General features: G+C 48.7%; 3 protein-coding genes across 3 annotated transcripts; all 3 read left to right on the forward strand.

The window, feature by feature from the left end:
• Nucleotides 1-3,251: 3,251 nt before the first annotated feature.
• LOC138191333 (caldesmon-like) lies at nt 3,252-5,627 on the forward strand. Its single transcript, XM_069138034.1, has one exon. It carries the CDS (start codon nt 3,252-3,254, stop codon nt 5,625-5,627), a length of 2,376 nt encoding a protein of 791 aa, XP_068994135.1.
• A 16,990-nt stretch (nt 5,628-22,617) lies between these two features.
• LOC138191334 (caldesmon-like) lies at nt 22,618-24,993 on the forward strand. Its single transcript, XM_069138035.1, has one exon. It carries the CDS (start codon nt 22,618-22,620, stop codon nt 24,991-24,993), a length of 2,376 nt encoding a protein of 791 aa, XP_068994136.1.
• Nucleotides 24,994-42,672: 17,679 nt separating this feature from the next.
• Nucleotides 42,673-45,048, forward strand: LOC138191335 (caldesmon-like). The gene has a single exon (XM_069138036.1). It carries the CDS (start codon nt 42,673-42,675, stop codon nt 45,046-45,048), a length of 2,376 nt encoding a protein of 791 aa, XP_068994137.1.
• Nucleotides 45,049-60,824: the final 15,776 nt, after the last annotated feature.

Genomic DNA, 60,824 nt, shown 5'->3' on the forward strand with positions numbered 1-60,824 from the left:
CTGCCGGGTACCCCATGTTGCCTTGCTCTTCGCTTATGAGATATTATAATGTATTCCTATATCTTAGGTATAATACAAGTATGTGTTATGCTAATAGTAGTATACTCGAGGTAAGAGAGCAACAGTTTTAGTATGATAATAGGAAAAATATATATATGGTAGACGTTCTTCCGGGGACGTCACAACGGTGAGGAAGTGACATGAGCACGGTCGAGGTCGAGCAAAAAGCAATGCGCGTCGTCCTGGAGTCGATTGTTAGCGGTGTGGACCTGACGCGAGCATCGTCAGAGTGGAGCGGGTGGCGATGGAGGGCGTCCCGCAGTCGATCAGGGGCCGTGGGGACGCGAGTTGGGCACGGTCACAGTCGAGCAAAAGGCAATGCGCGTCGGCCCGGAGTCGATCAGAGGCAGCGAAGACTCGTGTTTGGTACGGTCGCAGTCGAGCAAAAGGCAATGCGCGTCGTCCCGGGGTCGATCAGAGGCAGTAAGGACTTGTGATGAGCACAGTCACAGTCGAGCAAAAGGCAATGCGCGTAGTGCCCGAGTGGATCGGTGGCAATGTGGACTCGACACGAGCATCGTCAGAGTGGAGTGGGCGGCGATGGAGGGCGTCCCGCAGTCGATCTGAGGTCGCGAGAACACGTGTTTGGTGTGACGTCCCCGGAAGAACGTCTACCATATATATATTTTTCCTATTATCATACTAAAACTGTTGCTCTCTTACCTCGAGTATACTACTATTAGCATAACACATACTTGTATTATACCTAAGATATAGGAATACATTATAATATCTCATAAGCGAAGAGCAAGGCAACATGGGGTACCCGGCAGAAAGCACCAGGCAGCAAGCCATATTCACAGTCGTGCTAAGAGGCCGCCATCTTGGCTCGCCCGCTCATCATATACTACACTATGAGAAATACACGCACATCGCGCTATTTAGGAATGTACACATACATATGCATACTCATAATTATCATGCCGTCTTATTACGAATGATAAAATAAACGATATAATAAACAATCGTATAAACTTACCCATAAATATAATATACTCATATATGTATTACATAAAAGGAGTACACGTCATCGACGCGCAAAAGGGAAACCTTATCCCTTCATCCGAAATACGCCTTCAGCAGGCCTACGTGACATTCCGCACGTCCAGCGCTCGACCACGTGCACTTCTTAGGAATAACCACATTTGTTAGAATAAATAAATAACTGTAACCAGAGCGGCCAGCGGGACTCGAAGCACTTAAACAAAGGTTCGTAGGCGAACCCTAACATAAACACCCGCTGAGCGTTCATCCTAGTAAAGATAAGATTTTGCATAGTTAAGATACGCTCTAGACTAAACAGCCCCGGACCTCGGTACAATAAACAGACGGAAGCAATAAATCGCCCAAGTACCGAGAAGCACTTAAGAGGAAACATCGACACGGCGATCCGATACCCGAGGAGAAACTGAGCCAAGCAATTCCAGCCCAGGCCGACGGACCGACGCCAACTCAGAACAAAGGCCAAGGGTCGAGCGGGAAAAACCTGTTCTACTCGACCCCCATAAACAGGGATGAAAGCCAGACCCGCACTTAGCCAGGGACCGGTTTACAACAGGGCCATAAACCAGACAACCCTCACAGCATGACGTCAGGCCCCAAACACGTGCAAGCAGGCAGGCAGCGACAAGTCGGCGCCGGACCCCGAACACGTGCACGCAGGCAGGCAGCAACAGGTCGGACCTAACGGGACTCCGCCAACAAAGAGCCGCATTCCAAGGCTCTGACGTCACGCGCGCCTACGTGACACCGAGCGCGTCAAGGCAGGCCAGCAGCGCGCGCACCATCGCCCCGCGCATGCGCACCAGGACACTCGAGAGCTGAGACGGTCGACGCTTCGCACCCTGGACATCACTTCTCATCCGCGCTTCAAGCAGACCAGTCGAGTTCTTGTAAATCTCTACGAGTTACACAGTTAGCTTGCACGTTTAGAACTTGTACACATTCGCTAGTTCTTGTAAATCTCTACGAGTCGCACAGTTGACTTGCACGTTTAGAACTAGTATACATTCGCTATAGCTTAAGCGCTCTGTTTAACGTAAACTCTTAATATACGCGACTAGAATACTAAACATTGTACCTTTTTCGAATTATCTGTAACAATATACTAAACACAAAGATTTATTTCATCGAGTTCTCATTTCTTGAACCTAAAACTAGAGTCAGTGAATAACCCAAGGTAATTCCCTTTTACCCACATTAACATTGGTTGTTAGCGGAGACGCTGACTTAATTAAGCTTGTAAAACTAGCTTTTCCAAGTTAATTAACTCCCACCCCTTTCTATATCGGTAGATGTCAAAGTCCAGTAAACGTCACGGTCGTAAGAATAGACATCGCGCAGGCCGACGACTACAGGCTAAGAAGCAAGCTATATTACAAGCCAGAATCAAACGTATCAACGGTCCAGTAGAGATCCTTCCGATCTATACACAACCTAGCTCTAACGAAGAATCGGGCTCTTTCTCGTCGCACGCATCCAGCCAACCCAAGGTTGACCACCCGTTCTCAACTCACGGGGTAGAACGTGAAGTCATACAGACGGTTACTAGAGTCAGCGAGGGGCTGTTATACGAGCAAATCGACATTAGGAGGAAGCTGTTCCCTGTACCAACCGTATACGACTGGGTAGAAGAGCCGGAAGTTATCGACCTGGACTCCGAACCAGAGACCATCTACCTCGACTAAAGGTAAGACGCTCATTTACGTTACCCCATATCATCCTAAACGACGAATATAATCCATAGCGGGGGCCCGGGTCCCTCAAATAAAACAGGGCTCCGTTATTGCAGTGTCGCTCCGCGTGCGTCAACGTTAAGAATTGTTTTTTTTTGTTGACTAGTGCGTCTGGGACGTCACAGGCAATAAAATTTCTGGTGGCAGCGGTGGGATTCGTTTAAAAATTGATTTTGTTAAAATCCGAATTCAACTAAAAATAATCGGTGCGAGTTATTAAAGACGAGATCCGCGAAAGTAGCAAAGACAGTGAACCGAACTTCGCAACACACGCGTAACGGGAGTAGCAAGAAAACTCACCTCAGCCGCAAAGAACGCGATCGGGACGAACGCACAAACTACGGACGGAATCGTGAAATAACGCTCGACAAATACAATAAAAGCGAATCACACGGGGACTCCACACGCTTGAGATTATTTCTATAAATAGGATAAAGATTCACACGCGAAACCAATATGCCTATCGAAACTAGAACAGGTAGCAAAAAGGAAAGCGGCGCATCAGTAGATGATAGCTTACAACTTAAATATACGGAGACCGATATAGAATTCATAAAACAGGAGGTTTCCAATAAGGAAAAGAGGCTCCAAAAAGAAAAAGAAGCGTTAGAGGAACGTCAAGCAGAAATAGATAAGAAGTCAAAACATCTTAGCGAACAATTCAGACAACAAGAAGCTGAATTAGAGAAAAAACAGCGCGCGATTGAATCGAGTAAAGACGCGGGGTTATCCGAAGAAGTTCAAAAGAAACTTGCCAGGCTCGCCGAGCTCGAGGCGAAAGAAATCGCGAACGCAAATACAAAAACGCAGCGGCACAACCCGACCGAGGGCCCCGCGCAAGACGTACCACATCCTACACAGCCAACAAAAGGCATAGTAGAAGAAATCAAATATCCTACGCAGTTCAAAACGAGCAAGGTAGACGATTCTAAAAATCCTGCACAGCTCTCCGCGAGCGTGACAGACGTTAAAATTAGGGACACTAACGAAGCGACGGGCCGTTCGAAAATGGATGAACCGCGGTTAGGTCCTGTAGAGGACACACAGCTGTCCGAACTTCTCCGTAAGAAGGCAGAAATAGATCGGGAAGTACAACTTCTCGTAGCGCAAAATTCACGCGGCACAGATAGGGCAGTTACCCAAAGCATAGAATTAGCCACAGACGCTACATTTAAGGAACCCGGTCCAGTGTGTACGCGGAGTAAGGATGAATTAAGGTTAGAAGCAGAAATTCTGCACTTCAAAAAGAAGGCAGAAAGAAAGAAAGGCGACTTAAGAAAATCCGTGGCGCCTCAAAAACCTAACCCTGTGGACAGTTACCGCCCTGATCCACTCAGCAGAGGAGCGATTGGTAGAAACGCCCTCAATTCAGAAAATGATCACATTTCAATAAAGTCAGTGGTTTCCGTCCCAACTGACGATGAAGATTTGAATTTAGAAGCAGAAGCGTTAGCTAGAGAAGCGTTGATCAGACGCATTCAAAAAGAGAACCGCGAGAAACTCAAAAATCTACGCGGAGGAATAGCAGGTCCGGACCTGGGACCTCAAGAATTAGGTGAGCCAGGCGTGCCGGAAGAATTAGTCCTCGATAAGGACTTAGAAATACGATTACGCGAGCAAGAGATTTGGGAGCGCGAATTAGAATTGCAGGAGCAAGAACTCGCGTACCAGGCCGCGTTAGCAGATCCGTACCGGGAGAGAAGGAGGAAATTAGCTGAGCGCGAGGAACAGTTAAAGAAAAGGGAGCAGGCCCTGAAGGATAAGATCTCGGGAATCACCCGCCCCCAAGTTACTCAAGTCGTTAACGCCGAGCAGGCACCCGTTCCTCCTACTCTGCCGTTAGCGGAGCAATCCATATCGGTTAAAGACGCGTTAGCGGTAGTCCCAAAATTTGACGGGAAAAACATCACCGTAATGCAGTTTAATCGGGCGTGCAAGAGGGCACTCGAGATGGTAACACCCAGCTTGGAGGGGTACCTCACGCGCCTCATCAGAAGCAAGCTCGCCGATCGAGCATACGCAGTAATCGAAGACGAGAGTTTTGCAACCCTGCAAGGACTCTTGGACAAACTCACGGAAGTGTTCGCGCCCATTAGATCCGCGAATCATTACCGTGGAGAGCTTGGTCAGCTGTATAAATACGCTGATGAACACGTGCTAGATTACATAGGGAGAACCCGCGACATAAAAACGGGATTAATAGAAGCGGAACGAAGAAAGAACCGCGAGCTAACCAATGCAGAGATAATCAGGTTAGATGAGGAAGTCTGCGAGGCATTTGTCGGCGGACTACCGAGCGACTGCCGGAATGCAGTATTGATCAAAGGTTACTCCAACCTGAAGACAGCCTACGAAAGGGCTATAGATGCCAGCAAGGCATTAGAATTAGATAGAGATCGGGCTAGGAGCCGCGGCGCGAGCAGGGCCGAGAGTAATAACGCAGAGCCGTGTAAACATTGCGGCCGTAGTAATCACCTAACCGATCAGTGCCGAGCGACTAGGAGACCCGCGGTAAGCAGACCCGTGGAAAATAGAGAATCGTGTACGCTGTGCGGGCGGTCGACCCACAGCACAGCAAATTGTTACAAAAACAAACCGCCGTCGAGCCAACAGTCGACAGCGCGAAATACCAACGTAGTCGAATGTAGCTACTGCAAGAGCATAGGACATTCATACAACGAATGCCGTAAACGTAGATACCATGAAACAATTAGCCGAAACAACTCGGGAAACGGAGCAGGGCCCTCGGGGAACACTGGCAGCCCCCGAGTAACAAGGGCCAATGCCATAGAGACAGAGGAGGTGGAAACAGGTCCATCTGCCTCTACTTAAAAGGAAAAATACCTACAGTAAACTTAGATTCCAAAGATACGAAAACCGCAATAGACTTCATGATAGATACGGGAGCGGAGGCCAATATCGTAAAGGCCTCTAATGTAAAGGACTTTCGTAAAGTGAACCCCAAGAGGCGTATCACTATTATAGGAATAGGAGACGTACCACACTATAGTTTAGGAGCAACGGAATTGGAAATGTTTGGTTTCAAAACGGATTTTCACGTAGTTGAGAATACCTTTCCCATCAAAAGTGACGGTATCCTAGGGTCAGCTTTCCTTACCCAGTTCGAAGCCAATGTTAACTACGCGGACCAATGCCTCGAAGTACTGAACAAAGCCGTTTATTTTAATGATAGAGAAACCGTCCTCGTGCCCAAGCGTACGAACATAGCCTTCCCTATTAAAATTAGTGAAGATAGTATCAAAGAAGGATATGTACCCCTTCTTGACAGTTGCAAGGGAGTCTATATAGGGAACGCTATTGTTAAGGATGACGGAGGTAGGGCAACGATCCGCGCGGTAAACACCACGGAGGAGGACAAACTTATACCAGTCCCCACCGTAGAACTGTTGGATACGAGCGAAGCAATACCGTTAGGGGAGACCGAACACATTACCATAAACAAATGTTCGATAACAGACGTTACTGACTCCTACGAGAAACTCTCTAGACGCTCCGAAACTATTACGAAATTATTGAGATTAGATCATCTTAACGATGAGGAAAAAGACAGTGTAGCCAGGATAGTTCGAGAAAACGCAGATGTCTTTCATCTGCCGGACGACAAGCTCCGATGCACAGGTGTCATGAAACATAAAATAGCTACCACCGATGACCTACCGGTGCACACTAAGCAATACAGATTTCCGCCCGTCCACAAGGACGAAATAGCTAGGCAGGTGACCGAAATGGAACAGAATGGCGTAATCAAGCCATCGGTATCGCCTTACAGTTCGCCACTTTGGATCGTACCGAAAAAGGCCGATTCGAAGGGAAATAAGAGATGGAGGATCGTGATAGATTATCGTAAATTGAACGAAAAAACGATAGGTGACGCATATCCGTTGCCCAACATCACCGAAATCCTTGACCAGTTAGGGAATGCCCGGTATTTTTCGGTATTCGATTTAGCATCGGGCTTTCATCAAATACAAATGGACGAGAAGGACGCTCCCAAAACCGCCTTCTCGACACCGCACGGGCATTATGAATTCACGCGTATGCCATTCGGGCTGAAGAATGCGCCAGCTACTTTCCAGAGACTAATGGACCAAGTGTTGTTAGGATCGCAGGGCATAGAGCTGTTCGTATACCTGGATGACATAGTAATATACGCGTCTACTTTAGAAGAACACGAGCGAAAAGTCACGCGATTAATGAGTAGATTGCGGAAGGCAAACCTAGCCTTACAACCAGACAAGTGTGAATTTCTCAGACACGAGGTTACTTACTTAGGACACGTGATCAGCGACGTAGGTGTGGAACCGGACCCAAAGAAAATCGAGTCCGTGAAAAAATTTCCAGTTCCCAAAAATGCTAAGAACATCAAGCAATTTTTAGGGCTAGCAGGTTATTACAGACGGTTCATACCGGGTTTTTCTAAGATCGCGAAACCGCTCACTAACCTTCTCAAAAAAGGGGAAAGCTTCGAATGGAAAGAACAACACCAATCAGCTTTTGAGTTTTTACGCGACAGGTTATGCGAGAAACCGATCCTGCAGTACCCAGATTTCGAGCGACCTTTCCTGGTCACAACGGACGCGTCCGGTTATGCAATCGGGGGTGTCCTGAGTCAGGGAGAAATTGGGAAAGATTTACCTATATCGTACGTATCACGGGTGTTAACATCAGCCGAAAAAAATTACTCTACGTTCGAGAAGGAACTTTTAGCAGTAGTTTGGTGCGTGAATTACTTTAGACCGTACCTCTACGGCAGAGAATTTACCGTAATATCTGACCAAAAAGCCTTGTCATGGTTTCATAAAAATAAAAGCCCATGTGCACGACTCATTAGGTGGAAGACCCTCCTAGCTGAGTTTCAGTGCACAATAAAATATAAGGAGGGGCGTGCGAATACGAACGCCGACGCCCTCTCCAGAAATCCGGTCGACGATACGGATCCAGCCCCGTTGGACCCCGAACTCGCGATCATACAGACACTAGAGTTAGATACGACAGACGAGACCGACACCACAAACGAAGACATTTTCGAGCTACCTCCGGTCACGACCGAAATGACAGGAGACCTATTTACAGTAGATGAAAATTTCTCGCTGGTGCATTGCGTAGCTGAGGACCTGCATATGGGAGCCGGCATCGCAGTGCAATTCCGGGAGAAATTTGGTAGACTTGACGAACTGAAACAACAGAACGCCAAGGTAGGTGAAGTGGCTCAGCTTCAGGTGGGCAGGCGGTTCGTTTATTATCTAATAACAAAAAAACGTAGCAACGATAAGCCTACGTTGAAAAATCTAGAAAAAGCCCTGATTCAACTCAGGCGCACGTGCAAAAGAAATGCAGACTATCGTCTCGCGATGCCCAGGATAGGTTGTGGTCTTGACAAACTGTCCTGGAAGACCGTAATAAAACTAATCAACAAGGTGTTCAAACAACCTTTCAAGATACATATATACGCTTTGCCTCCACCCAACGTTGAGACCACTGAGCCAACCTCGACAGACAATCGGGAAAGTTCACCTCTGGGACAGTTCGGAAACGAGCCGCCCCAATATCAAAGCACGGGTTTAGACCCTATAGTCGAAACGATGGAGCAGGAGAAAGGGGGGGACACCAGTAGAATTTCCCTTCCGGAAGCGTCGACGAGTTTAGATCACAGGGACAAAGCCTTTGACGTAATAGGCCAGGACACCCCTGTAGAAAATCAAGCAACCGATGCTGATGAAGACTCAGATTCAGGTTCCGAGCACGGTAACGAGCATGAATGCGTCGACAGCGACGTAAGCGACTCCGACGAAATCATAGAACCAGGTTCGCAGCCCTACGAGCTCGCTGCAGACCCCGAATTAAAGATCACTAGGAGTAAGGAGAACTTATCAATTCATAAAGGGAACATGGTCTGTTTCGTCTCGCAGCAGGGTGAACCTATAGACCGCGGAGCGCACGATCTATTCAGTAAATTCAAGATACCAAAATTAGAGGACTTAGCACTAGGAAGAGCTAGGCTAATGCAAAAGGACAATAGAAACATTATATGTTTGCCAATCAAAGAATCAACAAAAAGACACCTCGACAGAGAAATATTTAAAGAAGCTCTGGCATCTCTGTTAGACGTAATTATGGAAATAGAGTTAGCAGAAATAGCACTAGCCAGAACAGCATTCATAGATAATATTTCGTGGAAGGAAATTTTAAATAGGATAAAAATCGCACTCAGCGATTGTCCTTGCACGCTGACTATTTACGGAGACTTGATTCAAACTCCGGCGGAGGAGCTTAGGGCCGGAATTATTCAAGAAAATCATGAATCTGCGCTAGGGGGTCACAAGGGGGTGACCAAAACTTACCGTAGAATTAGACAAAAGTACGCATGGCCGAATATGAAACGCCAGGTACAAGATTATATAGGCAGGTGTTGGCAGTGCGCCACTAGGAAGCTCACGCGAGTAAAGCATAAGCAACCAATGGTAATAACAGATACTCCTGACGCCGCCTTTGAAAAAATCTCCATGGACGTTGTGGGCCCTCTGCCCATTACAGAACGAGGAAATAGTCATATTTTAACAATCCAAGACCTCCTCACCAAATACTCGCTAGCAATCCCGTTGAAAGAAACCGACTCGGTGGCAATCGCTGATGGCTTGGTAAAAAACTTCATTTGTATTTACGGCGCACCCCGTCATATCCTCACGGATCAGGGCGCCAATTTAACTAGCTCACTGATGAAGGCGATCACAAAGCGATTTAGAATAACACAAAACAGGACCACAGCTTTCCACCCGCAGTCAAATGGCTCGATTGAAAGGTCACACCACGTTCTAATAGAATATTTGAAGCAGTTCGTTACGGACAAGAACGACTGGGACGAGTGGCTAGAGTTAGCAATGTTTTCATATAATACCAGTACTCATGAAAGCACAAGGTTTTCACCGTACGAATTAGTGTTCGGCCGAGAGGCAAGAGTGCCCTCGAGCTACGCAGCAATAGAAACCATATCAGATAGGACGTACGAAGGCTACTTGTTAGATTTATGTAAAAATCTCCATGAAATACAGACTCTCGCAGCAGAGAATTTAACTCAAGCAAAACACAAGTATAAACGTTACTATGATAATAAAATCAAATTGCTACAATTAAAACCAGGAGATCTGGTGTTCCTCCTAAAGGAGCCCAGAAAGAACAAATTCGCTGACCATTATACTGGTCCGCACGAAGTAATAGAAGTTCTTCCCAGTAATAATGTAAAAATTCTTGTTGAAAATAGAACTAGGGTGGTCCACCTGGACAAACTGAAAAAGGCAAAGGCATAATCGCACCTATCCTTTATTATTCTGTCCACAGGAATCACTAGAAAGTAAGAACACAATAATATAATGAAGCTCCCGGCTAATGAGGAAGACGATCATCTCGAAGTAGTTTTCATTGAAAAGCCGCAGACACTACCATACCCAGTCACAAACATTAAAATCATAATGTACAAGGTTACAATAACACTATATTTTAAGGCCAATGAAGCTTTCAAGTCATTACTTAGGGAAATGATAAAAATAACAGATTTGGGTGAAGGCGACTACAGAACGTATTATAAAAGAATTCGCAGCCAAAGAGGCATAGTAGATCAAGTATTAGATGTGTTTTTCGCCCGCCCGGACGAAACCCACATATCAGTGCTATTTCACCCAGACCTGAACGAAGCGTACACATACGTAGGTAAAGGCATGGACGGCGAAGTGTCCAAGTACACCGTCTCCGGCCCAATTGTTAACTATGTAGGCAGTCAGATGTTCAAAGACGCCGTATAATTTTGTACACTAAGCAGATTTAAGAGTAGACGTCAGAATTTATAGGTATTATGACATACGTTACAGGGTCAATGCAAACCCCAGCCATGAGGTCCGTCCTCATACTCCTCACTACCATTTGTTGGTTGAAGGGGGCCCATGCATTAATCGGGTATGACTGTGGCGGAGCTGCCCTTAACGTAACAACTATAAATCTACTAGACATCGACCAATGTGATTTGGAACACGACAAGACACAAAACGAACGAACGTTTATACAATTGCTCCAACTCACGGAATACAAACAGGCGCAAGTCTTACAATGCAAAGTGGAGATCGACAGAACAGTTTACCGATGCGGACAATTTTCACACAACTCGGTGACCGACGGTGGAAGAAAGGCTTACCTTCCAAGAATCTCAAGGGAAGCGTGCGAGACGCTACATCGCACAGGTACGCTAACCCTCGGGTCACAGACGCATTTGGTCGAGATCCCAACAAACGTAACGACGCTACGCGACGCCACCTTGGCCGGCAGCCTTACCTCTGACGGAACCTGCCAAGGGCAATATTACAATGACGGTTATGGACAGTGGGAAAGCGCTGTCGTGCAGGCAGTAATCAAGATTTCGGTCTACTCGTACACGGCGAACGTCAAGATCTCCAACAATCAAATTTTGCTGAAGAGTGGAACAACCTGCCCTTTTGGAGACGGGCAGTGCATCGACGATGAGGGTGGCCATACCTACTGGACAACAACGCCCCTCGACGAATGTAAATTTGACAAATATGACGTACTATACACGGGATACGCAGACCGAACGAACGCGACGGACTCTCCAACCGTTTACTCGCTACAGACGGGTGACACAACCTTCGCGCTAATGGAAAGGTCCAGAGCCACCATTTGCGGCTATAAAATCATAAACACAGAGCACCCCCGTCTATTTATCTTTGAGACCAATCCAACGGAAGTCTTCAAACAACGATCAAGATTAGCAGTATCAAACATCGACATCTTTTCATACATCAATTCAAAATTCATTTATGTAGAAAAACACATCAGAACGCAGACCACCAACTTATACAGGGACGTGATCGAGCAGAAATGTAAATTAGAACAACAGGTGCTGAAAAATGCATTAAATCTCGCTGAATTATCACCTGACAGTTTTGCCTTTAACCTAATGAAGGGCCCCGGCTATTTTGCAACAATAGCCGGCGAAGTAATCTATATTATGAAATGCATCCCAGTAGAAGTGGAATTCCGCAAGACGGCAGAATGTTACAATGATCTTCCTGTGAATCACCAAAATGAGAGCATGTTCCTGCGACCCAAATCGAGGATTCTCGTGAAGACCGGAACCAGGAGGAGCTGCAACGAGGTCGTGCCGCCAATGTTTAAGGTAGAAGAGACGTGGTACAAGTTCACACCTAGGGCATCCGAAGCCAAGGTACCGCAGAAACTCAAGCCCTTGACAAACATGAATTGGAAATATAGTAATCCTGGACCCCTGGGATCAAGCGGAATTTACACTGAGGAGGAATTGCAAGAATTACGGGAACACATCATGTTTCCAGCAGAAAAACCTGCACTACTCGACACCATATCCAGAGGCGCCCGAGGCGAGACCATCGGGACGGGAACAATCAATATGTATAACTTGTTAGACGAAAAGACTCTAACGCGAATAGCAGAATCAACGGCAAAAAGACTATTTACTGGATTCACCACCTTCGGGAGTGTTGTCGGAGGAATATGGGGGATCTGGGCCGTGTGGGCACTGCTGAAATTCTTAATCGACACATGCATACATGGTTACACGCTCCACACAGCATATGGATGCAGTTACCACTTGATAGCCTCACTGTGGGACTCGGTGACGCATCTGTTAATGCACCTACGAGGACAAAAGACCGATCAACCAATGACGACTGACGCCCAGGAGCAGACGGAACCACTGAATAAAATAATTTACCACGTTCCGTCACAGTCAATTCACTTTCCAGAAAATCTAGACTTGAATTCTGACATAGAGTTGAAGAAGCTCGAGGAAAGAGCACAACAGAGAGCAAAAGATCTTAACTTGGTTTAGTGAACGCCGCTAAGATCTTTTACGGAAATAAAACTTATTTCCTTCAAATAAGGAGGGGGGTGTGACGTCCCCGGAAGAACGTCTACCATATATATATTTTTCCTATTATCATACTAAAACTGTTGCTCTCTTACCTCGAGTATACTACTATTAGCATAACACATACTTGTATTATACCTAAGATATAGGAATACATTATAATATCTCATAAGCGAAGAGCAAGGCAACATGGGGTACCCGGCAGAAAGCACCAGGCAGCAAGCCATATTCACAGTCGTGCTAAGAGGCCGCCATCTTGGCTCGCCCGCTCATCATATACTACACTATGAGAAATACACGCACATCGCGCTATTTAGGAATGTACACATACATATGCATACTCATAATTATCATGCCGTCTTATTACGAATGATAAAATAAACGATATAATAAACAATCGTATAAACTTACCCATAAATATAATATACTCATATATGTATTACATAAAAGGAGTACACGTCATCGACGCGCAAAAGGGAAACCTTATCCCTTCATCCGAAATACGCCTTCAGCAGGCCTACGTGACATTCCGCACGTCCAGCGCTCGACCACGTGCACTTCTTAGGAATAACCACATTTGTTAGAATAAATAAATAACTGTAACCAGAGCGGCCAGCGGGACTCGAAGCACTTAAACAAAGGTTCGTAGGCGAACCCTAACATAAACACCCGCTGAGCGTTCATCCTAGTAAAGATAAGATTTTGCATAGTTAAGATACGCTCTAGACTAAACAGCCCCGGACCTCGGTACAATAAACAGACGGAAGCAATAAATCGCCCAAGTACCGAGAAGCACTTAAGAGGAAACATCGACACGGCGATCCGATACCCGAGGAGAAACTGAGCCAAGCAATTCCAGCCCAGGCCGACGGACCGACGCCAACTCAGAACAAAGGCCAAGGGTCGAGCGGGAAAAACCTGTTCTACTCGACCCCCATAAACAGGGATGAAAGCCAGACCCGCACTTAGCCAGGGACCGGTTTACAACAGGGCCATAAACCAGACAACCCTCACAGCATGACGTCAGGCCCCAAACACGTGCAAGCAGGCAGGCAGCGACAAGTCGGCGCCGGACCCCGAACACGTGCACGCAGGCAGGCAGCAACAGGTCGGACCTAACGGGACTCCGCCAACAAAGAGCCGCATTCCAAGGCTCTGACGTCACGCGCGCCTACGTGACACCGAGCGCGTCAAGGCAGGCCAGCAGCGCGCGCACCATCGCCCCGCGCATGCGCACCAGGACACTCGAGAGCTGAGACGGTCGACGCTTCGCACCCTGGACATCACTTCTCATCCGCGCTTCAAGCAGACCAGTCGAGTTCTTGTAAATCTCTACGAGTTACACAGTTAGCTTGCACGTTTAGAACTTGTACACATTCGCTAGTTCTTGTAAATCTCTACGAGTCGCACAGTTGACTTGCACGTTTAGAACTAGTATACATTCGCTATAGCTTAAGCGCTCTGTTTAACGTAAACTCTTAATATACGCGACTAGAATACTAAACATTGTACCTTTTTCGAATTATCTGTAACAATATACTAAACACAAAGATTTATTTCATCGAGTTCTCATTTCTTGAACCTAAAACTAGAGTCAGTGAATAACCCAAGGTAATTCCCTTTTACCCACATTAACATTGGTTGTTAGCGGAGACGCTGACTTAATTAAGCTTGTAAAACTAGCTTTTCCAAGTTAATTAACTCCCACCCCTTTCTATATCGGTAGATGTCAAAGTCCAGTAAACGTCACGGTCGTAAGAATAGACATCGCGCAGGCCGACGACTACAGGCTAAGAAGCAAGCTATATTACAAGCCAGAATCAAACGTATCAACGGTCCAGTAGAGATCCTTCCGATCTATACACAACCTAGCTCTAACGAAGAATCGGGCTCTTTCTCGTCGCACGCATCCAGCCAACCCAAGGTTGACCACCCGTTCTCAACTCACGGGGTAGAACGTGAAGTCATACAGACGGTTACTAGAGTCAGCGAGGGGCTGTTATACGAGCAAATCGACATTAGGAGGAAGCTGTTCCCTGTACCAACCGTATACGACTGGGTAGAAGAGCCGGAAGTTATCGACCTGGACTCCGAACCAGAGACCATCTACCTCGACTAAAGGTAAGACGCTCATTTACGTTACCCCATATCATCCTAAACGACGAATATAATCCATAGCGGGGGCCCGGGTCCCTCAAATAAAACAGGGCTCCGTTATTGCAGTGTCGCTCCGCGTGCGTCAACGTTAAGAATTGTTTTTTTTTGTTGACTAGTGCGTCTGGGACGTCACATTGGCACGGTCACAATCGAGCAAAAAGCGATGCGCGTCGTCCCAGAGTCGATCAGTAGCAGTAGGGACTGGACACCACCATCGTTAGAGTGGAGCAGGAGGCGTCGGAGGGTGTCCCGCTGTCGACCCGAGGTCGTAAGGACACGTGTTTGGCACGGTCAAAATCGAGCAAAAGGCAATGCGCGTCGTCCCGGAGTCGATCAGTGGCAGTAGGGACAGAACGAGAGCATTGTTAGAGTAAAGCAGGAGGCGTTCGAGGGTGTCCCGCAGTCAATCTGAAGCCGTGGTGACGCGTGTGAGGCACGGTCACGTTTGAGCAGAAGGCAATGCGCGTCGTCCTAGAGTTGATCGGTGGCTGTGGGGACTCGTGTTGGGCACGGTCACAGTCGAGCAGAAGGCAATGCGCGTCGTCGAAGAGTCGATCCGAGGCAGTGGGGACACGTGTTGGGCACGGTCACAGTCGAGCAAAAGGCAACGCGCGTCGTCCCAGAGTCGATCAAAGGCAGCGGGGACTCGTGTTCGGTACGGTCACAGTCGAGCAAAAGGCAATGCGCGTCGTTCTAGAGTCGATCGGAGGCAGTGGGGACACGTGTTGGGCACGGTCACAGTCGAGCAAATGGCAATGCGCATCAACCCGCAGTCGATCAGAGGCCGTGAAAACACGTGTTAGGCACGGTCACAGTCGAGGAGAAGGCAACGCGCGTCGTCCCAGACTCGATCAGAGGCAGCGGGGACTCGTGTTCGGTACAGTCACAGTCGAGCAAAAGGCAATGCGCGTCGTTCTAGAGTCGATCGGAGGCAGTGGGGACACGTGTTGGGCACGGTCACAGTCGAGCAAATGGCAATGCGCGTCAACCCGCAGTCGATCAGAGGCCGTGAAAACACGTGTTAGGCACGGTCACAGTCGAGGAGAAGGCAATGCGCGTCGTCACAGAGTCGATCGGAGGCAGTAGAGACTTGTGTTAGGCATGGTCACAGTCGAGCAAAAGGCAATGCGCGTCGTTTTAGAGTCAATCGGTGGCGGCGGGGACACGTGTTGGGCACGGACACAGTCGAGCAAAAGGCAATGCGCGTCGTCTAAGAGTCGATCGGAGGCAGTGAGGACACGTGTTGGGCACGGCCACGGTCGAGCAAAAGGCAATGCGCGTCGTTCTAAAGTCGATCGGTGGCAGTGGGGACACGTGTTGGGCACGGTCACAGTCGAGCAAATGGCAATGCGCGTCGTCTCGCAGTCGATCTGAGGCCGTGAAAACACGTGTTAGGCACGGTCACAGTCGAGGAGAAGGCAATGCGCGTCGTCACAGAGTCGATCAGAGGCAGTAGAGACTTGTGTTAGGCATGGTCGCAGTCGAGCAAAAGTCGATGCGCGTCGTCCCAGAGTCGATCAGAGGCATTGGGGACTCGTGTTAGGCATGGTCACAGTCGAGCAAAAGGCAATGCGCGTCGTCCCAAAGTCGATCGGAGGCCGTAGAAACACGTGTTAGGCACGGTCACAGTCGAGGAGAAGGCAATGCGCGTCGTCCCAGAGTCGATCGGAGTCAGTAGGGACTCGTGTTAGGCAAGGTCTCAGTCGAGCGAAAGGCAATGCGCGTCGTTTCAGAGTCAATCGGTGGCGGCGGGGACACGTGTTGGGCACGGACACAGTCGAGCAAAAGGCAATGCGCGTCGTTTCAGAGTCGATCGGAGGCGGAGGGGACACGTGTTGGGCACGGTCACAGTCGAGCAGAAAGCAATGCGCGTCGTTTTAGAGTCAATCAAAGGCCGTGCGGACACGTGTTAGGCACGGTCACAGTCGAGGAGAAGGCGATGCGCGTCGTCCCAGAGTGAATCGGTGGCAATGCGGACTTGACACAAGCATCGTCGGAGTGGAGCGGGCGGCGATGGAGGGCGTCCCGCAGTCGATCGGAGGCCGTGGGGACGCTTGTTAGGCGCGGTCACAGTCAAGCAAAAGGTAATGCGCGCCGACCCATAGTCGACCTGAGGCAGTGAGGAAGTGACACGAGCACGGTCAACGTCGAGCAAAAGGCAATGCGCGTCGTCTTATAGTCGATTAGTGGCACTGGGGACTCGGCACGAGCATCGTCAGAGTGAAGTGAGAGGCGATAGAGGGCCTCCCGCAGTCGATCAGAGGCCGTAGGGACACGCGTTAGGCACGGTCACAGTCGGGCAGAAGGCATTGCGCGTCAGCCCAGAGTCCACCGGTGGCGGTGTGGACTCGACACAAGCATCGTCAGAGTAGAGCAGGAGACGTTGGAGAGCGTCCTGCAGTCGATCTGAGGCCGTGGGGACGCGTGTTAGGCACGGTCACAGTCGATTAAGATGCACTGCGCGTCATCCCAGACACGATCAGTGGCAGTGTGGACTTGATACGAGCATCGTCAGAGTGGACCGGGAGACGTTGGAGGGTCTCCCGCGGTCGATCAGAGGCCGCGAGGACACGTGTTGGGGACGGTCACAGTGGATCGGGAGGCAATGCGCGTCCTCCCAGACACGATCAGTGGCAGTATGGACATGATACGAGCATCGTCAGAGTGGAGCGGGCGGCGATGAAGGGCGTCCCGCAGTCGATCAGAGGCCGTGGGGACACGTGTTTGGCACGGTCACAGTCGAGAAGGAGGCAATGCGCGTCGTCCGAGAGTGAATCGGTGGCAATGTGGACTTGACACAAGCATCGTCGGAGTGGAGCGGGCGGCGATGGAGGGCGTCCCGCAGTCGATCGGAGGCCGTAGGGACTTGTGTTGGGCACGGTCACGGTCGGGCAAAATGCAATGCGCGTCGTCCCCGAGTTCATTGATAGCTGGGGACCCGACACGTGCATCGTTGGATTAAAGCGGGAGGTGGTGAAGGGCGTCCCGACGTCGATCAGAGGCCTTTTGCTCGACTGTGACCGTGCCCAACACGTCTCCCAACGGCCTCTGACCTACTGCGATGCGCCCTCCAGCGCCCCTTGCTTTACTCTAACGATACTCGTGTCAAGTCCCCACTGCCACCGATCGACTCTGGGACGACGCGCATTGCCTTTTGCTCGACCGCTACCGAGCCCAACACGTGTCCCCACGGACTTCAATCGACTGCGGGACGTTCTTAAGCGCCCCTTGCTTTACTCTTACGATGCTCGTGTCGAGTCCCCACTCCCACCGATCGACACTGGGACGTCGCGCATCGCCTTCTGCTCGACTGTGACCGCGCCAAACACGTGTCCTCACGACCTCAGATCGACTGCGGGACACCCTCCAACGCCTCCTGCTCTCCTCTAACGATGCTCGTGTCCAGTCCCCACTGCCACTGATCGACTCTGGGACGACGCGCATTGCCTTTTGCTCGATTGTGACCGTGCCAAACACGCGTCCTTACGACCTCAGATCGACTGCGGGACACCCCCCAACGCCTCCAGCGCCACTCTAACGATGCTCGTGTCCAGTCCCCACTGCCACTGATCGACTCCGGGACGACGCGCATTGCCTTCTGCTCGACTGTGACCGTGCCTCACACGAGTCCCCACTGCCTCTGAACGACTCTGGGACGACGCGCATTGCCTTTCGCTTGACTAAGACCGTGCCTCACGCGAGTCCCCACTGCCACTGATTGACTTCACGAGGCCATCCAACGCCTTCTGCTCCATTCTGTCGATGTTCGTGTCAAGTCCACGTTGCCACCGATCGACTCTGGGACGACGCGCATTGCCTTTTGCTCGACTGTGACCGTGCCTAACTCGTGTCCCCGCGGCCTCGGATCGACTGCGGGACGCCCTTCAGCGCCTCCTGCTCCACTTCAGCGATGCTTATGTCCAGTCCCCACTGCCACTGATCGACTTCGGGACGACGCGCATTGCCTTCTGCTCGACTGTGACCGTGCCTCACACAAGTCCCCACTGCCTCTGAACGACTCTGGGACGACGCGCATTGCCTTTTGCTCGACCGTTACCGAGCCCAACACGTGTCCCCACGGACTTCAATCGACTGCGGGACGTTCTTAAGCGCCCCTTGCTTCACTCTTACGATGCTCGTGTCGAGTCCCCACCGCCACTGATCGACTCTGGGACGACGCGCATTGCCTTTTGCTCGACTGTGACCGTGCCTAACTCGTGTCCTCGCGGCCCGGAGGATCAGAATCAGATCAGAATCGACTGCAAGAGGCCCTCCAACGCCTCCTGCTCCACTCCGACGATGCTCGTGTCGAGTCCCCACTCCCGCCGATCGACTCTGGGACGTCGCGCATTGCCTTCTGCTCGACTGTGACCGCGCCAAACACGTGTCCTCACGACCTCAGATCGACTGCGGGACACCCACCAACACCTCCTGCTCTTTTCTAACAATACTTGTGTCCAGTCCCTACTGCCACTGATCGACTCTGGGACGACGCGCATTGCCTTTTGCTCAATTGTGACCGTGCCAAACACGCGTCTTTACGACCTCAGATCGACTGCGGGACACCCCTCAACGCCTCCTGCTCCACTCTAACGATGCTCGTGTCCAGTCCCCACTGCCACTGATCGACTCCAGGACGACGCGCATTGCCTTCTGCTTGACTGTGACCGTGCCTCACACGAGTCCCCACTGCCTCTGAACGACTCTGGGACGACGCGCATTGCCTGCTGCTCGACTGTGACCGTGCCTCACACGAGTCCTCACTGCCTCTGATCGACTCGGAGACGACGTGCATTGCCTTTCGCTTGACTAAGACCGTGCCTCACACGAGTCCCCACTGCCGCTGATTGACTTCAAGAGGCCATCCAACGCCTTCTGCTCCATTCTGTCGATGCTCGTGTCAAGTCCACGTTGCCACCGATCGACTCTGGGACGACGCGCATTGCCTTTTGCTCGACTGTAACCGTGCCCAACTCGTGTCCTCGCGGCCTCGGATCGACTGCGGGACGCCCTTCAGCGCCTCCTGCTCCGCTTCAGCGATGCTTATGTCGAGTCTCCACTCCCGCCGATCGACTCAGAGACGACGCGCGTTGCCTTTCGCTCGACTGTGACCTTGCCTGACACGAGTCCCTTGTGACGTCCCCGGAAGAACGTCTACCATATATATATTTTTCCTATTATCATACTAAAACTGTTGCTCTCTTACCTCGAGTATACTACTATTAGCATAACACATACTTGTATTATACCTAAAATATAGGAATACATTATAATATCTCATAAGCGAAGAGCAAGGCAACATGGCGTACCCGGCAGAAAGCACCAGGCAGCAAGCCACATTCACAGTCGTGCTAAGAGGCCGCCATCTTGGCTCGCCCGCTCATCATATACTACACTATGAGAAATACACGCACATCGCGCTATTTAGGAATGTACACATATATATGCATACTCATAATTATCATGCCGTCTTATTACGAATGATAAAATAAACGATATAATAAACAATCGCATAAACTTACCCATAAATATAATATACTCATATATGTATTACATAAAAGGAGTACACGTCATCGACGCGCAAAAGGGAAACCTTATCCCTTCATCCGAAATACGCCTTCAGCAGGCCTACGTGACATTCCGCACGTCCAGCGCTCGACCACGTGCACTTCTTAGGAATAACCACATTTGTTAGAATAAATAAATAACTGTAACCAGAGCGGCCAGCGGGACTCGAAGCACTTAAACAAAGGTTCGTAGGCGAACCCTAACATAAACACCCGCTGAGCGTTCATCCTAGTAAAGATAAGATTTTGCATAGTTAAGATACGCTCTAGACTAAACAGCCCCGGACCTCGGTACAATAAACAGACGGAAGCAATAAATCGCCCAAGTACCGAGAAGCACTTAAGAGGAAACATCGACACGGCGATCCGATACCCGAGGAGAAACTGAGCCAAGCAATTCCAGCCCAGGCCGACGGACCGACGCCAACTCAGAACAAAGGCCAAGGGTCGAGCGGGAAAAACCTGTTCTACTCGACCCCCATAAACAGGGATGAAAGCCAGACCCGCACTTAGCCAGGGACCGGTTTACAACAGGGCCATAAACCAGACAACCCTCACAGCATGACGTCAGGCCCCAAACACGTGCAAGCAGGCAGGCAGCGACAAGTCGGCGCCGGACCCCGAACACGTGCACGCAGGCAGGCAGCAACAGGTCGGACCTAACGGGACTCCGCCAACAAAGAGCCGCATTCCAAGGCTCTGACGTCACGCGCGCCTACGTGACACCGAGCGCGTCAAGGCAGGCCAGCAGCGCGCGCACCATCGCCCCGCGCATGCGCACCAGGACACTCGAGAGCTGAGACGGTCGACGCTTCGCACCCTGGACATCACTTCTCATCCGCGCTTCAAGCAGACCAGTCGAGTTCTTGTAAATCTCTACGAGTTACACAGTTAGCTTGCACGTTTAGAACTTGTACACATTCGCTAGTTCTTGTAAATCTCTACGAGTCGCACAGTTGACTTGCACGTTTAGAACTAGTATACATTCGCTATAGCTTAAGCGCTCTGTTTAACGTAAACTCTTAATATACGCGACTAGAATACTAAACATTGTACCTTTTTCGAATTATCTGTAACAATATACTAAACACATAGATTTATTTCATCGAGTTCTCATTTCTTGAACCTAAAACTAGAGTCAGTGAATAACCCAAGGTAATTCCCTTTTACCCACATTAACATTGGTTGTTAGCGGAGACGCTGACTTAATTAAGCTTGTAAAACTAGCTTTTCCAAGTTAATTAACTCCCACCCCTTTCTATATCGGTAGATGTCAAGGTCCAGTAAACGTCACGGTCGTAAGAATAGACATCGCGCAGGCCGACGACTACAGGCTAAGAAGCAAGCTATATTACAAGCCAGAATCAAACGTATCAACGGTCCAGTAGAGATCCTTCCGATCTATACACAACCTAGCTCTAACGAAGAATCGGGCTCTTTCTCGTCGCACGCATCCAGCCAACCCAAGGTTGACCACCCGTTCTCAACTCACGGGGTAGAACGTGAAGTCATACAGACGGTTACTAGAGTCAGCGAGGGGCTGTTATACGAGCAAATCGACATTAGGAGGAAGCTGTTCCCTGTACCAACCGTATACGACTGGGTAGAAGAGCCGGAAGTTATCGACCTGGACTCCGAACCAGAGACCATCTACCTCGACTAAAGGTAAGACGCTCATTTACGTTACCCCATATCATCCTAAACGACGAATATAATCCATAGCGGGGGCCCGGGTCCCTCAAATAAAACAGGGCTCCGTTATTGCAGTGTCGCTCCGCGTGCGTCAACGTTAAGAATTGTTTTTTTTTGTTGACTAGTGCGTCTGGGACGTCACAGGCAATAAAATTTCTGGTGGCAGCGGTGGGATTCGTTTAAAAATTGATTTTGTTAAAATCCGAATTCAACTAAAAATAATCGGTGCGAGTTATTAAAGACGAGATCCGCGAAAGTAGCAAAGACAGTGAACCGAACTTCGCAACACACGCGTAACGGGAGTAGCAAGAAAACTCACCTCAGCCGCAAAGAACGCGATCGGGACGAACGCACAAACTACGGACGGAATCGTGAAATAACGCTCGACAAATACAATAAAAGCGAATCACACGGGGACTCCACACGCTCGAGATTATTTCTATAAATAGGATAAAGATTCACACGCGAAACCAATATGCCTATCGAAACTAGAACAGGTAGCAAAAAGGAAAGCGGCGCATCAGTAGATGATAGCTTACAACTTAAATATACGGAGACCGATATAGAATTCATAAAACAGGAGGTTTCCAATAAGGAAAAGAGGCTCCAAAAAGAAAAAGAAGCGTTAGAGGAACGTCAAGCAGAAATAGATAAGAAGTCAAAACATCTTAGCGAACAATTCAGACAACAAGAAGCTGAATTAGAGAAAAAACAGCGCGCGATTGAATCGAGTAAAGACGCGGGGTTATCCGAAGAAGTTCAAAAGAAACTTGCCAGGCTCGCCGAGCTCGAGGCGAAAGAAATCGCGAACGCAAATACAAAAACGCAGCGGCACAACCCGACCGAGGGCCCCGCGCAAGACGTACCACATCCTACACAGCCAACAAAAGGCATAGTAGAAGAAATCAAATATCCTACGCAGTTCAAAACGAGCAAGGTAGACGATTCTAAAAATCCTGCACAGCTCTCCGCGAGCGTGACAGACGTTAAAATTAGGGACACTAACGAAGCGACGGGCCGTTCGAAAATGGATGAACCGCGGTTAGGTCCTGTAGAGGACACACAGCTGTCCGAACTTCTCCGTAAGAAGGCAGAAATAGATCGGGAAGTACAACTTCTCGTAGCGCAAAATTCACGCGGCACAGATAGGGCAGTTACCCAAAGCATAGAATTAGCCACAGACGCTACATTTAAGGAACCCGGTCCAGTGTGTACGCGGAGTAAGGATGAATTAAGGTTAGAAGCAGAAATTCTGCACTTCAAAAAGAAGGCAGAAAGAAAGAAAGGCGACTTAAGAAAATCCGTGGCGCCTCAAAAACCTAACCCTGTGGACAGTTACCGCCCTGATCCACTCAGCAGAGGAGCGATTGGTAGAAACGCCCTCAATTCAGAAAATGATCACATTTCAATAAAGTCAGTGGTTTCCGTCCCAACTGACGATGAAGATTTGAATTTAGAAGCAGAAGCGTTAGCTAGAGAAGCGTTGATCAGACGCATTCAAAAAGAGAACCGCGAGAAACTCAAAAATCTACGCGGAGGAATAGCAGGTCCGGACCTGGGACCTCAAGAATTAGGTGAGCCAGGCGTGCCGGAAGAATTAGTCCTCGATAAGGACTTAGAAATACGATTACGCGAGCAAGAGATTTGGGAGCGCGAATTAGAATTGCAGGAGCAAGAACTCGCGTACCAGGCCGCGTTAGCAGATCCGTACCGGGAGAGAAGGAGGAAATTAGCTGAGCGCGAGGAACAGTTAAAGAAAAGGGAGCAGGCCCTGAAGGATAAGATCTCGGGAATCACCCGCCCCCAAGTTACTCAAGTCGTTAACGCCGAGCAGGCACCCGTTCCTCCTACTCTGCCGTTAGCGGAGCAATCCATATCGGTTAAAGACGCGTTAGCGGTAGTCCCAAAATTTGACGGGAAAAACATCACCGTAATGCAGTTTAATCGGGCGTGCAAGAGGGCACTCGAGATGGTAACACCCAGCTTGGAGGGGTACCTCACGCGCCTCATCAGAAGCAAGCTCGCCGATCGAGCATACGCAGTAATCGAAGACGAGAGTTTTGCAACCCTGCAAGGACTCTTGGATAAACTCACGGAAGTATTCGCGCCCATTAGATCCGCGAATCATTACCGTGGAGAGCTTGGTCAGCTGTATAAATACGCTGATGAACACGTGCTAGATTACATAGGGAGAACCCGCGACATAAAAACGGGATTAATAGAAGCGGAACGAAGAAAGAACCGCGAGCTAACCAATGCAGAGATAATCAGGTTAGATGAGGAAGTCTGCGAGGCATTTGTCGGCGGACTACCGAGCGACTGCCGGAATGCAGTATTGATCAAAGGTTACTCCAACCTGAAGACAGCCTACGAAAGGGCTATAGATGCCAGCAAGGCATTAGAATTAGATAGAGATCGGGCTAGGAGCCGCGGCGCGAGCAGGGCCGAGAGTAATAACGCAGAGCCGTGTAAACATTGCGGCCGTAGTAATCACCTAACCGATCAGTGCCGAGCGATTAGGAGACCCGCGGTAAGCAGACCCGTGGAAAATAGAGAATCGTGTACGCTGTGCGGGCGGTCGACCCACAGCACAGCAAATTGTTACAAAAACAAACCGCCGTCGAGCCAACAGTCGACAGCGCGAAATACCAACGTAGTCGAATGTAGCTACTGCAAGAGCATAGGACATTCATACAACGAATGCCGTAAACGTAGATACCATGAAACAATTAGCCGAAACAACTCGGGAAACGGAGCAGGGCCCTCGGGGAACACTGGCAGCCCCCGAGTAACAAGGGCCAATGCCATAGAGACAGAGGAGGTGGAAACAGGTCCATCTGCCTCTACTTAAAAGGAAAAATACCTACAGTAAACTTAGATTCCAAAGATACGAAAACCGCAATAGACTTCATGATAGATACGGGAGCGGAGGCCAATATCGTAAAGGCCTCTAATGTAAAGGACTTTCGTAAAGTGAACCCCAAGAGGCGTATCACTATTATAGGAATAGGAGACGTACCACACTATAGTTTAGGAGCAACGGAATTGGAAATGTTTGGTTTCAAAACGGATTTTCACGTAGTTGAGAATACCTTTCCCATCAAAAGTGACGGTATCCTAGGGTCAGCTTTCCTTACCCAGTTCGAAGCCAATGTTAACTACGCGGACCAATGCCTCGAAGTACTGAACAAAGCCGTTTATTTTAATGATAGAGAAACCGTCCTCGTGCCCAAGCGTACGAACATAGCCTTCCCTATTAAAATTAGTGAAGATAGTATCAAAGAAGGATATGTACCCCTTCTTGACAGTTGCAAGGGAGTCTATATAGGGAACGCTATTGTTAAGGATGACGGAGGTAGGGCAACGATCCGCGCGGTAAACACCACGGAGGAGGACAAACTTATACCAGTCCCCACCGTAGAACTGTTGGATACGAGCGAAGCAATACCGTTAGGGGAGACCGAACACATTACCATAAACAAATGTTCGATAACAGACGTTACTGACTCCTACGAGAAACTCTCTAGACGCTCCGAAACTATTACGAAATTATTGAGATTAGATCATCTTAACGATGAGGAAAAAGACAGTGTAGCCAGGATAGTTCGAGAAAACGCAGATGTCTTTCATCTGCCGGACGACAAGCTCCGATGCACAGGTGTCATGAAACATAAAATAGCTACCACCGATGACCTACCGGTGCACACTAAGCAATACAGATTTCCGCCCGTCCACAAGGACGAAATAGCTAGGCAGGTGACCGAAATGGAACAGAATGGCGTAATCAAGCCATCGGTATCGCCTTACAGTTCGCCACTTTGGATCGTACCGAAAAAGGCCGATTCGAAGGGAAATAAGAGATGGAGGATCGTGATAGATTATCGTAAATTGAACGAAAAAACGATAGGTGACGCATATCCGTTGCCCAACATCACCGAAATCCTTGACCAGTTAGGGAATGCCCGGTATTTTTCGGTATTCGATTTAGCATCGGGCTTTCATCAAATACAAATGGACGAGAAGGACGCTCCCAAAACCGCCTTCTCGACACCGCACGGGCATTATGAATTCACGCGTATGCCATTCGGGCTGAAGAATGCGCCAGCTACTTTCCAGAGACTAATGGACCAAGTGTTGTTAGGATCGCAGGGCATAGAGCTGTTCGTATACCTGGATGACATAGTAATATACGCGTCTACTTTAGAAGAACACGAGCGAAAAGTCACGCGATTAATGAGTAGATTGCGGAAGGCAAACCTAGCCTTACAACCAGACAAGTGTGAATTTCTCAGACACGAGGTTACTTACTTAGGACACGTGATCAGCGACGTAGGTGTGGAACCGGACCCAAAGAAAATCGAGTCCGTGAAAAAATTTCCAGTTCCCAAAAATGCTAAGAACATCAAGCAATTTTTAGGGCTAGCAGGTTATTACAGACGGTTCATACCGGGTTTTTCTAAGATCGCGAAACCGCTCACTAACCTTCTCAAAAAAGGGGAAAGCTTCGAATGGAAAGAACAACACCAATCAGCTTTTGAGTTTTTACGCGACAGGTTATGCGAGAAACCGATCCTGCAGTACCCAGATTTCGAGCGACCTTTCCTGGTCACAACGGACGCGTCCGGTTATGCAATCGGGGGTGTCCTGAGTCAGGGAGAAATTGGGAAAGATTTACCTATATCGTACGTATCACGGGTGTTAACATCAGCCGAAAAAAATTACTCTACGTTCGAGAAGGAACTTTTAGCAGTAGTTTGGTGCGTGAATTACTTTAGACCGTACCTCTACGGCAGAGAATTTACCGTAATATCTGACCAAAAAGCCTTGTCATGGTTTCATAAAAATAAAAGCCCATGTGCACGACTCATTAGGTGGAAGACCCTCCTAGCTGAGTTTCAGTGCACAATAAAATATAAGGAGGGGCGTGCGAATACGAACGCCGACGCCCTCTCCAGAAATCCGGTCGACGATACGGATCCAGCCCCGTTGGACCCCGAACTCGCGATCATACAGACACTAGAGTTAGATACGACAGACGAGACCGACACCACAAACGAAGACATTTTCGAGCTACCTCCGGTCACGACCGAAATGACAGGAGACCTATTTACAGTAGATGAAAATTTCTCGCTGGTGCATTGCGTAGCTGAGGACCTGCATATGGGAGCCGGCATCGCAGTGCAATTCCGGGAGAAATTTGGTAGACTTGACGAACTGAAACAACAGAACGCCAAGGTAGGTGAAGTGGCTCAGCTTCAGGTGGGCAGGCGGTTCGTTTATTATCTAATAACAAAAAAACGTAGCAACGATAAGCCTACGTTGAAAAATCTAGAAAAAGCCCTGATTCAACTCAGGCGCACGTGCAAAAGAAATGCAGACTATCGTCTCGCGATGCCCAGGATAGGTTGTGGTCTTGACAAACTGTCCTGGAAGACCGTAATAAAACTAATCAACAAGGTGTTCAAACAACCTTTCAAGATACATATATACGCTTTGCCTCCACCCAACGTTGAGACCACTGAGCCAACCTCGACAGACAATCGGGAAAGTTCACCTCTGGGACAGTTCGGAAACGAGCCGCCCCCATATCAAAGCACGGGTTTAGACCCTATAGTCGAAACGATGGAGCAGGAGAAAGGGGGGGACACCAGTAGAATTTCCCTTCCGGAAGCGTCGACGAGTTTAGATCACAGGGACAAAGCCTTTGACGTAATAGGCCAGGACACCCCTGTAGAAAATCAAGCAACCGATGCTGATGAAGACTCAGATTCAGGTTCCGAGCACGGTAACGAGCATGAATGCGTCGACAGCGACGTAAGCGACTCCGACGAAATCATAGAACCAGGTTCGCAGCCCTACGAGCTCGCTGCAGACCCCGAATTAAAGATCACTAGGAGTAAGGAGAACTTATCAATTCATAAAGGGAACATGGTCTGTTTCGTCTCGCAGCAGGGTGAACCTATAGACCGCGGAGCGCACGATCTATTCAGTAAATTCAAGATACCAAAATTAGAGGACTTAGCACTAGGAAGAGCTAGGCTAATGCAAAAGGACAATAGAAACATTATATGTTTGCCAATCAAAGAATCAACAAAAAGACACCTCGACAGAGAAATATTTAAAGAAGCTCTGGCATCTCTGTTAGACGTAATTATGGAAATAGAGTTAGCAGAAATAGCACTAGCCAGAACAGCATTCATAGATAATATTTCGTGGAAGGAAATTTTAAATAGGATAAAAATCGCACTCAGCGATTGTCCTTGCACGCTGACTATTTACGAAGACTTGATTCAAACTCCGGCGGAGGAGCTTAGGGCCGGAATTATTCAAGAAAATCATGAATCTGCGCTAGGGGGTCACAAGGGGGTGACCAAAACTTACCGTAGAATTAGACAAAAGTACGCATGGCCGAATATGAAACGCCAGGTACAAGATTATATAGGCAGGTGTTGGCAGTGCGCCACTAGGAAGCTCACGCGAGTAAAGCATAAGCAACCAATGGTAATAACAGATACTCCTGACGCCGCCTTTGAAAAAATCTCCATGGACGTTGTGGGCCCTCTGCCCATTACAGAACGAGGAAATAGTCATATTTTAACAATCCAAGACCTCCTCACCAAATACTCGCTAGCAATCCCGTTGAAAGAAACCGACTCGGTGGCAATCGCTGATGGCTTGGTAAAAAACTTCATTTGTATTTACGGCGCACCCCGTCATATCCTCACGGATCAGGGCGCCAATTTAACTAGCTCACTGATGAAGGCGATCACAAAGCGATTTAGAATAACACAAAACAGGACCACAGTTTTCCACCCGCAGTCAAATGGCTCGATTGAAAGGTCACACCACGTTCTAATAGAATATTTGAAGCAGTTCGTTACGGACAAGAACGACTGGGACGAGTGGCTAGAGTTAGCAATGTTTTCATATAATACCAGTACTCATGAAAGCACAAGGTTTTCACCGTACGAATTAGTGTTCGGCCGAGAGGCAAGAGTGCCCTCGAGCTACGCAGCAATAGAAACCATATCAGATAGGACGTACGAAGGCTACTTGTTAGATTTATGTAAAAATCTCCATGAAATACAGACTCTCGCAGCAGAGAATTTAACTCAAGCAAAACACAAGTATAAACGTTACTATGATAATAAAATCAAATTGCTACAATTAAAACCAGGAGATCTGGTGTTCCTCCTAAAGGAGCCCAGAAAGAACAAATTCGCTGACCATTATACTGGTCCGCACGAAGTAATAGAAGTTCTTCCCAGTAATAATGTAAAAATTCTTGTTGAAAATAGAACTAGGGTGGTCCACCTGGACAAACTGAAAAAGGCAAAGGCATAATCGCACCTATCCTTTATTATTCTGTCCACAGGAATCACTAGAAAGTAAGAACACAATAATATAATGAAGCTCCCGGCTAATGAGGAAGACGATCATCTCGAAGTAGTTTTCATTGAAAAGCCGCAGACACTACCATACCCAGTCACAAACATTAAAATCATAATGTACAAGGTTACAATAACACTATATTTTAAGGCCAATGAAGCTTTCAAGTCATTACTTAGGGAAATGATAAAAATAACAGATTTGGGTGAAGGCGACTACAGAACGTATTATAAAAGAATTCGCAGCCAAAGAGGCATAGTAGATCAAGTATTAGATGTGTTTTTCGCCCGCCCGGACGAAACCCACATATCAGTGCTATTTCACCCAGACCTGAACGAAGCGTACACATACGTAGGTAAAGGCATGGACGGCGAAGTGTCCAAGTACACCGTCTCCGGCCCAATTGTTAACTATGTAGGCAGTCAGATGTTCAAAGACGCCGTATAATTTTGTACACTAAGCAGATTTAGGAGTAGACGTCAGAATTTATAGGTATTATGACATACGTTACAGGGTCAATGCAAACCCCAGCCATGAGGTCCGTCCTCGTACTCCTCACTACCATTTGTTGGTTGAAGGGGGCCCATGCATTAATCGGGTATGACTGTGGCGGAGCTGCCCTTAACGTAACAACTATAAATCTACTAGACATCGACCAATGTGATTTGGAACACGACAAGACACAAAACGAACGAACGTTTATACAATTGCTCCAACTCACGGAATACAAACAGGCGCAAGTCTTACAATGCAAAGTGGAGATCGACAGAACAGTTTATCGATGCGGACAATTTTCACACAACTCGGTGACCGACGGAGGAAGAAAGGCTTACCTTCCAAGAATCTCAAGGGAAGCATGCGAGACGCTACATCGCACAGGTACGCTAACCCTCGGGTCACAGACGCATTTGGTCGAGATCCCAACAAACGTAACGACGCTACGCGACGCCACCTTGGCCGGCAGCCTTACCTCTGACGGTACCTGCCAAGGGCAATATTACAATGACGGTTATGGACAGTGGGAAAGCGCTGTCGTGCAGGCAGTAATCAAGATTTCGGTCTACTCGTACACGGCGAACGTCAAGATCTCCAACAATCAAATTTTGCTGAAGAGTGGAACAACCTGCCCTTTTGGAGACGGGCAGTGCATCGACGATGAGGGTGGCCATACCTACTGGACAACAACGCCCCTCGACGAATGTAAATTTGACAAATATGACGTACTATACACGGGATACGCAGACCGAACGAACGCGACGGACTCTCCAACCGTTTACTCGCTACAGACGGGTGACACAACCTTCGCGCTAATGGAAAGGTCCAGAGCCACCATTTGCGGCTATAAAATCATAAACACAGAGCACCCCCGTCTATTTATCTTTGAGACCAATCCAACGGAAGTCTTCAAACAACGATCAAGATTAGCAGTATCAAACATCGACATCTTTTCATACATCAATTCAAAATTCATTTATGTAGAAAAACACATCAGAACGCAGACCACCAACTTATACAGGGACGTGATCGAGCAGAAATGTAAATTAGAACAACAGGTGCTGAAAAATGCATTAAATCTCGCTGAATTATCACCTGACAGTTTTGCCTTTAACCTAATGAAGGGCCCCGGCTATTTTGCAACAATAGCCGGCGAAGTAATCTATATTATGAAATGCATCCCAGTAGAAGTGGAATTCCGCAAGACGGCAGAATGTTACAATGATCTTCCTGTGAATCACCAAAATGAGAGCATGTTCCTGCGACCCAAATCGAGGATTCTCGTGAAGACCGGAACCAGGAGGAGCTGCAACGAGGTCGTGCCGCCAATGTTTAAGGTAGAAGAGACGTGGTACAAGTTCACACCTAGGGCATCCGAAGCCAAGGTACCGCAGAAACTCAAGCCCTTGACAAACATGAATTGGAAATATAGTAATCCTGGACCCCTGGGATCAAGCGGAATTTACACTGAGGAGGAATTGCAAGAATTACGGGAACACATCATGTTTCCAGCAGAAAAACCTGCACTACTCGACACCATATCCAGAGGCGCCCGAGGCGAGACCATCGGGACGGGAACAATCAATATGTATAACTTGTTAGACGAAAAGACTCTAACGCGAATAGCAGAATCAACGGCAAAAAGACTATTTACTGGATTCACCACCTTCGGGAGTGTTGTCGGAGGAATATGGGGGATCTGGGCCGTGTGGGCACTGCTGAAATTCTTAATCGACACATGCATACATGGTTACACGCTCCACACAGCATATGGATGCAGTTACCACTTGATAGCCTCACTGTGGGACTCGGTGACGCATCTGTTAATGCACCTACGAGGACAAAAGACCGATCAACCAATGACGACTGACGCCCAGGAGCAGACGGAACCACTGAATAAAATAATTTACCACGTTCCGTCACAGTCAATTCACTTTCCAGAAAATTTAGACTTGAATTCTGACATAGAGTTGAAGAAGCTCGAGGAAAGAGCACAACAGAGAGCAAAAGATCTTAACTTGGTCTAATAACGCCGCTAAGATCTTTTACGGAAATAAAACTTATTTCCTTCAAATAAGGAGGGGGGTGTGACGTCCCCGGAAGAACGTCTACCATATATATATTTTTCCTATTATCATACTAAAACTGTTGCTCTCTTACCTCGAGTATACTACTATTAGCATAACACATACTTGTATTATACCTAAAATATAGGAATACATTATAATATCTCATAAGCGAAGAGCAAGGCAACATGGCGTACCCGGCAGAAAGCACCAGGCAGCAAGCCACATTCACAGTCGTGCTAAGAGGCCGCCATCTTGGCTCGCCCGCTCATCATATACTACACTATGAGAAATACACGCACATCGCGCTATTTAGGAATGTACACATATATATGCATACTCATAATTATCATGCCGTCTTATTACGAATGATAAAATAAACGATATAATAAACAATCGCATAAACTTACCCATAAATATAATATACTCATATATGTATTACATAAAAGGAGTACACGTCATCGACGCGCAAAAGGGAAACCTTATCCCTTCATCCGAAATACGCCTTCAGCAGGCCTACGTGACATTCCGCACGTCCAGCGCTCGACCACGTGCACTTCTTAGGAATAACCACATTTGTTAGAATAAATAAATAACTGTAACCAGAGCGGCCAGCGGGACTCGAAGCACTTAAACAAAGGTTCGTAGGCGAACCCTAACATAAACACCCGCTGAGCGTTCATCCTAGTAAAGATAAGATTTTGCATAGTTAAGATACGCTCTAGACTAAACAGCCCCGGACCTCGGTACAATAAACAGACGGAAGCAATAAATCGCCCAAGTACCGAGAAGCACTTAAGAGGAAACATCGACACGGCGATCCGATACCCGAGGAGAAACTGAGCCAAGCAATTCCAGCCCAGGCCGACGGACCGACGCCAACTCAGAACAAAGGCCAAGGGTCGAGCGGGAAAAACCTGTTCTACTCGACCCCCATAAACAGGGATGAAAGCCAGACCCGCACTTAGCCAGGGACCGGTTTACAACAGGGCCATAAACCAGACAACCCTCACAGCATGACGTCAGGCCCCAAACACGTGCAAGCAGGCAGGCAGCGACAAGTCGGCGCCGGACCCCGAACACGTGCACGCAGGCAGGCAGCAACAGGTCGGACCTAACGGGACTCCGCCAACAAAGAGCCGCATTCCAAGGCTCTGACGTCACGCGCGCCTACGTGACACCGAGCGCGTCAAGGCAGGCCAGCAGCGCGCGCACCATCGCCCCGCGCATGCGCACCAGGACACTCGAGAGCTGAGACGGTCGACGCTTCGCACCCTGGACATCACTTCTCATCCGCGCTTCAAGCAGACCAGTCGAGTTCTTGTAAATCTCTACGAGTTACACAGTTAGCTTGCACGTTTAGAACTTGTACACATTCGCTAGTTCTTGTAAATCTCTACGAGTCGCACAGTTGACTTGCACGTTTAGAACTAGTATACATTCGCTATAGCTTAAGCGCTCTGTTTAACGTAAACTCTTAATATACGCGACTAGAATACTAAACATTGTACCTTTTTCGAATTATCTGTAACAATATACTAAACACATAGATTTATTTCATCGAGTTCTCATTTCTTGAACCTAAAACTAGAGTCAGTGAATAACCCAAGGTAATTCCCTTTTACCCACATTAACATTGGTTGTTAGCGGAGACGCTGACTTAATTAAGCTTGTAAAACTAGCTTTTCCAAGTTAATTAACTCCCACCCCTTTCTATATCGGTAGATGTCAAGGTCCAGTAAACGTCACGGTCGTAAGAATAGACATCGCGCAGGCCGACGACTACAGGCTAAGAAGCAAGCTATATTACAAGCCAGAATCAAACGTATCAACGGTCCAGTAGAGATCCTTCCGATCTATACACAACCTAGCTCTAACGAAGAATCGGGCTCTTTCTCGTCGCACGCATCCAGCCAACCCAAGGTTGACCACCCGTTCTCAACTCACGGGGTAGAACGTGAAGTCATACAGACGGTTACTAGAGTCAGCGAGGGGCTGTTATACGAGCAAATCGACATTAGGAGGAAGCTGTTCCCTGTACCAACCGTATACGACTGGGTAGAAGAGCCGGAAGTTATCGACCTGGACTCCGAACCAGAGACCATCTACCTCGACTAAAGGTAAGACGCTCATTTACGTTACCCCATATCATCCTAAACGACGAATATAATCCATAGCGGGGGCCCGGGTCCCTCAAATAAAACAGGGCTCCGTTATTGCAGTGTCGCTCCGCGTGCGTCAACGTTAAGAATTGTTTTTTTTTGTTGACTAGTGCGTCTGGGACGTCACACCCTACTGCCACTGATCGACTCTGGGACGACGCGCATTGCCTTCTGCTCGACTGTGGCCGTGGCAAACACAAGTCCCCACTGCCTCCGATCGACTCTCGGACGACGCGCTCTGCCTTTTGCTCGACAGTGACCGTGCATCGTCAGAGTGGAGCAACAGGCGTTGGACGGCCTCCCGCAGTCGATCAGAGGCCGTGGAAACACGTGTTAGGCACGGTCACAGTCGAGAAGAAGGCGATGCGCGTCGTCACAGAGTCGATCAGAGGCAGTAGAGACTTGTGTTAGGCATGGTCGCAGTCGAGCAAAAGTCGATGCGCGTCGTCCCAGAGTCGATCAGAGGCATTGGGGACTCGTGTTAGGCATGGTCACAGTCGAGCAAAAGGCAATGCGCGTCGTCCCAAAGTCGATCGGAGGCCGTAGAAACACGTGTTAGGCACGGTCACAGTCGAGGAAAAGGCAATGCGCGTCGTCCCAGAGTCGATCGGAGGCAGTAGGGACTCGTGGTAGGCATGGTCACAGTCGAGCGAAAGGCAATGCGCGTCGTTTCAGAGTCAATCGGTGGCGGCGGGGACACGTGTTGGGCACGGACACAGTCGAGCAAAAGGCAATGCGCGTCGTTTCAGAGTCGATCGGAGGCAGTGGGGACACGTGTTGGGCACGGTCACAGTCGAGCAGAAAGCAATGCGCGTCGTTTTAGAGTCAATCAAAGGCCGTGCGGACACGTGTTAGGCACGGTCACAGTCGAGAAGAAGGCAATGCGCGTCGTCCCAGAGTGAATCGGTGGCAATGCGGACTTGACACAAGCATCGTCGGAGTGGAGCGGGCGGCGATGGAGGGCGTCCCGCAGTCGATCGGAGGCCGTGGGGACGCTTGTTAGGCGCGGTCACAGTCAAGCAAAAGGCAATGCGCGCCGACCCATAGTCGACCTGAGGCAGTGAGGAAGTGACACGAGCACGGTCAACGTCGAGCAAAAGGCAATGCGCGTCGTCTTATAGTCGATTAGTGGCACTGGGGACTCGGCACGAGCATCGTCAGAGTGAAGTGAGAGGCGATAGAGGGCCTCCCGCAGTCGATCAGAGGCCGTAGGGACACGCGTTAGGCACGGTCACAGTCGGGCAGAAGGCATTGCGCGTCAGCCCAGAGTCCACCGGTGGCGGTGTGGACTCGACACAAGCATCGTCAGAGTAGAGCAGGAGACGTTGGAGAGCGTCCTGCAGTCGATCTGAGGCCGTGGGGACGCGTGTTAGGCACGGTCACAGTCGATTAAGATGCACTGCGCGTCATCCCAGACACGATCAGTGGCAGTGTGGACTTGATACGAGCATCGTCAGAGTGGACCGGGAGACGTTGGAGGGCCTCCCGCGGTCGATCAGAGGCCGCGAGGACACGTGTTGGGGACGGTCACAGTGGATCGGGAGGCAATGCGCGTCCTCCCAGACACGATCAGTGGCAGTATGGACATGATACGAGCATCGTCAGAGTGGAGCGGGCGGCGATGTAGGGCGTCCCGCAGTCGATCAGAGGCCGTGGGGACACGTGTTTGGCACGGTCACAGTCGAGAAGGAGGCAATGCGCGTCGTCCGAGAGTGATTCGGTGGCAATGTGGACTTGACACAAGCATCGTCGGAGTGGAGCGGGCGGCGATGGAGGGCGTCCCGCAGTCGATCGGAGGCCGTAGGGACTTGTGTTGGGCACGGTCACGGTCGGGCAAAATGCAATGCGCGTCGTCCCCGAGTTCATTGATAGCTGGGGACCCGACACGTGCATCGTTGGAGTAAAGCGGGAGGTGGTGAAGGGCGTCCCGACGTCGATCAGAGGCCTTTTGCTCGACTGTGACCGTGCCCAACACGTCTCCCAACGGCCTCTGACCTACTGCGATGCGCCCTCCAGCGCCCCTTGCTTTACTCTAACGATACTCGTGTCAAGTCCCCACTGCCACCGATCGACTCCGGGACGACGCGCATTGCCTTTTGCTCGACCGTTACCGAGCCCAACACGTGTCCCCACGGACTTCAATCGACTGCGGGACGTTCTTAAGCGCCCCTTGCTTTACTCTTACGATGCTCGTGTCGAGTCCCCACTCCCACCGATCGACACTGGGACGTCGCGCATCGCCTTCTGCTCGACTGTGACCGCGCCAAACACGTGTCCTCACGACCTTAGATCGACTGCGAGACACCCTCCAACGCCTCCTGCTCTCCTCTAACGATGCTCGTGTCCAGTCCCCACTGCCACTGATCGACTCTGGGACGACGCGCATTGCCTTTTGCTCGATTGTGACCGTGCCAAACACGCGTCCTTACGACCTCAGATCGACTGCGGGACACCCCCCAGCGCCTCCTGCGCCACTCTAACGATGCTCGTGTCCAGTCCCCACTGCCACTGATCGACTCCGGGACGACGCGCATTGCCTTCTGCTCGACTGTGACCGTGCCTCACACGAGTCCCCACTGCCTCTGAACGACTCTGGGACGACGCGCATTGCCTTTCGCTTGACTAAGACCGTGCCCCACACAAGTCCCCACTGCCACTGATTGACTTCACGAGGCCATCCAACGCCTTCTGCTCCATTCTGTCGATGCTCGTGTCAAGTCCACGTTGCCACCGATCGACTCTGGGACGACGCGCATTGCCTTTTGCTCGACTGTGACCGTGCCTAACCCGTGTCCCCGCGGCCTCGGATCGACTGCGGGACGCCCTTCAGCGCCTCCTGCTCCACTTCAGCGATGCTTATGTCCAGTCCCCACTGCCACTGATCGACTTCGGGACGATGCGCATTGCCTTCTGCTCGACTGTGACCGTGCCTCACACAAGTCCCCACTGCCTCTGAACGACTCTGGGACGACGCGCATTGCCTTTTGCTCGACCGTTACCGAGCCCAACACGTGTCCCCACGGACTTCAATCGACTGCGGGACGTTCTCAAGCGCCCCTTGCTTCACTCTTACGATGCTCGTGTCGAGTCCCCACCGCCACTGATCGACTCCGTGACGACGCGCATTGCCTTTTGCTCGACTGTGACCGTGCCTAACTCGTGTCCTCGCGGCCCGGAGGATCAGAATCAGATCAGAATCGACTGCAAGAGGCCCTCCAACGCCTCCTGCTCCACTCCGACGATGCTCGTGTCGAGTCCCCACTCCCACCGATCGACTCTGGGACGTCGCGCATTGCCTTCTGCTCGACTGTGACCGCGCCAAACACGTGTCCTCACGACCTCAGATCGACTGCGGGACACCCTCCAACACCTCCTGCTCTTTTTTAACAATACTTGTGTCCAGTCCCTACTGCCACTGATCGACTCTGGGACGACGCGCATTGCCTTTTGCTCAATTGTGACCGTGCCAAACACGCGTCTTTACGACCTCAGATCGACTGCGGGACACCCCCCAACGCCTCCTGCTCCACTCTAACGATGCTCGTGTCCAGTCCCCACTGCCACTGATCGACTCCAGGACGACGCGCATTGCCTTCTGCTTGACTGTGACCGTGCCTCACACGAGTCCCCACTGCCTCTGAACGACTCTGGGACGACGCGCATTGCCTGCTGCTCGACTGTGACCGTGCCTCACACGAGTCCTCACTGCCTCTGATCGACTCGGAGACGACGTGCATTGCCTTTCGCTTGACTAAGACCGTGCCTCACACGAGTCCCCACTGCCGCTGATTGACTTCAAGAGGCCATCCAACGCCTTCTGCTCCATTCTGTCGATGCTCGTGTCAAGTCCACGTTGCCACCGATCGACTCTGGGACGACGCGCATTGCCTTTTGCTCGACTGTAACCGTGCCCAACTCGTGTCCTCGCGGCCTCGGATCGACTGCGGGACGCCCTTCAGCGCCTCCTGCTCCGCTTCAGCGATGCTTATGTCAAGTCTCCACTCCCGCCGATCGACTCAGAGACGACGCGCGTTGCCTTTCGCTCGACTGTGACCTTGCCTGACACGAGTCCCTACTGCCACTGATCGACTCTGGGACGACGCGCATTGCCTTCTGCTCGACTGTGGCCGTGGCAAACACAAGTCCCCACAGCCTCCGATCGACTCTCGGACGACGCGCTTTGCCTTTTGCTCGACAGTGACCGTGCATCGTCAGAGTGGAGCAACAGGCGTTGGACGGCCTCCCGCAGTCGATCAGAGGCCGTGGAAACACGTGTTAGGCACGGTCACAGTCGAGAAGAAGGCGATGCGCGTCGTCACAGAGTCGATCAGAGGCAGTAGAGACTTGTGTTAGGCATGGTCGCAGTCGAGCAAAAGTCGATGCGCGTCGTCCCAGAGTCGATCAGAGGCATTGGGGACTCGTGTTAGGCATGGTCACAGTCGAGCAAAAGGCAATGCGCGTCGTCCCAAAGTCGATCGGAGGCCGTAGAAACACGTGTTAGGCACGGTCACAGTCGAGGAAAAGGCAATGCGCGTCGTCCCAGAGTCGATCGGAGGCAGTAGGGACTCGTGGTAGGCATGGTCACAGTCGAGCGAAAGGCAATGCGCGTCGTTTCAGAGTCAATCGGTGGCGGCGGGGACACGTGTTGGGCACGGACACAGTCGAGCAAAAGGCAATGCGCGTCGTTTCAGAGTCGATCGGAGGCAGTGGGGACACGTGTTGGGCACGGTCACAGTCGAGCAGAAAGCAATGCGCGTCGTTTTAGAGTCAATCAAAGGCCGTGCGGACACGTGTTAGGCACGGTCACAGTCGAGAAGAAGGCAATGCGCGTCGTCCCAGAGTGAATCGGTGGCAATGCGGACTTGACACAAGCATCGTCGGAGTGGAGCGGGCGGCGATGGAGGGCGTCCCGCAGTCGATCGGAGGCCGTGGGGACGCTTGTTAGGCGCGGTCACAGTCAAGCAAAAGGCAATGCGCGCCGACCCATAGTCGACCTGAGGCAGTGAGGAAGTGACACGAGCACGGTCAACGTCGAGCAAAAGGCAATGCGCGTCGTCTTATAGTCGATTAGTGGCACTGGGGACTCGGCACGAGCATCGTCAGAGTGAAGTGAGAGGCGATAGAGGGCCTCCCGCAGTCGATCAGAGGCCGTAGGGACACGCGTTAGGCACGGTCACAGTCGGGCAGAAGGCATTGCGCGTCAGCCCAGAGTCCACCGGTGGCGGTGTGGACTCGACACAAGCATCGTCAGAGTAGAGCAGGAGACGTTGGAGAGCGTCCTGCAGTCGATCTGAGGCCGTGGGGACGCGTGTTAGGCACGGTCACAGTCGATTAAGATGCACTGCGCGTCATCCCAGACACGATCAGTGGCAGTGTGGACTTGATACGAGCATCGTCAGAGTGGACCGGGAGACGTTGGAGGGCCTCCCGCGGTCGATCAGAGGCCGCGAGGACACGTGTTGGGGACGGTCACAGTGGATCGGGAGGCAATGCGCGTCCTCCCAGACACGATCAGTGGCAGTATGGACATGATACGAGCATCGTCAGAGTGGAGCGGGCGGCGATGTAGGGCGTCCCGCAGTCGATCAGAGGCCGTGGGGACACGTGTTTGGCACGGTCACAGTCGAGAAGGAGGCAATGCGCGTCGTCCGAGAGTGATTCGGTGGCAATGTGGACTTGACACAAGCATCGTCGGAGTGGAGCGGGCGGCGATGGAGGGCGTCCCGCAGTCGATCGGAGGCCGTAGGGACTTGTGTTGGGCACGGTCACGGTCGGGCAAAATGCAATGCGCGTCGTCCCCGAGTTCATTGATAGCTTGTGACGTCCCCGGAAGAACGTCTACCATATATATATTTTTCCTATTATCATACTAAAACTGTTGCTCTCTTACCTCGAGTATACTACTATTAGCATAACACATACTTGTATTATACCTAAGATATAGGAATACATTATAATATCTCATAAGCGAAGAGCAAGGCAACATGGGGTACCCGGCAGAAAGCACCAGGCAGCAAGCCATATTCACAGTCGTGCTAAGAGGCCGCCATCTTGGCTCGCCCGCTCATCATATACTACACTATGAGAAATACACGCACATCGCGCTATTTAGGAATGTACACATACATATGCATACTCATAATTATCATGCCGTCTTATTACGAATGATAAAATAAACGATATAATAAACAATCGTATAAACTTACCCATAAATATAATATACTCATATATGTATTACATAAAAGGAGTACACGTCATCGACGCGCAAAAGGGAAACCTTATCCCTTCATCCGAAATACGCCTTCAGCAGGCCTACGTGACATTCCGCACGTCCAGCGCTCGACCACGTGCACTTCTTAGGAATAACCACATTTGTTAGAATAAATAAATAACTGTAACCAGAGCGGCCAGCGGGACTCGAAGCACTTAAACAAAGGTTCGTAGGCGAACCCTAACATAAACACCCGCTGAGCGTTCATCCTAGTAAAGATAAGATTTTGCATAGTTAAGATACGCTCTAGACTAAACAGCCCCGGACCTCGGTACAATAAACAGACGGAAGCAATAAATCGCCCAAGTACCGAGAAGCACTTAAGAGGAAACATCGACACGGCGATCCGATACCCGAGGAGAAACTGAGCCAAGCAATTCCAGCCCAGGCCGACGGACCGACGCCAACTCAGAACAAAGGCCAAGGGTCGAGCGGGAAAAACCTGTTCTACTCGACCCCCATAAACAGGGATGAAAGCCAGACCCGCACTTAGCCAGGGACCGGTTTACAACAGGGCCATAAACCAGACAACCCTCACAGCATGACGTCAGGCCCCAAACACGTGCAAGCAGGCAGGCAGCGACAAGTCGGCGCCGGACCCCGAACACGTGCACGCAGGCAGGCAGCAACAGGTCGGACCTAACGGGACTCCGCCAACAAAGAGCCGCATTCCAAGGCTCTGACGTCACGCGCGCCTACGTGACACCGAGCGCGTCAAGGCAGGCCAGCAGCGCGCGCACCATCGCCCCGCGCATGCGCACCAGGACACTCGAGAGCTGAGACGGTCGACGCTTCGCACCCTGGACATCACTTCTCATCCGCGCTTCAAGCAGACCAGTCGAGTTCTTGTAAATCTCTACGAGTTACACAGTTAGCTTGCACGTTTAGAACTTGTACACATTCGCTAGTTCTTGTAAATCTCTACGAGTCGCACAGTTGACTTGCACGTTTAGAACTAGTATACATTCGCTATAGCTTAAGCGCTCTGTTTAACGTAAACTCTTAATATACGCGACTAGAATACTAAACATTGTACCTTTTTCGAATTATCTGTAACAATATACTAAACACATAGATTTATTTCATCGAGTTCTCATTTCTTGAACCTAAAACTAGAGTCAGTGAATAACCCAAGGTAATTCCCTTTTACCCACATTAACATTGGTTGTTAGCGGAGACGCTGACTTAATTAAGCTTGTAAAACTAGCTTTTCCAAGTTAATTAACTCCCACCCCTTTCTATATCGGTAGATGTCAAAGTCCAGTAAACGTCACGGTCGTAAGAATAGACATCGCGCAGGCCGACGACTACAGGCTAAGAAGCAAGCTATATTACAAGCCAGAATCAAACGTATCAACGGTCCAGTAGAGATCCTTCCGATCTATACACAACCTAGCTCTAACGAAGAATCGGGCTCTTTCTCGTCGCACGCATCCCGCCAACCCAAGGTTGACCACCCGTTCTCAACTCACGGGGTAGAACGTGAAGTCATACAGACGGTTACTAGAGTCAGCGAGGGGCTGTTATACGAGCAAATCGACATTAGGAGGAAGCTGTTCCCTGTACCAACCGTATACGACTGGGTAGAAGAGCCGGAAGTTATCGACCTGGACTCCGAACCAGAGACCATCTACCTCGACTAAAGGTAAGACGCTCATTTACGTTACCCCATATCATCCTAAACGACGAATATAATCCATAGCGGGGGCCCGGGTCCCTCAAATAAAACAGGGCTCCGTTATTGCAGTGTCGCTCCGCGTGCGTCAACGTTAAGAATTGTTTTTTTTTGTTGACTAGTGCGTCTGGGACGTCACAGGCAATAAAATTTCTGGTGGCAGCGGTGGGATTCGTTTAAAAATTGATTTTGTTAAAATCCGAATTCAACTAAAAATAATCGGTGCGAGTTATTAAAGACGAGATCCGCGAAAGTAGCAAAGACAGTGAACCGAACTTCGCAACACACGCGTAACGGGAGTAGCAAGAAAACTCACCTCAGCCGCAAAGAACGCGATCGGGACGAACGCACAAACTACGGACGGAATCGTGAAATAACGCTCGACAAATACAATAAAAGCGAATCACACGGGGACTCCACACGCTTGAGATTATTTCTATAAATAGGATAAAGATTCACACGCGAAACCAATATGCCTATCGAAACTAGAACAGGTAGCAAAAAGGAAAGCGGCGCATCAGTAGATGATAGCTTACAACTTAAATATACGGAGACCGATATAGAATTCATAAAACAGGAGGTTTCCAATAAGGAAAAGAGGCTCCAAAAAGAAAAAGAAGCGTTAGAGGAACGTCAAGCAGAAATAGATAAGAAGTCAAAACATCTTAGCGAACAATTCAGACAACAAGAAGCTGAATTAGAGAAAAAACAGCGCGCGATTGAATCGAGTAAAGACGCGGGGTTATCCGAAGAAGTTCAAAAGAAACTTGCCAGGCTCGCCGAGCTCGAGGCGAAAGAAATCGCGAACGCAAATACAAAAACGCAGCGGCACAACCCGACCGAGGGCCCCGCGCAAGACGTACCACATCCTACACAGCCAACAAAAGGCATAGTAGAAGAAATCAAATATCCTACGCAGTTCAAAACGAGCAAGGTAGACGATTCTAAAAATCCTGCACAGCTCTCCGCGAGCGTGACAGACGTTAAAATTAGGGACACTAACGAAGCGACGGGCCGTTCGAAAATGGATGAACCGCGGTTAGGTCCTGTAGAGGACACACAGCTGTCCGAACTTCTCCGTAAGAAGGCAGAAATAGATCGGGAAGTACAACTTCTCGTAGCACAAAATTCACGCGGCACAGATAGGGCAGTTACCCAAAGCATAGAATTAGCCACTGACGCTACATTTAGGGAACCCGGTCCAGTGTGTACGCGGAGTAAGGATGAATTAAGGTTAGAAGCAGAAATTCTGCACTTCAAAAAGAAGGCAGAAAGAAAGAAAGGCGACTTAAGAAAATCCGTGGCGCCTCAAAAACCTAACCCTGTGGACAGTTACCGCCCTGATCCACTCAGCAGAGGAGCGATTGGTAGAAACGCCCTCAATTCAGAAAATGATCACATTTCAATAAAGTCAGTGGTTTCCGTCCCAACTGACGATGAAGATTTGAATTTAGAAGCAGAAGCGTTAGCTAGAGAAGCGTTGATCAGACGCATTCAAAAAGAGAACCGCGAGAAACTCAAAAATCTACGCGGAGGAATAGCAGGTCCGGACCTGGGACCTCAAGAATTAGGTGAGCCAGGCGTGCCGGGAGAATTAGTCCTCGATAAGGACTTAGAAATACGATTACGCGAGCAAGAGATTTGGGAGCGCGAATTAGAATTGCAGGAGCAAGAACTCGCGTACCAGGCCGCGTTAGCAGATCCGTACCGGGAGAGAAGGAGGAAATTAGCTGAGCGCGAGGAACAGTTAAAGAAAAGGGAGCAGGCCCTGAAGGATAAGATCTCGGGAATCACCCGCCCCCAAGTTACTCAAGTCGTTAACGCCGAGCAGGCACCCGTTCCTCCTACTCTGCCGTTAGCGGAGCAATCCATATCGGTTAAAGACGCGTTAGCGGTAGTCCCAAAATTTGACGGGAAAAACATCACCGTAATGCAGTTTAATCGGGCGTGCAAGAGGGCACTCGAGATGGTAACACCCAGCTTGGAGGGGTACCTCACGCGCCTCATCAGAAGCAAGCTCGCCGATCGAGCATACGCAGTAATCGAAGACGAGAGTTTTGCAACCCTGCAAGGACTCTTGGATAAACTCACGGAAGTATTCGCGCCCATTAGATCCGCGAATCATTACCGTGGAGAGCTTGGTCAGCTGTATAAATACGCTGATGAACACGTGCTAGATTACATAGGGAGAACCCGCGACATAAAAACGGGATTAATAGAAGCGGAACGAAGAAAGAACCGCGAGCTAACCAATGCAGAGATAATCAGGTTAGATGAGGAAGTCTGCGAGGCATTTGTCGGCGGACTACCGAGCGACTGCCGGAATGCAGTATTGATCAAAGGTTACTCCAACCTGAAGACAGCCTACGAAAGGGCTATAGATGCCAGCAAGGCATTAGAATTAGATAGAGATCGGGCTAGGAGCCGCGGCGCGAGCAGGGCCGAGAGTAATAACGCAGAGCCGTGTAAACATTGCGGCCGTAGTAATCACCTAACCGATCAGTGCCGAGCGATTAGGAGACCCGCGGTAAGCAGACCCGTGGAAAATAGAGAATCGTGTACGCTGTGCGGGCGGTCGACCCACAGCACAGCAAATTGTTACAAAAACAAACCGCCGTCGAGCCAACAGTCGACAGCGCGAAATACCAACGTAGTCGAATGTAGCTACTGCAAGAGCATAGGACATTCATACAACGAATGCCGTAAACGTAGATACCATGAAACAATTAGCCGAAACAACTCGGGAAACGGAGCAGGGCCCTCGGGGAACACTGGCAGCCCCCGAGTAACAAGGGCCAATGCCATAGAGACAGAGGAGGTGGAAACAGGTCCATCTGCCTCTACTTAAAAGGAAAAATACCTACAGTAAACTTAGATTCCAAAGATACGAAAACCGCAATAGACTTCATGATAGATACGGGAGCGGAGGCCAATATCGTAAAGGCCTCTAATGTAAAGGACTTTCGTAAAGTGAACCCCAAGAGGCGTATCACTATTATAGGAATAGGAGACGTACCACACTATAGTTTAGGAGCAACGGAATTGGAAATGTTTGGTTTCAAAACGGATTTTCACGTAGTTGAGAATACCTTTCCCATCAAAAGTGACGGTATCCTAGGGTCAGCTTTCCTTACCCAGTTCGAAGCCAATGTTAACTACGCGGACCAATGCCTCGAAGTACTGAACAAAGCCGTTTATTTTAATGATAGAGAAACCGTCCTCGTGCCCAAGCGTACGAACATAGCCTTCCCTATTAAAATTAGTGAAGATAGTATCAAAGAAGGATATGTACCCCTTCTTGACAGTTGCAAGGGAGTCTATATAGGGAACGCTATTGTTAAGGATGACGGAGGTAGGGCAACGATCCGCGCGGTAAACACCACGGAGGAGGACAAACTTATACCAGTCCCCACCGTAGAACTGTTGGATACGAGCGAAGCAATACCGTTAGGGGAGACCGAACACATTACCATAAACAAATGTTCGATAACAGACGTTACTGACTCCTACGAGAAACTCTCTAGACGCTCCGAAACTATTACGAAATTATTGAGATTAGATCATCTTAACGATGAGGAAAAAGACAGTGTAGCCAGGATAGTTCGAGAAAACGCAGATGTCTTTCATCTGCCGGACGACAAGCTCCGATGCACAGGTGTCATGAAACATAAAATAGCTACCACCGATGACCTACCGGTGCACACTAAGCAATACAGATTTCCGCCCGTCCACAAGGACGAAATAGCTAGGCAGGTGACCGAAATGGAACAGAATGGCGTAATCAAGCCATCGGTATCGCCTTACAGTTCGCCACTTTGGATCGTACCGAAAAAGGCCGATTCGAAGGGAAATAAGAGATGGAGGATCGTGATAGATTATCGTAAATTGAACGAAAAAACGATAGGTGACGCATATCCGTTGCCCAACATCACCGAAATCCTTGACCAGTTAGGGAATGCCCGGTATTTTTCGGTATTCGATTTAGCATCGGGCTTTCATCAAATACAAATGGACGAGAAGGACGCTCCCAAAACCGCCTTCTCGACACCGCACGGGCATTATGAATTCACGCGTATGCCATTCGGGCTGAAGAATGCGCCAGCTACTTTCCAGAGACTAATGGACCAAGTGTTGTTAGGATCGCAGGGCATAGAGCTGTTCGTATACCTGGATGACATAGTAATATACGCGTCTACTTTAGAAGAACACGAGCGAAAAGTCACGCGATTAATGAGTAGATTGCGGAAGGCAAACCTAGCCTTACAACCAGACAAGTGTGAATTTCTCAGACACGAGGTTACTTACTTAGGACACGTGATCAGCGACGTAGGTGTGGAACCGGACCCAAAGAAAATCGAGTCCGTGAAAAAATTTCCAGTTCCCAAAAATGCTAAGAACATCAAGCAATTTTTAGGGCTAGCAGGTTATTACAGACGGTTCATACCGGGTTTTTCTAAGATCGCGAAACCGCTCACTAACCTTCTCAAAAAAGGGGAAAGCTTCGAATGGAAAGAACAACACCAATCAGCTTTTGAGTTTTTACGCGACAGGTTATGCGAGAAACCGATCCTGCAGTACCCAGATTTCGAGCGACCTTTCCTGGTCACAACGGACGCGTCCGGTTATGCAATCGGGGGTGTCCTGAGTCAGGGAGAAATTGGGAAAGATTTACCTATATCGTACGTATCACGGGTGTTAACATCAGCCGAAAAAAATTACTCTACGTTCGAGAAGGAACTTTTAGCAGTAGTTTGGTGCGTGAATTACTTTAGACCGTACCTCTACGGCAGAGAATTTACCGTAATATCTGACCAAAAAGCCTTGTCATGGTTTCATAAAAATAAAAGCCCATGTGCACGACTCGTTAGGTGGAAGACCCTCCTAGCTGAGTTTCAGTGCACAATAAAATATAAGGAGGGGCGTGCGAATACGAACGCCGACGCCCTCTCCAGAAATCCGGTCGACGATACGGATCCAGCCCCGTTGGACCCCGAACTCGCGATCATACAGACACTAGAGTTAGATACGACAGACGAGACCGACACCACAAACGAAGACATTTTCGAGCTACCTCCGGTCACGACCGAAATGACAGGAGACCTATTTACAGTAGATGAAAATTTCTCGCTGGTGCATTGCGTAGCTGAGGACCTGCATATGGGAGCCGGCATCGCAGTGCAATTCCGGGAGAAATTTGGTAGACTTGACGAACTGAAACAACAGAACGCCAAGGTAGGTGAAGTGGCTCAGCTTCAGGTGGGCAGGCGGTTCGTTTATTATCTAATAACAAAAAAACGTAGCAACGATAAGCCTACGTTGAAAAATCTAGAAAAAGCCCTGATTCAACTCAGGCGCACGTGCAAAAGAAATGCAGACTATCGTCTCGCGATGCCCAGGATAGGTTGTGGTCTTGACAAACTGTCCTGGAAGACCGTAATAAAACTAATCAACAAGGTGTTCAAACAACCTTTCAAGATACATATATACGCTTTGCCTCCACCCAACGTTGAGACCACTGAGCCAACCTCGACAGACAATCGGGAAAGTTCACCTCTGGGACAGTTCGGAAACGAGCCGCCCCAATATCAAAGCACGGGTTTAGACCCTATAGTCGAAACGATGGAGCAGGAGAAAGGGGGGGACACCAGTAGAATTTCCCTTCCGGAAGCGTCGACGAGTTTAGATCACAGGGACAAAGCCTTTGACGTAATAGGCCAGGACACCCCTGTAGAAAATCAAGCAACCGATGCTGATGAAGACTCAGATTCAGGTTCCGAGCACGGTAACGAGCATGAATGCGTCGACAGCGACGTAAGCGACTCCGACGAAATCATAGAACCAGGTTCGCAGCCCTACGAGCTCGCTGCAGACCCCGAATTAAAGATCACTAGGAGTAAGGAGAACTTATCAATTCATAAAGGGAACATGGTCTGTTTCGTCTCGCAGCAGGGTGAACCTATAGACCGCGGAGCGCACGATCTATTCAGTAAATTCAAGATACCAAAATTAGAGGACTTAGCACTAGGAAGAGCTAGGCTAATGCAAAAGGACAATAGAAACATTATATGTTTGCCAATCAAAGAATCAACAAAAAGACACCTCGACAGAGAAATATTTAAAGAAGCTCTGGCATCTCTGTTAGACGTAATTATGGAAATAGAGTTAGCAGAAATAGCACTAGCCAGAACAGCATTCATAGATAATATTTCGTGGAAGGAAATTTTAAATAGGATAAAAATCGCACTCAGCGATTGTCCTTGCACGCTGACTATTTACGAAGACTTGATTCAAACTCCGGCGGAGGAGCTTAGGGCCGGAATTATTCAAGAAAATCATGAATCTGCGCTAGGGGGTCACAAGGGGGTGACCAAAACTTACCGTAGAATTAGACAAAAGTACGCATGGCCGAATATGAAACGCCAGGTACAAGATTATATAGGCAGGTGTTGGCAGTGCGCCACTAGGAAGCTCACGCGAGTAAAGCATAAGCAACCAATGGTAATAACAGATACTCCTGACGCCGCCTTTGAAAAAATCTCCATGGACGTTGTGGGCCCTCTGCCCATTACAGAACGAGGAAATAGTCATATTTTAACAATCCAAGACCTCCTCACCAAATACTCGCTAGCAATCCCGTTGAAAGAAACCGACTCGGTGGCAATCGCTGATGGCTTGGTAAAAAACTTCATTTGTATTTACGGCGCACCCCGTCATATCCTCACGGATCAGGGCGCCAATTTAACTAGCTCACTGATGAAGGCGATCACAAAGCGATTTAGAATAACACAAAACAGGACCACAGCTTTCCACCCGCAGTCAAATGGCTCGATTGAAAGGTCACACCACGTTCTAATAGAATATTTGAAGCAGTTCGTTACGGATAAGAACGACTGGGACGAGTGGCTAGAGTTAGCAATGTTTTCATATAATACCAGTACTCATGAAAGCACAAGGTTTTCACCGTACGAATTAGTGTTCGGCCGAGAGGCAAGAGTGCCCTCGAGCTACGCAGCAATAGAAACCATATCAGATAGGACGTACGAAGGCTACTTGTTAGATTTATGTAAAAATCTCCATGAAATACAGACTCTCGCAGCAGAGAATTTAACTCAAGCAAAACACAAGTATAAACGTTACTATGATAATAAAATCAAATTGCTACAATTAAAACCAGGAGATCTGGTGTTCCTCCTAAAGGAGCCCAGAAAGAACAAATTCGCTGACCATTATACTGGTCCGCACGAAGTAATAGAAGTTCTTCCCAGTAATAATGTAAAAATTCTTGTTGAAAATAGAACTAGGGTGGTCCACCTGGACAAACTGAAAAAGGCAAAGGCATAATCGCACCTATCCTTTATGATTCTGTCCACAGGAATCACTAGAAAGTAAGAACACAATAATATAATGAAGCTCCCGGCTAATGAGGAAGACGATCATCTCGAAGTAGTTTTCATTGAAAAGCCGCAGACACTACCATACCCAGTCACAAACATTAAAATCATAATGTACAAGGTTACAATAACACTATATTTTAAGGCCAATGAAGCTTTCAAGTCATTACTTAGGGAAATGATAAAAATAACAGATTTGGGTGAAGGCGACTACAGAACGTATTATAAAAGAATTCGCAGCCAAAGAGGCATAGTAGATCAAGTATTAGATGTGTTTTTCGCCCGCCCGGACGAAACCCACATATCAGTGCTATTTCACCCAGACCTGAACGAAGCGTACACATACGTAGGTAAAGGCATGGACGGCGAAGTGTCCAAGTACACCGTCTCCGGCCCAATTGTTAACTATGTAGGCAGTCAGATGTTCAAAGACGCCGTATAATTTTGTACACTAAGCAGATTTAGGAGTAGACGTCAGAATTTATAGGTATTATGACATACGTTACAGGGTCAATGCAAACCCCAGCCATGAGGTCCGTCCTCGTACTCCTCACTACCATTTGTTGGTTGAAGGGGGCCCATGCATTAATCGGGTATGACTGTGGCGGAGCTGCCCTTAACGTAACAACTATAAATCTACTAGACATCGACCAATGTGATTTGGAACACGACAAGACACAAAACGAACGAACGTTTATACAATTGCTCCAACTCACGGAATACAAACAGGCGCAAGTCTTACAATGCAAAGTGGAGATCGACAGAACAGTTTATCGATGCGGACAATTTTCACACAACTCGGTGACCGACGGAGGAAGAAAGGCTTACCTTCCAAGAATCTCAAGGGAAGCATGCGAGACGCTACATCGCACAGGTACGCTAACCCTCGGGTCACAGACGCATTTGGTCGAGATCCCAACAAACGTAACGACGCTACGCGACGCCACCTTGGCCGGCAGCCTTACCTCTGACGGTACCTGCCAAGGGCAATATTACAATGACGGTTATGGACAGTGGGAAAGCGCTGTCGTGCAGGCAGTAATCAAGATTTCGGTCTACTCGTACACGGCGAACGTCAAGATCTCCAACAATCAAATTTTGCTGAAGAGTGGAACAACCTGCCCTTTTGGAGACGGGCAGTGCATCGACGATGAGGGTGGCCATACCTACTGGACAACAACGCCCCTCGACGAATGTAAATTTGACAAATATGACGTACTATACACGGGATACGCAGACCGAACGAACGCGACGGACTCTCCAACCGTTTACTCGCTACAGACGGGTGACACAACCTTCGCGCTAATGGAAAGGTCCAGAGCCACCATTTGCGGCTATAAAATCATAAACACAGAGCACCCCCGTCTATTTATCTTTGAGACCAATCCAACGGAAGTCTTCAAACAACGATCAAGATTAGCAGTATCAAACATCGACATCTTTTCATACATCAATTCAAAATTCATTTATGTAGAAAAACACATCAGAACGCAGACCACCAACTTATACAGGGACGTGATCGAGCAGAAATGTAAATTAGAACAACAGGTGCTGAAAAATGCATTAAATCTCGCTGAATTATCACCTGACAGTTTTGCCTTTAACCTAATGAAGGGCCCCGGCTATTTTGCAACAATAGCCGGCGAAGTAATCTATATTATGAAATGCATCCCAGTAGAAGTGGAATTCCGCAAGACGGCAGAATGTTACAATGATCTTCCTGTGAATCACCAAAATGAGAGCATGTTCCTGCGACCCAAATCGAGGATTCTCGTGAAGACCGGAACCAGGAGGAGCTGCAACGAGGTCGTGCCGCCAATGTTTAAGGTAGAAGAGACGTGGTACAAGTTCACACCTAGGGCATCCGAAGCCAAGGTACCGCAGAAACTCAAGCCCTTGACAAACATGAATTGGAAATATAGTAATCCTGGACCCCTGGGATCAAGCGGAATTTACACTGAGGAGGAATTGCAAGAATTACGGGAACACATCATGTTTCCAGCAGAAAAACCTGCACTACTCGACACCATATCCAGAGGCGCCCGAGGCGAGACCATCGGGACGGGAACAATCAATATGTATAACTTGTTAGACGAAAAGACTCTAACGCGAATAGCAGAATCAACGGCAAAAAGACTATTTACTGGATTCACCACCTTCGGGAGTGTTGTCGGAGGAATATGGGGGATCTGGGCCGTGTGGGCACTGCTGAAATTCTTAATCGACACATGCATACATGGTTACACGCTCCACACAGCATATGGATGCAGTTACCACTTGATAGCCTCACTGTGGGACTCGGTGACGCATCTGTTAATGCACCTACGAGGACAAAAGACCGATCAACTGTGACGTCCCAGACGCACTAGTCAACAAAAAAAAACAATTCTTAACGTTGACGCACGCGGAGCGACACTGCAATAACGGAGCCCTGTTTTATTTGAGGGACCCGGGCCCCCGCTATGGATTATATTCGTCGTTTAGGATGATATGGGGTAACGTAAATGAGCGTCTTACCTTTAGTCGAGGTAGATGGTCTCTGGTTCGGAGTCCAGGTCGATAACTTCCGGCTCTTCTACCCAGTCGTATACGGTTGGTACAGGGAACAGCTTCCTCCTAATGTCGATTTGCTCGTATAACAGCCCCTCGCTGACTCTAGTAACCGTCTGTATGACTTCACGTTCTACCCCGTGAGTTGAGAACGGGTGGTCAACCTTGGGTTGGCTGGATGCGTGCGACGAGAAAGAGCCCGATTCTTCGTTAGAGCTAGGTTGTGTATAGATCGGAAGGATCTCTACTGGACCGTTGATACGTTTGATTCTGGCTTGTAATATAGCTTGCTTCTTAGCCTGTAGTCGTCGGCCTGCGCGATGTCTATTCTTACGACCGTGACGTTTACTGGACTTTGACATCTACCGATATAGAAAGGGGTGGGAGTTAATTAACTTGGAAAAGCTAGTTTTACAAGCTTAATTAAGTCAGCGTCTCCGCTAACAACCAATGTTAATGTGGGTAAAAGGGAATTACCTTGGGTTATTCACTGACTCTAGTTTTAGGTTCAAGAAATGAGAACTCGATGAAATAAATCTTTGTGTTTAGTATATTGTTACAGATAATTCGAAAAAGGTACAATGTTTAGTATTCTAGTCGCGTATATTAAGAGTTTACGTTAAACAGAGCGCTTAAGCTATAGCGAATGTATACTAGTTCTAAACGTGCAAGTCAACTGTGCGACTCGTAGAGATTTACAAGAACTAGCGAATGTGTACAAGTTCTAAACGTGCAAGCTAACTGTGTAACTCGTAGAGATTTACAAGAACTCGACTGGTCTGCTTGAAGCGCGGATGAGAAGTGTTGTCCAGGGTGCGAAGCGTCGACCGTCTCAGCTCTCGAGTGTCCTGGTGCGCATGCGCGGGGCGATGGTGCGCGCGCTGCTGGCCTGCCTTGACGCGCTCGGTGTCACGTAGGCGCGCGTGACGTCAGAGCCTTGGAATGCGGCTCTTTGTTGGCGGAGTCCCGTTAGGTCCAACCTGTTGCTGCCTGCCTGCGTGCACGTGTTCGGGGTCCGGCGCCGACTTGTCGCTGCCTGCCTGCTTGCACGTGTTTGGGGCCTGACGTCATGCTGTGAGGGTTGTCTGGTTTATGGCCCTGTTGTAAACCGGTCCCTGGCTAAGTGCGGGTCTGGCTTTCATCCCTGTTTATGGGGGTCGAGTAGAACAGGTTTTTCCCGCTCGACCCTTGGCCTTTGTTCTGAGTTGGCGTCGGTCCGTCGGCCTGGGCTGGAATTGCTTGGCTCAGTTTCTCCTCGGGTATCGGATCGCCGTGTCGATGTTTCCTCTTAAGTGCTTCTCGGTACTTGGGCGATTTATTGCTTCCGTCTGTTTATTGTACCGAGGTCCGGGGCTGTTTAGTCTAGAGCGTATCTTAACTATGCAAAATCTTATCTTTACTAGGATGAACGCTCAGCGGGTGTTTATGTTAGGGTTCGCCTACGAACCTTTGTTTAAGTGCTTCGAGTCCCGCTGGCCGCTCTGGTTACAGTTATTTATTTATTCTAACAAATGTGGTTATTCCTAAGAAGTGCACGTGGTCGAGCGCTGGACGTGCGGAATGTCACGTAGGCCTGCTGAAGGCGTATTTCGGATGAAGGGATAAGGTTTCCCTTTTGCGCGTCGATGACGTGTACTCCTTTTATGTAATACATATATGAGTATATTATATTTATGGGTAAGTTTATACGATTGTTTATTATATCGTTTATTTTATCATTCGTAATAAGACGGCATGATAATTATGAGTATGCATATGTATGTGTACATTCCTAAATAGCGCGATGTGCGTGTATTTCTCATAGTGTAGTATATGATGAGCGGGCGAGCCAAGATGGCGGCCTCTTAGCACGACTGTGAATATGGCTTGCTGCCTGGTGCTTTCTGCCGGGTACCCCATGTTGCCTTGCTCTTCGCTTATGAGATATTATAATGTATTCCTATATCTTAGGTATAATACAAGTATGTGTTATGCTAATAGTAGTATACTCGAGGTAAGAGAGCAACAGTTTTAGTATGATAATAGGAAAAATATATATATGGTAGACGTTCTTCCGGGGACGTCACACCCCCCTCCTTATTTGAAGGAAATAAGTTTTATTTCCGTAAAAGATCTTAGCGGCGTTCACTAAACCAAGTTAAGATCTTTTGCTCTCTGTTGTGCTCTTTCCTCGAGCTTCTTCAACTCTATGTCAGAATTCAAGTCTAGATTTTCTGGAAAGTGAATTGACTGTGACGGAACGTGGTAAATTATTTTATTCAGTGGTTCCGTCTGCTCCTGGGCGTCAGTCGTCATTGGTTGATCGGTCTTTTGTCCTCGTAGGTGCATTAACAGATGCGTCACCGAGTCCCACAGTGAGGCTATCAAGTGGTAACTGCATCCATATGCTGTGTGGAGCGTGTAACCATGTATGCATGTGTCGATTAAGAATTTCAGCAGTGCCCACACGGCCCAGATCCCCCATATTCCTCCGACAACACTCCCGAAGGTGGTGAATCCAGTAAATAGTCTTTTTGCCGTTGATTCTGCTATTCGCGTTAGAGTCTTTTCGTCTAACAAGTTATACATATTGATTGTTCCCGTCCCGATGGTCTCGCCTCGGGCGCCTCTGGATATGGTGTCGAGTAGTGCAGGTTTTTCTGCTGGAAACATGATGTGTTCCCGTAATTCTTGCAATTCCTCCTCAGTGTAAATTCCGCTTGATCCCAGGGGTCCAGGATTACTATATTTCCAATTCATGTTTGTCAAGGGCTTGAGTTTCTGCGGTACCTTGGCTTCGGATGCCCTAGGTGTGAACTTGTACCACGTCTCTTCTACCTTAAACATTGGCGGCACGACCTCGTTGCAGCTCCTCCTGGTTCCGGTCTTCACGAGAATCCTCGATTTGGGTCGCAGGAACATGCTCTCATTTTGGTGATTCACAGGAAGATCATTGTAACATTCTGCCGTCTTGCGGAATTCCACTTCTACTGGGATGCATTTCATAATATAGATTACTTCGCCGGCTATTGTTGCAAAATAGCCGGGGCCCTTCATTAGGTTAAAGGCAAAACTGTCAGGTGATAATTCAGCGAGATTTAATGCATTTTTCAGCACCTGTTGTTCTAATTTACATTTCTGCTCGATCACGTCCCTGTATAAGTTGGTGGTCTGCGTTCTGATGTGTTTTTCTACATAAATGAATTTTGAATTGATGTATGAAAAGATGTCGATGTTTGATACTGCTAATCTTGATCGTTGTTTGAAGACTTCCGTTGGATTGGTCTCAAAGATAAATAGACGGGGGTGCTCTGTGTTTATGATTTTATAGCCGCAAATGGTGGCTCTGGACCTTTCCATTAGCGCGAAGGTTGTGTCACCCGTCTGTAGCGAGTAAACGGTTGGAGAGTCCGTCGCGTTCGTTCGGTCTGCGTATCCCGTGTATAGTACGTCATATTTGTCAAATTTACATTCGTCGAGGGGCGTTGTTGTCCAGTAGGTATGGCCACCCTCATCGTCGATGCACTGCCCGTCTCCAAAAGGGCAGGTTGTTCCACTCTTCAGCAAAATTTGATTGTTGGAGATCTTGACGTTCGCCGTGTACGAGTAGACCGAAATCTTGATTACTGCCTGCACGACAGCGCTTTCCCACTGTCCATAACCGTCATTGTAATATTGCCCTTGGCAGGTTCCGTCAGAGGTAAGGCTGCCGGCCAAGGTGGCGTCGCGTAGCGTCGTTACGTTTGTTGGGATCTCGACCAAATGCGTCTGTGACCCGAGGGTTAGCGTACCTGTGCGATGTAGCGTCTCGCACGCTTCCCTTGAGATTCTTGGAAGGTAAGCCTTTCTTCCACCGTCGGTCACCGAGTTGTGTGAAAATTGTCCGCATCGGTAAACTGTTCTGTCGATCTCCACTTTGCATTGTAAGACTTGCGCCTGTTTGTATTCCGTGAGTTGGAGCAATTGTATAAACGTTCGTTCGTTTTGTGTCTTGTCGTGTTCCAAATCACATTGGTCGATGTCTAGTAGATTTATAGTTGTTACGTTAAGGGCAGCTCCGCCACAGTCATACCCGATTAATGCATGGGCCCCCTTCAACCAACAAATGGTAGTGAGGAGTATGAGGACGGACCTCATGGCTGGGGTTTGCATTGACCCTGTAACGTATGTCATAATACCTATAAATTCTGACGTCTACTCTTAAATCTGCTTAGTGTACAAAATTATACGGCGTCTTTGAACATCTGACTGCCTACATAGTTAACAATTGGGCCGGAGACGGTGTACTTGGACACTTCGCCGTCCATGCCTTTACCTACGTATGTGTACGCTTCGTTCAGGTCTGGGTGAAATAGCACTGATATGTGGGTTTCGTCCGGGCGGGCGAAAAACACATCTAATACTTGATCTACTATGCCTCTTTGGCTGCGAATTCTTTTATAATACGTTCTGTAGTCGCCTTCACCCAAATCTGTTATTTTTATCATTTCCCTAAGTAATGACTTGAAAGCTTCATTGGCCTTAAAATATAGTGTTATTGTAACCTTGTACATTATGATTTTAATGTTTGTGACTGGGTATGGTAGTGTCTGCGGCTTTTCAATGAAAACTACTTCGAGATGATCGTCTTCCTCATTAGCCGGGAGCTTCATTATATTATTGTGTTCTTACTTTCTAGTGATTCCTGTGGACAGAATAATAAAGGATAGGTGCGATTATGCCTTTGCCTTTTTCAGTTTGTCCAGGTGGACCACCCTAGTTCTATTTTCAACAAGAATTTTTACATTATTACTGGGAAGAACTTCTATTACTTCGTGCGGACCAGTATAATGGTCAGCGAATTTGTTCTTTCTGGGCTCCTTTAGGAGGAACACCAGATCTCCTGGTTTTAATTGTAGCAATTTGATTTTATTATCATAGTAACGTTTATACTTGTGTTTTGCTTGAGTTAAATTCTCTGCTGCGAGAGTCTGTATTTCATGGAGATTTTTACATAAATCTAACAAGTAGCCTTCGTACGTCCTATCTGATATGGTTTCTATTGCTGCGTAGCTCGAGGGCACTCTTGCCTCTCGGCCGAACACTAATTCGTACGGTGAAAACCTTGTGCTTTCATGAGTACTGGTATTATATGAAAACATTGCTAACTCTAGCCACTCGTCCCAGTCGTTCTTATCCGTAACGAACTGCTTCAAATATTCTATTAGAACGTGGTGTGACCTTTCAATCGAGCCATTTGACTGCGGGTGGAAAGCTGTGGTCCTGTTTTGTGTTATTCTAAATCGCTTTGTGATCGCCTTCATCAGTGAGCTAGTTAAATTGGCGCCCTGATCCGTGAGGATATGACGGGGTGCGCCGTAAATACAAATGAAGTTTTTTACCAAGCCATCAGCGATTGCCACCGAGTCGGTTTCTTTCAACGGGATTGCTAGCGAGTATTTGGTGAGGAGGTCTTGGATTGTTAAAATATGACTATTTCCTCGTTCTGTAATGGGCAGAGGGCCCACAACGTCCATGGAGATTTTTTCAAAGGCGGCGTCAGGAGTATCTGTTATTACCATTGGTTGCTTATGCTTTACTCGCGTGAGCTTCCTAGTGGCGCACTGCCAACACCTGCCTATATAATCTTGTACCTGGCGTTTCATATTCGGCCATGCGTACTTTTGTCTAATTCTACGGTAAGTTTTGGTCACCCCCTTGTGACCCCCTAGCGCAGATTCATGATTTTCTTGAATAATTCCGGCCCTAAGCTCCTCCGCCGGAGTTTGAATCAAGTCTTCGTAAATAGTCAGCGTGCAAGGACAATCGCTGAGTGCGATTTTTATCCTATTTAAAATTTCCTTCCACGAAATATTATCTATGAATGCTGTTCTGGCTAGTGCTATTTCTGCTAACTCTATTTCCATAATTACGTCTAACAGAGATGCCAGAGCTTCTTTAAATATTTCTCTGTCGAGGTGTCTTTTTGTTGATTCTTTGATTGGCAAACATATAATGTTTCTATTGTCCTTTTGCATTAGCCTAGCTCTTCCTAGTGCTAAGTCCTCTAATTTTGGTATCTTGAATTTACTGAATAGATCGTGCGCTCCGCGGTCTATAGGTTCACCCTGCTGCGAGACGAAACAGACCATGTTCCCTTTATGAATTGATAAGTTCTCCTTACTCCTAGTGATCTTTAATTCGGGGTCTGCAGCGAGCTCGTAGGGCTGCGAACCTGGTTCTATGATTTCGTCGGAGTCGCTTACGTCGCTGTCGACGCATTCATGCTCGTTACCGTGCTCGGAACCTGAATCTGAGTCTTCATCAGCATCGGTTGCTTGATTTTCTACAGGGGTGTCCTGGCCTATTACGTCAAAGGCTTTGTCCCTGTGATCTAAACTCGTCGACGCTTCCGGAAGGGAAATTCTACTGGTGTCCCCCCCTTTCTCCTGCTCCATCGTTTCGACTATAGGGTTGTGACGTCCCCGGAAGAACGTCTACCATATACATATTTTTCCTATTATCATACTAAAACTGTTGCTCTCTTACCTCGAGTATACTACTATTAGCATAACACATACTTGTATTATACCTAAAATATAGGAATACATTATAATATCTTATAAACAAAGAGCAAGGCAACATGGCGTACCCGGCAGAAAGCACCAGGCAGCAAGCCATATTCACAGTTGTGCTAAGAGGCCGCCATCTTGGCTCGCCCGCTCATCATATACTACACTATGAGAAATACACGCACATCGCGCTATTTAGGAATGTACACATATATATGCATACTCATAATTATCATGCCGTCTTATTACGAATGATAAAATAAACGATATAATAAACAATCGTATAAACTTACCCATAAATATAACATACTCATATATGTATTACATAAAAGGAGTACACGTCATCGACGCGCAAAAGGGAAACCTTATCCCTTCATCCGAAATACGCCTTCAGCAGGCCTACGTGACATTCCGCACGTCCAGCGCTCGACCACGTGCACTTCTTAGGAATAACCACATTTGTTAGAATAAATAAATAACTGTAACCAGAGCGGCCAGCGGGACTCGAAGCACTTAAACGAAGGTTCGTAGGCGAACCCTAACATAAACACCCGCTGAGCGCTCATCCTAGTAAAGATAAGATTTTGCATAGTTAAGATACGCTCTAGACTAAACAGCCCCGGACCTCGGTACAATAAACAGACGGAAGCAATAAATCGTCCAAGTACCGAGAAGCACTTAAGAAGAAACATCGACACGGCGATCCGATACCCGAGGAGAAACTGAGCCAAACAATTCCAGCCCAGGCCGACGGACCGACGCCAACTCAGAACAAAGGCCAAGGGTCGAGCGGGAAAAACCTGTTCTACTCGACCGCCATAAACAGGGATGAAAGCCAGACCCGCACTTAGCCAGGGACCGGTTTACAACAGGGCCATAAACCAGACAACCCTCACAGCATGACGTCAGGCCCCAAACACGTGCACGCAGGCAGGCAGCAACAGGTCGGACCTAACGGGACTCCGCCAACAAAGAGCCGCATTCCAAGGCTCTGACGTCACGCGCGCCTACGTGACACCGAGCGCGTCAAGGCAGGCCAGCGGCGCGCGCACCATCGCCCCGCGCATGCGCACCAGGACACTCGAGAGCTGAGACGGTCGACGCTTCGCACCCTGGACAGCACTTCTCATCCGCGCTTCAAGCAGACCAGTCGAGTTCTTGTAAATCTCTACGAGTTACACAGTTAGCTTGCACGTTTAGAACTTGTACGCATTCGCTAGTTTCTTGTAAATCTCTACGAGTCGCACAGTTGACTTGCACGTTTAGAACTAGTATACATTCGCTATAGCTTAAGCGCTCTGTTTAACGTAAACTCTTAATATACGCGACTAGAATATTAAACATTGTACCTTTTTCGAATTATCTGTAACAATATACCAAACACAAAGATTTATTTCATCGAGTTCTCATTTCTTGAACCTAAAACTAGAGTCAGTGAATAATCCAAGGTAATTCCCTTTTACCCACATTAACATTGGTTGTTAGCGGAGACGCTGACTTAATTAAGCTTGTAAAACTAGCTTTTCCAAGTTAATTAACTCCTACCCCTTTCTATATCGGTAGATGTCAAAGTCCAGTAAACGTCACGGTCGTAAGAATAGACATCGCGCAGGCCGACGACTACGGGCTAAGAAGCAAGCTATATTACAAGCCAGAATCAAACGTATCAACGGTCCAGTTGAGATCCTTCCGATCTATACACAACCTAGCTCTAACGAAGAATCGGGCTCTTTCTCGTCGCACGCATCCAGCCAACCCAAGGTTGACCACCCGTTCTCAACTCACGGGGTAGAACGTGAAGTTATACAGACGGTTACTAGAGTCAGCGAGGGGCTGTTATACGAGCAAATCGACATTAGGAGGAAGCTGTTCCCTGTACCAACCGTATACGACTGGGTAGAAGAGCCGGAAGTTATCGACCTGGACTCCGAACCAGAGACCATCTACCTCGACTAAAGGTAAGACGCTCATTTACGTTACCCCATATTATCCTAAACGACGAATATAATCCATAGCGGGGGCCCGGGTCCCTCAAATAAAACAGGGCTCCGTTATTGCAGTGTCGCTCCGCGTGCGTCAACGTTAAGAATTGTTTTTTTTGTTGACTAGTGCGTCTGGGACGTCACAGGCAATAAAATTTCTGGTGGCAGCGG

Source organism: Neodiprion pinetum, unplaced genomic scaffold (assembly GCF_021155775.2).
Source record: "Neodiprion pinetum isolate iyNeoPine1 unplaced genomic scaffold, iyNeoPine1.2 ptg000101l, whole genome shotgun sequence".
Taxonomy (NCBI): Eukaryota; Metazoa; Arthropoda; class Insecta; order Hymenoptera; family Diprionidae; genus Neodiprion; species Neodiprion pinetum.

Excerpts from the sequence above, each read along its gene's own strand:
- LOC138191333 (XM_069138034.1), top strand. The coding sequence starts at position 3,252 with ATGCCTATCGAAACTAGAACAGGTAGCAAAAAGGAAAGCGGCGCATCA.
- LOC138191334 (XM_069138035.1), top strand. The coding sequence starts at position 22,618 with ATGCCTATCGAAACTAGAACAGGTAGCAAAAAGGAAAGCGGCGCATCA.
- LOC138191335 (XM_069138036.1), top strand. The coding sequence starts at position 42,673 with ATGCCTATCGAAACTAGAACAGGTAGCAAAAAGGAAAGCGGCGCATCA.